Source organism: Macaca fascicularis, chromosome 16, assembly GCF_037993035.2.
Source record: "Macaca fascicularis isolate 582-1 chromosome 16, T2T-MFA8v1.1".
Lineage (NCBI taxonomy): Eukaryota > Metazoa > Chordata > Mammalia > Primates > Cercopithecidae > Macaca > Macaca fascicularis.
In genome coordinates, this window is record NC_088390.1 from 65687784 (window position 1) to 65748731 (window position 60948).

A 60948-nucleotide genomic window follows, 5' to 3' on the forward strand; every position below is an offset into this window, starting at 1 on the left:
GAATCTGAGACTCTGGGATTTGGGCCAATCTGTTTTCTAACAAATGCTCTAGGTCAGTGGTCCCTAATCTTTTTGGCACCAGGGACCAGTTTCCTGGAAGACAATTTTTCCACAGACAGTGGACGGGGGATGGTTTCGGGGTGAAACTGTTCACTCCAGATCATTAGTTAGATCTCACAAGGAGTGCCAACTCAGATCCCTCGCATGCACAGTTGACAATAGGGTTCGCACTCCCATGAGATTCCAATGCCACTACTGATCTGACAGGAGGCAAAGCTCAGGCACTAATATTGGCTCGCCTGCCGCTCACCTCCTGCTGGGCAGCCCAGTTCCTAACAGGCCATGGACCTGAACCAGACTGGTCCATGGCCCAGGGGTTGGGGACCCCTGCTCTAGGTAATTCTGATGTAGGCTGAAGTGTGAGATCCACTAATTTAGATAAAATTATTCAACTGATGGTTGAAGCTAGCCATATTGTTAATGACTATATATATATGATTGTGGCAGATCAAAACAAGGTGATTGGCACAGAACACAATTTCTAAAATGTGTTTGATTTCCAAAATTTGTATGAGTATAGTCACAAACTTATATCTTATTTAAAAGGTCCCCAGCATTTGTACGTTGAAGAGCCACTTTTATTGTCCTTGAGTCCTCGAATGTGCTAGGTATAAAACCCTAGGTATATAAATAAAGAGAGAGGCTGGGCAGGATGGGTCACACCTGTAACCCCAGCACTTTGAGAAGCCAAGGCAAGAGGAGTGCTTGAGCTCAGGAGTTTGAGACCAGCCTGGGCAACATCGCGAGACCCTGTCTCTCCAAAATATACAAAAATTAGTCGGGTGTGGTGGCGCACACCTGTGGTCCCAGTTACTTGAGAAGTTTAGGTGGGAGGATGGCTTGGGCCCCAGAGGTTGAGGCTGCAGTGAGCTGAGAATGTGCCACTGTACTCCAGCCTGGGTGACAGATTGAGACCCTGTCTCAAAACCTCCCACCTCCAAAAAACATTATATATATAAAAAAAGAGAAAGAGCAAAGGAGAGTGAGAAAAAGCATTAATATATGTTACATTCTCCTTCCTACCAAAGAAATTGGAGCAAACTCAGGACAATTGTTCCTAAATTTATGGGCAAATGCCTAACTTAGTTAGGGAGTCTGACATATATGATGCCAAACACCTATGTAAAAAAAGAAAATTATTACAAATAAGATATTTGCTGCCTTTTTTTTTTTTTTTAAGAGACAGGGTCTCACTGTGTCACCCAAGATGGAGAGCAATGTTGTGATAGAGGTGCACTGCAGCCTTAACCTCCAGGCAAGTTCAAGTGATCCTCCCACCTCAGCCTCCAGAGTATCTGGGACTACAGACACACGCCACCATGCCCAGCTACATTTTTGTAGAGATAGGGTTTCACTATGTTGCCCAGGCTGGTCTTGAATTCCTGGGCTTAAGTGAGGAATGCTTAAGGGAGGCTCTTACCTCAGCCTCCCAAAGTGTTGTAATTATAGACATGAGCTACCTCGCCCTGCCTACATAAGCTTTAAAATGTTGGTATCAAAAACTTAAATTTTATCTCTTTAAAAAAAACAGTTTTACTATATCCCTCTCTGCCCCTTATTTTACTGATTATTTTCAAAAGATGGCAACATTGTTTTGAGTACTAGGAAATTGTCTCAATTGTAAATGATTATAATGGTAATTACATGAGTAAATTATAAGAAGATTATGAGGACTTACTACAGACTGAGAATTAAACACAAAGTAATCATATTTTATTAACATCCCTTTCTCCAGGAGGCAACCCTTGCAGGAAACATGAATTCTAGAACCATCCATGGCACCACTAGCTCTGTGATTTGGACTTCTCTGAGCCTTGGGATTCTCATCTGTACATTTGAGAGTTGGGCCAAATGATACTCAAGGGCCCTTCCAGATCTAAAATTCTGTAATTCTGTGTTTCTAATAACTTGAATTTTTCTCGCTAGGCGCGGTGGCTGATGCCTATAATCCCAGCACTTTGAGAGGCCAAGGCAGGCGGATCACCTGAGGTCAGGAGTTCGAAACCAGCCTGGCCAACATGGCAAAACCCCGTCTCTACTAAAAATACAAAGAAAATTAGCCAGGCATGGTGGCGGGTGCCTGTAGTCCCATCTACTTGGGAGGCTGAGGCAAAAGAATGACTTAAACCTGGGAGGTGGAGGTTGCAGTGAGCCCAGATCGTGCCACTGCACTCCAGCCTGGATGACAGAGCAAGACTCCATTTCAAAAAAGAAGAGAAAAAAAAACTTGAATTTTTATATATTCCAATTTTAAAAGAAGGAAAAATTACAGATAAATAAAACTTTCAAGAAACAAGTATAATTTTATATATATATATATATATATATTTTTTTTTTTTTTTTTTAAATACAGAGTTTCATGCTCTTGCCCAGGCTGGAGTGAAGTGGCATGATCTCAGCTCACTGCAACCTCCATCCCCAGGGTTCAAGCGATTCTTGTGCCTCAGCCTCCCCAGTAGCTGAGATTATAGACATGTGCCACCATACCTAGCTAATTTTTGTATTTTTAGTAGAGCTGAGGTTTCACCATGTTGGCCAAGCTGGTCTTGAACTCCCAACCTCAAGTGATCTGCCTGCCTTGGCCTCCAAAAGTGCTGGGATTACAGGCGTGAACCTCTGCACCAGCCTACAATTATATATTGTTAACTTAGCTCAATCTTATCTGTAGCTGCAGTGCCATACAATGATTATGAGTTCAGAATTCTGTTGTGAGGGCCCTGTAACAGACTGAATCAAAAATTATATTATAGTTATTATAATTCTATTGTGTATTTTAGAACAAATATCTAAATATTTAGATAATATTTAATTATCTAAATATTTGTTAACCATATGTAGTACATAACAATTTCCCACTTTGGGAGGCCGAGACGGGTGGATCATGAGGTCAGGAGATCGAGACCATCCTGGCTAACACGGTGAAACCCCGTCTCTACTAAAAAATACAAAAAAAACTAGCCGGGTGAGGTGGCGGGCGCCTGTAGTCCCAGCTACTTGGGAGGCTGAGGCAGGAGAATGGCGTGGACCCGGGAGGCGGAGCTTGCAGTGAGCTGAGATCCGGCCACTGCACTCCAGCCTGGGAGACAGAGCGAGACTCTGTCTCAAAAAAAAAAAAAAAAAAAACAATTTCCATTAACCAACACATGGAATTAATTGAAATATCTCATTTCTTGCTCATTCTGAATAAGTGAGAGTTCAATAATCTATCTTTCTTCTAAGGAACTCAACAAGTTTTTATTTTTGGCATTTCATTATCATTACTCAATCTTCGAATGAGAATGATAGAGATTATTGTCTCTAGGCTATCAATAGGGATGCAGAATCACAACAATTTGAAGCTGGAAGGAACTTTAAAAACTGACTAATCAGACCCTTTAATTTACAGATGAGAAGAGTGAGACCAGGCCCAGTGCAGTGGCTCATGCCTGTAATCCCAATACATTGGGAGGCTGAAGCAGGAGGATCCCTTGAGCTCAGGAGTTCAAGGCTGCAGTGAACTATAATCATACTGCTGTACTCCAGCCTGGGTGACAGAACAAGACCCCTCTCAAATTTAGAAAGAAAGAAAGGAAAGAAGGAAAGAAGGAAAGAAGGAAGGAAGGAAGGAAGGAAGGAAGGAAGGAAGGAAGGAAGGAAAGAAAGAAAGAAAGAAAGAAAGAAAGAAAGAAAGAAAGAAAGAAAGAAAGAAAGAAAGAAAGAAAGAAAGAAAGAAAGAAAGAAAGGAAGGAAGGAAGGAAGGAAGGAAGGAAAGAGAGAGAAAGAAAGAAAGAAAGAAAGAAAGAAAGAAAGAAAGAAAGAAAGAAAGAAAGAAAGAAAGAAAGAAAGAAAGAAAGAGAAAGAAAGAAAGAAAGAAAGAGAAAGAAAGGAAAGAAAGAAGGAAGGAAGGAAGGAAAGAAAGAAAGAAGGAAGGAAGGAAAGAAGGAAAGAAGGAAGGAAGGAAGGAAGGAAGGAAAGAAAGAAAGAAAGAAAGAAAGAAAGAAAGAAAGAAAGAAAGAAAGAAAGAAAGAAAGAAAGAAAGAAAAGCGAGACCTGGAGAAGGTAAAGGCCAGAAATATGGAGATCATCTGGATAAGAGTAGGAATAAAATAGTAGGCCTTCTGATCCCCCAGCTTACTTTCCAACATTATGAGAAGACTATGCGGCCTTACTACAGACTAAGGATTAAAAACAAAATAATTGTGATCTTATTGACATCTCTTTCTCAGGAGGCAATCCTTGCAGGAAACATAAATTCTAGAATCAGCTAGAAGCCCTCAACAGATTTCCCTCATGGTGCCCAAAGTGTAGGATAAGCTAGATAGAGAAACTCCAGGGTTTTTAGGATTTTCCTACGTTATAGGGTTCCTGCTTTTCCCCACCCCATGCCTAAATTCAACTCTACTATAAAATCTAAAGGCAACTGTCTAAAGGAAAGAGTTCTTTAATGAAGAGAGATATAAGATCCCTCCCTAACTTTGACAGTTTACATTTTAACCATTAATATTCCGTCAATAACCAGGATAACATCATTATAATGGTCAGGGAATTTACTTAGAAACGAATATTAGAAAATTAAACAGTCTTGGCTGGGTGTGGTGACTCACACCTGCAATCCCAGCACTTTGGGAGGCCGAGATGGGCAGGTCACTTGTGTCCAGGAGTTCAAGACCAGCCTGGGCAACATGGTGAAACCCTATCTCTATACAAAATATAAAAAATTAGCCAGATGTGGTGGTGCATACTTGTGGTCCCAGCTACTCAGGAGGTTGAGGTGGTGGGAGGACCACTTGAGCCCAGGAGGCAAGGGTTGCAGTGAGCCAAGATCATGCCAGTGCACTCTAGCTTGGGTGACAGAATGAGACCCTGTTTGAAAGAAAGAAGGAAAGAAGGGAGGGAGGGAAGGAAGGAAGGAAGGAAGAGAGGGAGGGAGGGAGGGAGGGAGGGAGGGAGGGAGGGAGGGAGGGAGGGAGGAATTAAGTTAAACAGTCCTAAATATAATCAGTAGAGCAAGGAAAAAAGGAATGAAGGACATGTGTGTGTGTAAGAGAGAGGGAATGACAGAGAACTCCAGACTGGTACCAATCTATTAAGAATAAATGTTATTAATGTGGGTGGAAGAAGCAGGTTATGAAGGAAAAGCCAGGAAGAGCACTGTTGCCAAGAACTGTTATCAATTAACATTCTGAAACCATAGCCTTACTCCTCTTCCTTGGGAATCCTATAACATGAGAACATAAAGATTCACTGAGCCAACAAGGCTTTGGTTGCACACTGGGATCAAGAGGCTCACTAAAGGATCCAGATGCCTGCTTCATTGGAGTGGAAAAAAATGTCATAGTGAATTCCACGAAATATCTGGCAGGAACAGACCATGCAGAAGCCAACTACACTGACTGAGAGTGAGCATAAGTGAGAGCAAGAGAGAGAGAGAGGAAGAGAGAGAAGATTTAATTCGAGTGGTGTTGCTGGCCGGGCATAGTGGCTCACACCTGTGTAATCACAGCACTTTGGGAGGCCGAGGCAGGTGGATCACTTGAGGCCAGGAGTTCGAGACCAGCCTGGCCAACATAGTGAAATCCCATCTCTACTAAAAGTACAAAAATTAGCCGGGTATGGCAGTGCATGCCTGTAATCCCAGTTACTCGGGAGGCTGAGGCATGAGAATCGCCTGAACCTGGGAGCCAAAGGTTGCAGTGAGCCAAGATCATGCAACTGCACTCCAGCTTGGGCAACAATGTGAGACTCTGCATCCAAAAAAAAAAAAAAAAAGAGGTATCGCTGAGCTGTGAAAGAAACTGGCCAGCCCTAAATCATAGGCTCCCCTCTCAGTCTGATGTAGTATCAATCCTGGATTTGCTTGTCCTCTGAGAAGGAAGTCCTTACCTTTGGAGAAAGAAGCTATTGAACATCTCTCTGTTCCCTCTTGCTAGATCCACTGGTTCCTGTGCAGCTCTTGGAAGGCAAGAACATTTTTGGCTGACTTCTTTGTAGTCTAGAGAATGCATACGTCAGCTCTTGCAACCCCAAAATACCACTGAGATTTAGGCAGTGGCATATCAAGGAATTGGGCCTAAAAGCTAAGCAAAGATTGAGAACAAAAAAATAGGAGTAAGTTAAAAGCAGGATCCTCTTCCAGGGAACATATGAAAACTGATGGTCTAGAATGGGGATCAGCACACATTTGCCATAAAGGGCCAGATAGTAAATATTTAGACTTTCAAGCTGCACATCCTTATCACAGCTACTCAGTTCTGCCACTGTAAAGCAAAAGCAGTCATAGATGATAAACAAACAACTGAGTGTACCTGTGTTCCAATAAAACTTTACTGATAAACAATGAAACTTGAATTTCATATAATTTTTACATGTCACAGGACATCATTCTTTTTAAAAATTATTTTCAACCACTTAAAAAATTAAAGCTATTCTTAGCTCATAGGCTGTACAAAAACAGGTGGTAGGCCAGATTTGGCCCACAGGCTGTAGTTTGCAGACCTGTGGTTTAGAACAATGCTGTCCATTAGAAATATGAGAGCTGTTGGGTACAGTGGTTCACACCTGTAATCCCAGCATTTTGGGAGGCCAAAGTGAGAGGAGCTCCTGAGCCCTGGAGTTTAAGAACAGCCTGGGTAACATGGCAAGAGATCATCTCTACAAAAAAAAAAAAAATTAAAAATCAGCTGGGCGTGATGGTGTGCACCTATAGTCCTAGCTACTGGGGAGAATGAGGCTGGAAGAGGATTGCTTGATCTCAGTAGTTCAAGGATGTAGTGAGCTATTACATCCACTACTACACTCCAGCCTGGGTAACAGAGTGAGACTCTGTCTCTTAAAAAAGAAAAGAAGGCCGGGCACGGTCGGTGGCTCATGCCTGTAATCCCAGCACTTTGGGAGGCTGAGGCGGGCGGATCACGAGGTCAGGAGATCGAGACCATCCTGACTAACACAGTGAAACCCTGTCTGTACTGAAAATACAAAAAAATTAGGCAGGTGTGGTGGCGGACGCCTGTATTCCCAGCTACTCAGGAGGCTCAGGCAGGAGAATGGCATGAACCTGGGAGGTGGAGCTTGCAGTGAGCTGAGATCAGGCCACTGCACTCCAGTCTGGGCGACAGAGTGAGACTCCGTCTCAAAAAAAAAAAAAAAAAAAAAGACCGGGCACGGTGGCTCACGCCTGTAATCCCAGCTCTTTGGGAGGCTGAGGTGGGCAGATCACAAGGTCAAGAGATAGAGACCATCCTAGCTAACACAGTGAAACCCTGTTTTTACTAAAAATACAAAAACAAAATTAGCCAGGCGTGATGGTGGGTGCCTGTAGTCCTAGCTCCTCGGGAGGCTGAGGCGGGAGAATGGCGTGAAGTATAAGAGCTGAAGCCAGGCACAGTGGAACATGCCTGCAGTCCCAGTTACTTGCAAGGCTGAGGTGGGAGGATTTGCTTCAGCCTGGGAGTTAGATGTAGCCTAGGCAACATAGTAAGACCCATCTCTAAAAAAATAAAAAGAAAGAAAGAAAAAAGAAAAAGAAAAATATAATGAGAGCCATATATGTAATTTAAAATTTTCTAGTAATCTCATGTAAAAACTTTTAAAAAGGTAAAATTAATATTTTATTTAACTCAGTATATGAAAATATAATTTTCATGCCATCAATATGTAAATTACCAGTGAGATATTTTACTTTCTCTGTTTTCATAATAAGCCTTTGAAATCCAGGATGTATCTTACACTTATAGCCCATCTCAGTTCATTCTAAACATAAGAATGCAATAGTTACAGACTGCTGAAGATCAGTAAAGATGTTATCCATTTGCCCAGCTGCATCATCTGAGAGTGTTGCATGTTGAAGACATGATCTGTTACAACAAATAAGTAAGTCACCTGTACTGGAAATCAGTTTGCTGAAATTATTGAATCAAGTTGAAGAAAAGGAGGTTCCAGCCTTGACAAGGGGATTGTGGCCCTTCCTGGAATCCCTCTGGACACACCCTCCCAGCAACTTCTAGGAAAGATGCAGCAGCTCAAAGGGAAGCCCAGGAAGGAGACATGGAAAGACAAGAAGGAGCAGAAGCAAGCCATGCAGGAGGCCCGGCAGCAGATCACCACGGTGGCACTGCCCACGCTGGCCACGGTTGTGCTCCTGATCGTGGTGTTTGTGTACATGGCCACACGCCCCACCATCAACAAGTGAGCACCGCGGCCATCCGCAGACCCGTTTGGCAAGGAGAGGAGGCACAGGAGGTGGAAGCAAATGAAACATGGCTTTCATATTCAGAGATGTTCATGCTGCTGAGCTATAAGCAGGAGCACCTGTCTTCTCTGTTTTTTTTTTTTTCTTCTTCTTTTTTGAGACGGAGTCTCGCTCTACCACCCAGACTATCACCCAGTCTTGCTCTATCACCCAGGAGTGCAATGGTACAATCTCGGCTCACTGCAACCTCTACCTTCTGGATTCAAGCGATTCTCCTGCCTCAACCTCCTGAGTAGCTGGGATTACAGGCACGTGCCACCACGCCTAGCTGATTTTCGTATTTTTAGTAGAAATGGAGTTTCACCATATGGGTCAGGCTGGTCTCGAACTCCTGACCTCGGGATCCACCCACCTCAGCCTCCCAAAGTGCTGGGATACAGGCGTGAGCCACCGCACCGGGCCCTTCTCTGGCCTTTGACTTGGTTAAAGTGTCTCCGTTTTTCTTGGGAGGGAATAGGGGATGTTTCATCAGTGAACGTGCCATGTACCTTATGGTCCACTCATGTGCCTTTCAGACTTCAAAGCAGTGTGTCTGTGTGTGTGTGTGTCTTTTTCTCGCCTAAAAATTGATAAGTAGCTCCACCTGAAGAGGGGCGGAACTTCTGGGTCAGGAAGTAGCTGGAATCTGCACTTACCTCATCCCCATTGTTTGGATCATGCCTCTTTCCAACATGTGTTCACAATCTCCAAAGGGAATGTATTTCTTCTCTGTTGCTTAATGTGATTTGAAATATGTTGAATCAAAGTGAAATATTTATTTTTGAATAAAGGAGATAATAGCGTTAAACAAATTCAATAGTTAGAGGCTACCATATTGAATAGTGCAGAGCTCTTAGGTTGGTGCAAAAGTAATTGCGATTTTTGCCATTACTTTTAATATAACAATGTTTTCAAACTTAACTTTGCATCAGAATTGCTTGGAGGGCTGTTAAAATAAAGATTGCTGGGACCCATCCCCAGAGTTTCTGGTTTTGGCAGGGTGCAAGAACTTCCATTTCTAACAAGTTCCTAGGTGGTGATGACGCTGTTGGTTGAAGGACCACACCTTGAGAACCACTTATCTAGAAGCTGGAGCAGTAAGAAAAAGTAGAGAAGCAATTAGGAGCCAGGGATATGTAAAAGAAAGTGGTTTGAAAAAAAAAAAAAAAGAAAGAAAAGAAAGCCAGGCGCAGTGGCTCACGCCTGTAATCCCAGCACTTTGGGAGGCCGAGGCGGATGGATCATTTGAGGTCAGGAGTTTGAGACCAGCCTGGCCAACATGGTGAAAACCCTGTCTCTACTAAAAATACAAAAATTAGATGGGTGTGGTGGTACCTGCCTGTAATCCCAGTACCTTGGAAGGCCAAGGTGGGAGGATCACTTGAGCCCAGGAGTTTGAGACCAAACTGGGCAACACAGGGAAACCCTATCTCTACAAAAAAAAAAACTTAAAAATCAACAAAGCATGGTGGTGACTAGTCCCAGTTACTTCAAAGGTTGAGGTGGGAGAATCGCTTAACCCCAGAAGGTCGAGACTCCAGTGAGCCGTGATCACACCACTGCACTCCAGCTAGGTGACAGAGCAAGACCCTGTAAAAAAAAAACAAAAAAACGGCCGGGCACGGTGGCTCAAGCCTGTAATCCCAGCACTTTGGGAGGCCGAGACGGGCGGATCACGAGGTCAGGAGATCAAGACCATCCTGGCTAACACGGTGAAACCCCGTCTCTACTAAAAAATACAAAAAACTAGCCGGGCGAGGTGGCGGGCGCCTGTAGTCCCAGCTACTCGGGAGGCTGAGGCAGGAGAATGGCGTAAACCCGGGAGGCGGAGCTTGCAGTGAGCTGAGATCCGGCCACTGCACTCCAGCCTGGGCGACAGAGCGAGACTCCGTCTCAAAAAAAAAAAAAAAAAAAAAAACTAAACAATGAGATACCACTACACGTCTATTAGAATGGCTAGACCAGGCATGGCAGCTCACGCCTATAATCCCAGCACTATGGGAGGCCGAGGTGGGCAGATCACCTGAGGTCAGGAGTTTGAAACTACCCTGGCCAACATGGTGAAACTCTGTCTCTTATTAAAAATACAAAAAAAATTAGGCGTGGTGATATGCGCCTGTAATCCCAGCTACTCAGGAGGCTGAGGCAGGAGAATCGCTTGAACCCAGGAGGTGGAGGTTGCAGTGAGCTGAGATCGTGCCACTGCACTACAGCCAGGGCAACACAGAGAGATTCCATCTCAAAAAAAAAAAAAAAGAATGGCTAAAATCCAAAATACTGACAATTCCAAATACTGGCAAGGATGTGGAACAACAGGAAGTGTCATTGATTGCTGGTAGGAATGCAAAATAGTATAGCCACTTTGGAAGATAATTTGGCAGTTTCTTACAAAATTAAATATACCCTTACCATATGATCCAGCAATTGTGCTCTTGGGTATTTACCCAAATGAGTTGTAAACTATATCCACCCAAAAACTTGCACACTGGTGTTTATAGTATAGCAGTTTTAGTCATAATTGCCAAAACTCAAAGATGTCCTTCAGTAGGTGAGTAGATAAAACTGTGGTACATCCAATGAAGTATTATTCAGTGCTAAAAAGAAATGAGCTATCAAGCCATGAAAATACATAGAGGAACCCTAAATGCATATTGCTAAGTGAAAGAAGCCAATATGAAAAGTCTACATATGGTATGATTCCAATTCTATGACATTCTGTGAAAGGCAAAACTATGGAGAAGTAAAAAAAAAAAAAAAAAAATTCAGTGGTTGCCAGGGGTTCAGGGGAGGGAGGAATGAATAGGCGGAGCATAGAGGATTTTTAGGGTAGTGAAACTATTCTGTATGATACCAAAATGGCGGATACATGTTGCTATATACTTTTCCAAACCCACAGAAAGTACAACACCAAGAGTGGATCCTAATGTAAACTATGGACTTTGATTGATAATGATATGTCAGTGTAGGTTCATTGATGATAACATATGTACCATTCTAGTGCAGGATGTTGATACTGGGGAAGGATGCATCTGTGAAGGGGCAGGAAATCTGTATATGGGACCTCTCTGTACTTCCTTCTCAGTTTTGCCGTGAATCTAAAACTACTCTGAAAAATAAAGTTTTTTGGGCTGGGTGCAGTGGCTCACACTTGTAATCCCAGAACTTAGGGAGGCCAACACAGGAAGATCACGTGAGGTCAGAAGTTCGAGACCAGCTTGACTAACACGGAGAAACCCCATCTCTACTAAAAATACAAAATTAGCTGGGGGTGGTGGTGCATACCCTTAATCCCAGCTACTCAGGAGGCTGAGGCAGGAGAACTGCTTGAACCCGGGAGGCGGAGGTTGCGGTGGGCCAAGATTGCACCACTGCACTCCAGCCTGGGCGACAGAGAGACTCCATCTCAAAAAAAAAAAAAAAAAAAGAAAGAAAGAAAAGAAAACAACATTAATTCTCACTTTTGAAGGGATAGCAGGAAGATGCATATTCATATTGCAGCATCTGTGATAAAAAACAATCCATTTGGCCGGGCGTGGTGGCTCATGCCTGTTATCCTAGCACTTTGGGAGGCTGAAGAAGGAGGATCCCTTGAGTCCAGGAGTCCGAGAGCAGCCTGTGAACACAGTAAGACCTTGTCTCTACAATACATACACAAAATTAGTGAGCATAGTGCTCACCTATTAGTCGCAGCTATTCTAGAGGCTGAAGTGGAAGGATCCCTTGAGTGCTGGAGGTCAAGGCTGCAGCGAACCAAAAAAAGACCAGTGAATTCAAGTATCTACCCCCTAACCCAAACAGCAGCAGACCCTAACTCTTTCAGGGTGTCATCCTAAGCTAAGTAGAAACCTAAAAGTTTCCTAGAGCACAGATAAGAGTGACCTAGCACCCCAGCCAACCAAAAGGGGAAAAGCAGAACATAAGCTTACTTTCTACAAAGGAAGCAGCTATACAAATTATGCCAGAGAAGTAGAAAAACACTAATTTGAGCATCCAAAAAGGGGGAAGTAGTTCCAAATACTTCCAATAGAGAGCATTCTGTAAGGCTTCCAACGAGCTATTAAAGGTTGAGAAAACCTATCTGGCAACCCAGTTAATTTCAGGACATATAATTACAGGAACTTAGTTCCTCAAGTCAGAGATGCCTGTGAGGAATTGCACGGTTTGAATCACAGCAGATTTGCAGCCTATTTAAGTTTTTGGACCACTAGAAAACTGGAAAAACAATTCATTTAATATAGTTGAGAGAATACTTAAAAATCCTGCATCGATTCAATTATCTACTGACTTAGAATTATATGATTGCTTCCTATGGAGGGTTAATTCCCTGGCATTTAGGTTGAGCCCCTACATATACCTTCAATTTTCAAAAAAAGAAAACCCACAAAACTTTATTTGAATACAAAGGTTTACTTACGAGAATAATGAAATCTTACTTATATTAACACTCAGAACATTTCTTGGGGATAGGCTTTTTTTAATGAAATCCATAATTTATTTATGTTACAAAAGGAAATGTTTACATCCCTGTTAAAGTATAAAAAGGGCCTCATTAGTGTATCTGAAGAGTACTACATTGTACATTGTCTTCCACAGGTGGAAAAAAAAGAAGTTTACTTTTACATATACTTGGAAGAGAAAGTCTGCATTCTGCACTAAGTTTTTTTGAATGGAATCAGTTTAAATTGTCTTCAGTTCTAGCAAAGAATGTTCTTAAATATCTTTCTTTAAAAATCCAATAGGCCGGGCATGGTGACTCACGCCTATAATCCCAGCACTTTGGGAGGCCAAGGCGGGTGGATCACGAGGTCAGGAGTTCTAGACCAACCTGGCCAAGATGATGAAACCCGGTCTCTACTAACAATACAAAAAATTAGCCGGGCGTGGTGGCAGGCGCCTGTAATCCCAGCTACTTGGGAGGCTGAGGCAGGAGAATCACTTGCACCCAGGAGGTGGAGGTTGCTGCGAGCCAAGATTGCACCATTGCACTCCAGCCTGGGCAGCAAGAGCAAAACTCTGTCTCAAAAGAAAAAAAAAAAAATCCAATAGTAATTTCAGATTCACTTAAATATCCCCAAAATAATAAGTGGAAAAAAAAGTTTTTTACTTGGGAAGCCGAGGCAGGCGGATCACGAGGTCAGGAGTTCAAGACCAGCCTGGCCAACATGGTGAAACCCTGTCTCTACTAAAAATAGAAAAATTAGCCGGGCATGGTGGTGTGTGCCTGTAATCCCAGCTACTCAGAAGGCTGAGGCAGGAGAATCGCTTGAACCCGGGAGACGGAGGTTGCAGTGAGCTGAGATTGCACCAAAATAGGCTGGGTGCAGTGGCTCACGCATGTAATCCTAACACTTTGGGAGGCCAAGGCAGCTGGATTGCCTAAGCTCAGGAGTTCGAGACCAGCCTGGGTAACATGTCAAAACCCTGTCTCTACTAAAAATACAAAAAATTAGCCAGGCGTGGTTGTGTGTGCCTGTAATCCCAGCTACTCGGGAGGCTGAGGCATGAAAATTCCTTGAACCCGAGAGGTGGATGTTGCAATGAGCCAAGATCGTGTCACTCTACTCCAGCCTGGGCAACAGAGGGAGACTCTGTGTCAGAAAGAAAGAAAGAGAGAGAGAGAGAGAGAGAAAGAAGAAAGGGAGGGAGGGAACGAGGGAAGGAAGGAAGGAAGGAAGGGAGGGAGGGAGGGAGGGAGGGGAAAAGAAAATAACAAGTATTGGTGAGGATGTGGAGAAATGGGAACTCTCATGCATTGTTGGTGAGAATGTAAAATGGTGCAGTCACAGTGTAAAACATTTTGGAATTACTCAAGACATCGAATACAATTACCATATGTCCCAACAATACCACTCTTAGGTATATACCCAAAAGAATTGGAAAAAAAATGAATCAAATACTTGTACACCAATGTTCCTAGTATTCACAATCGTGAAAAGTTGAGGGCCAAGCGCAGTGACTCATGCCTGTAATCATTTTGAGAGGTCAAGGCAGGCAGATCACTTGAGGTCAAGAGGTCAAGACCACCCTGACCAACATGGTGAGATCCTGTCTCTATTAAAAATACAAGGCCGGGCGCGGTGGCTCAAGCCTGTAATCCCAGCACTTTGGGAGGCCGAGGCGGGTGGATCACGAGGTCAGGAGATCGAGACTATCCTGGCTAACACGGTGAAACCCCGTCTCTACTAAAAAATACAAAAAAACTAGCCGGGCGAGGTGGCGGGCGCCTGTAGTCCCAGCTACTCGGGAGGCTGAGGCAGGAGAATGGCGTAAACCCGGGAGGCGGAGCTTGCAGTGAGCTGAGATCCGGCCACTGCACTCCAGCCTGGGCTACAGAGCGAGACTCCGTCTCCAAAAAAAAAATAAATAAATAAATAAAATAAAAATAAAAATACAAAAATTAGGCTGGTCACCGTGGCTCACCCCTGTAATCCCAGCACTTTGGGAGGCCAAGGTGGGTGGATCTCCAGAGGTCAGGAGTTCGAGGCCAGCCTGGCCAACATGGCAAAACCCTGTCTCTACTAAAAATACAAAAATGAGCTGGGCATGGTGGTCCATGCCTGTAATCCCATCTATTCAGGAGGCTGAGACAGGAGAATCACTTGAACCCAGGAGGCAGAGGTTGCAGTGAGCTGAGATCACGCCACTGCACTCCAGCCTATGCAACAGAGCAAGACTGTGTCTCAAAAAAAAAAAAAAAAAAAAAAAAATTAGCCAGGTTTGGTGGCGCATGCCTGTAATTCCAGCTCCTGGGGAAGCTAAGGCAGGATAATCGTTTGAATGATTCCTCCAATGAGGGGGAGGTTGCAGTGAGCCAAGATTGTGCCTGCACTCCAGTCTGCAGCACAGAGCAAGACTCTGACTCAAAAAAAAAAAAAAAAAAAAAAGATGGAAACCACCCATGTGTCCATAAATAGATGAATACTTGAACAAAATGTGGTATATCCATACAATGGAACCTTAGTCAGCCATAAAAAGGAATGACATTCAGGTATATGCTATAGCATGAAGGAAACTTGATGACATTATGCTTAGTAAAATAAGCCAGGCACAAAAGGATAAATAGTGTATGATTCCACTTATATGAGGTACCTAGAGTAGTCAAATTCATAGGGATAGAAAGTAGAATGGTGGTTGCCAGGAACTGGGAGAAGGGGACATGGAGAGTAATTATTTATGGGATGCAGAGTTTCTGTTTGTGATTAATGAAGTTCTGAAACTGTAGAGCGGTCATGGTTACACAACATTATGAACATGCTTAATGCCACTTAACCGAACACTTAAAAATGGCAAATCTTCTATATATTTTACTACAAAAATACATAAGAGGATTCATAGTTTTTCAAAACTCTTCTGGGGAGTACTGGAGAGGGGGAAAAAGCCAGTAGTCCTCAATGCAATGAGCCCTACACCAGCAACTTTAAGGCTGAGGCAGAGAAATGTAACTGTTAGAGCCACACCACCTGGTCAGCTATTTCTTTTAGTGTGTGTGTGTGCATGCACATTTTGGTTTTCCTTTTTTGTGGAGCACTATATTGCCCAGGCAAATCTCAAACTCCTGAGCTCAATCTATCCTCCTGCCTTTGCTTCCCTAAATGCTGGGATTGCAGGTATAAGCCCAGCAGCTTTTTCTCTTTTCTTTCTTCCTTTTTTTTTTTTTTTTTTTTTGGAAACAGGGTCTTGCTCTGTCGCCCATGCTGGAGTGTAATGGAGTAATTATGGCTCACTGCATCCTCTAACTCTCCAGCTCAGGCGATCCTCCCACCTCAGCCTCCCAAGTGCAAGTACCGCACACACCACCACACCCAACTGTTAATTTTTTCGTAGAGAGGAAGTCTCCTTATGCTGCCCTAGCTGGGCAACTCCTGGGCTCAAGTAATCCCCCTGCCTTGGCCTCCCAAAGTGCTGGTTACAGGTATGAGCCACTGTGCCCAGTCTTGGTGAGCTTTCTGAACTCAAAGCTGAGTAGAGACCTGAAGTAATTATCAGGACGATATGGGTCAATAAAACTCATCCTCCTACTTCCATTTGTGTCTGAGTTAAAACAGTATCTTCCACTTAAGTGCTTATTTCTCAAGTTTTGATTTTAAATATAAAAACAACCTAAAAGTGCTGTGTTTACTTCTTTTATATTTCAACTATCTCATTTTTAGCAGTGTCTGGGGACAAAAACTAGCATTTCTCCGAGACCGTCATATCCCCAAACTGACTGCCATATGAATGGTTTGTTGGGTGCCTGGAATGGCTTCTTCATGTAAGTTCTCACTTGTAATCTTACACTTTGGGAGGCCGAGGCGGAGAATCACTTCAGGTCAAGAGTTCAGTTCAAGACTAGCTTGGGCAACATAAAGAGACCCACGCCCCCACTCCCATCCCCACCTCCAACCCTGGCTCTACAAAAAAATTTAAAAATGAGCTGGGGCCAGGCACGGTGGCTCACGCCTGTAATCCCAGAACTTTTGGAGGCTGAAGCGGGCAGATCACGAGGTCAAGAGATGGAGACCATCCTGGGCAACATGGTGAAATTCCCGTCTCTACTAAAAATACAAAAATTAGCTGGGAGTGGTGGCATGGGCCTGTAGTCCCAGCTACTTGGGAAGCTGAGGCAGGAGAATCGCTCGAACCCGGGAGGCAGAGGTTGTAGTGAGCCTTTGTGCCACTGCACTCTAGCCTGGCGACAGAGTGACATTCCATCTCACACACACACACAAAAATGAGCTGAGAATGGTGGCATGCGCCTGTAGCCCCAACTACTCGGGAGGCTGAGACCAGGAGTTTGAGACCAGCCTGGGCAACATAAAGAGACCCAACCCCCAGGCCCCTCAGTTTTACAAAAAATTTTTTAAAATTAGCCAGGAGTGGTGGCGTCGCGTAGCCTGCAGCCCCAGCTACTCGTGAGGCTGAGGCGGGAGGATCGCTTGAACCCGGGAGTTCAAGGCTGCAACGAGCTATGATAGCGCCACTGCACTCCAGCCTGGGCGACAGAGCAAGACCCTGTTTTACACAGACAACACAAACGAACAAAAGGTCACAGCGAACTTTGTTCAAAAGTCACATTAACACTCAGTCTTAACCCTGACTGGAAGCCCGGGCTTAGGACACAGGGCAGCTCTCCCTCAAAAGGGTGGTCTCCCAACAACACCCAGTCCACAAGTTGTTCCTCGCCCTCCCCAAACCGGTACAAGATATATTAGTCTCTGGGCAGCTCCAAAGGATTGTGGGAGCTACGGGAGGGACTAAGGGACAAATATGAAATGTCGGACAAATGAAATGTGCGCAACGGCTAGGTTTTGGATGATGAGCCAGTTGCTGAGCGACTTCTCAAATCTTCCAAGCGCCCCCAATACCTCTCCCACCCAGTAGGGCTGCGCTCTTTCAACCTTCCACGCCCCGCCTCTCCGCTGCCCTATCAGCAAATCATCGGGCCGGTGCCTGCCAGTCCGGGCCAATCCCAAACACATTTACTTTGAGCGGGAAAAGCTCAGAGAGCGAGGTTCGCTAACCGCCCCTTCCTCTGCTTGTCTCTGGGGGGTAACGGAGCCTGGAGTGGTCGCCCATTGGATGGGTATCGGGCCAATGGCGGGGTGCGAAGCGGGGGGCGGGCCTCACAGCGGGGCGGGGCGGGGCGCGCCTGTGCCGTGTGCCTAGTCGCGAGCCCCAGGCAGGCCAGGTAACGGCCTCTGCCCCCGCCCCTCCCTCCCCGCTCCGGCCCCCCCCCCACCCGTAGACTGGCTTCAGGCAGCGCCCGGGCGGCGGAGGCGGCTGCGGAGACGGCGGGGTGCGGGCTGAGGGAGCCGGGCCTGGACGCCCCCCCTCACCCCCGTACCCCAGGAGCTGTGCCTAGTCCGGGAGAGGCTGGGGGGGCCCCATGGAGGTGAGACGTGGAGACACCTGCCCGCGCCCTCACCCCTCAGGCCTGAGGGAGGAAGGACTTGAGGTAACGGATGGGGAAGGGCAGGGTCCAGGGGGCGGCCAGGCTTGCAAGAGGCGACAAGGAGGAGAGGCTGAGGAGGGGACACGTCCCCAGACGGGGCGGCAGAGGCGGGTCGTCGGTGGGGAGCCCGGACGGGGCGGGCGGGCGGGGGGCGCGGCGCGGGCTGACTGGACGGGCCGGACGGAGCCCGGGTCGCCGCGATTCCCGGGAGGCAGCCGTCGCGCTGAGGCGGTGGCCGGGGAGGGGCGCGCCTCGGGGTCGGCACTCAGGGGTCGCCGCGATTCCCGGGAGGCAGCCGTCGCGCTGAGGCGGTGGCCGGGGAGGGGCGCCCCTCGGGGTGGCACTCAGGGGGCCCGAGGGAAGAGTGAGAATCCCGAGGCTGGAAGCGCGGGCCCCCAAATTCGTGTCCTCTGAGAGGGTTCGGAATTGAGCCGAACGGCCTAGGTGGGACAGGTGTCGGGCCGTTTCAGCTCCGGCGTCACCCTCGTGACCACTTTCTGATATTTCCTGTTCCCGCGTGCTGCAGCCCAAAGTCGCGTTCCCTGGAGGTGCGAATCGCTGCTGGAACCTCGGCGCCGACGCCGGCAACAGGTTAACCGATGTCTTCGGCAGCGTGATGTTGACTGGCTCCGCTTCCTTCTACGATTGCTACAAATCGCAGGTCCTTGAGTAAACTCCGCCCCTGTTAAACTCCGCCCCTGTTACACAATTTGTTCTCAGTCAAATTAATTTCCTCGAGCCTCCGATTCATAGGGGTTTAGTGGCTCCACAGTTAAAGAAAAGAAAACCGGAGACAACCTTTTTTTTCTTTTTCTTTTTTCTTTTTTTTTTTTTTTGAGACAGGGTTTTGCTCTGTCTCCCAGGCTGGAGTGCAGTGGCGCCATCTCGGCTCACTGCAACCTTCGCCAGCCGGGCTGAAGCGATTCTTGTGCCTCAGCTTCCTGAGGCGCGCGCCACCACGCCCGGCTGCACTTTTTTGTTTTGTTTTGTTTTGTTTTTTGAGATGGAGTTTTGCTCTTGTTGCCCAGACTGGAGTGCAGTGGCGCGATCTCGGCTCACCGCAACCTCCGCCTCCCGGGCTCAAGCTATTCTCCTGCCTCAGCCTCCCGAGTAGCTGGGATTGCGGGCATGCGCCACCACGCCTGGCTAATTTTGTATTTTTAGTAGAGATGGGGTTTCTCCATTTTGGTCAGGCTGGTCTCGAACTCCCGACTTGAGGTGATCCGCGCACCTTGGCCTCCCAAAGTGCTGGGATTACAGGCATGAGCCACCGCGTCAGGCCGTTTTGTTTTGTTTTTTGAGACGGAGTCTCGTTCTGTTGCCCAGGCTGGAGTGCAGTGGCGCGATCTCGGATCACAGTAACCTCTGTCTCCCCGGTTCAAACAGTTCTTCCGTCTCAGCCTCCCGAGTAGCTGGGATTACAGGCACCTGCCATCATGCCCGGCTAATTTTTATGTTGTTTTTAGAGACAGGGTTTCGCCATATTCCCCGGGCTGGTCTCGAACTCCTGGGCTCCAGCCATGCTTCCGCCTCGGCCTTCCAAAGTGCTAGGATTTCAGGCCACTGCGCCCAGCCCAGTAACAATCTTTTTTTTTTTTTTTTTTTTCCTTTTTTGGGACGGAGTCTTGCTCTGTCATCCAGGCTGGAGTGCAGTGGCACGATCTTGGCTCACTGCAAGCTCCACCTCCAGGGTTCACGCCATTCTCCTGCCTCAGCCTCCCAAGTAGCTGGGACTACAGGCACCCGGCATCACGCCCGGCTAATTTTTTGTATTTTTAGTAGACACGGGGTTTCACCGTGTTAGCCAGTATGTCTTGATCTCCTGACCTCGTGATCCTCCCGCCTGGACCTCCCAAAGTGCTGGGATTACAGGTGTGAGCCACTGCGCCCAGCTACAATCTTTTAAATACAGTGTTTTCAGAATATATACTTTGCTTTGAAAACAAGTTAAGGCCGGGCGGGGTGGCTCATGCCTGTAATCCCAGCACTTTGGGAGGCCAAGGCGGGTGGATCACCTGAGTTCGGGAGTTCAAGACCAGCCTGGCCAATATGGTGAAACCCCATCTCTACTAAAAATACAAAAATCAGCCAGGTGTGGTGGCAGGCACCTGTAATCCCAGCTGCTTGGGAGACTGAAGCGGCAGAATCTTGAACCAGGGAGGTGGAGGTTGCAGTGAGCCAAGATCATGCCACTGCACTCCAACCTGGGTGACAGAGCAAGACTCCCTCTCAAAAAAAAAAAAAAAAAAAAAAAGAAAAGAAAAGAAAAAAGAAAACAAGGAATAAGATTTTTCATTGATTTGTTTCCATCTTGTCCTCAGCATAACATGAGGCCAGCAGTGTAAGAAAATCCACTTATTTAGTAAGATCAAAATATATTTTTTTCCTTCAGGCATTTATTGCAAGTTGGTACAGACATATTTTTGATAATTTAAAGGTGAAAATTTCACTTTACTCCTTTATTTTCTGGTTTCAACAATGTCTTAAATTACATGCTACCACTTACATCACCAATACATTTAGATTTATTAATCAAAGGAAATAAAGCTTGGGTAATGTAAGTAATTTTCATTTGAAATTATTTAACCAGGACATCAATGTTGATATTGTTGTACTTTGAATTATAACAATATCTAGAAATAAATTATTTTATTTAATCTACACTAAGAAACTTGTATATTATTATGCCACTGTACAGATTGAGAAACTGAGCCTCAGAGAGCTTGATTTGTGCCCTAAATGTCAAAGCTCAAGTGGAACCCAGACCATAGTTCCACTGCTCTCTGCAGTGTTTACATCCGGACTAAAATTTACTTGGATTTAATTTCAGTTCATTGTTTTAAGTATGTTAAGGATATAAGTGATACATTTTTAAGTTAATCCAGTTAATATGCCACTCAAATATTTGCATATTTCCTGGCCTCTGTTAACGAAAGGGATGCAGATATTTCAAGTATAATTATGTTTGAATCCACCACATTACTTTAGTTGTTTTAACCCAAGAATACAAAAGTTAAGTCAATCTTTTAAAATGATTTTTATTTGTAATATTCAAAATTTGCTTTAAAATGTAAAATGTACTTGAAAGAATACTCCCCAAATATTTTTAATTTCAAATACTGTTTACTCATTTGACATTACATAATCTGAAAATGTTCCTTTTGTTTAAGCAACTATTTCAAAAAGATGAACAATTATTTATGTCACTTTGGATACTTCACACAGTAAGAGTGGGCCTATGATGATAACTTTAGAACTCAAGGGATAAAATTAGGAAAGAAAGATAAAAAGCCTTTGTAAAAGTTTCTGCTAACCAACAAATTCTGGGAAGGTAGTTTTTAGTTTTAGCTCTCAGCAAAATGCCTTCTGTGTTTCCATTTCCTTAGCTTGAGAATAGTTGTAATATAAACTATACACAGAAAAATTATAATGTGTGGATTTTAAATAGAATCATAACCAGAACTTGAACAAATGGTTGTAAAATATTTTGAGATTCTTTAAGATGGATGATTGGAAGGTAATTCTTAATGTTCACATTTTGTTGGTATCATATAACATGGTTGTATAGTTTAAATGTTTTTCAGTGATCATATCTGTTAGGAACAAAAATTTAGAAATATTATCAGAATAAAAGCAATTAGAAAATACTTTTAGCCAGAATTATCTCTTTTCTCTCTCTTTCTCTCTTTTTCTCTTTTTCTGTCTCTCTTTCTCTTCCTTCCTTCCTTCCTTCCTTCCTTCCTTCCTTCCTTTCTTTCCTTTCTTTCCTTTCTTTCCTTTCTTTTTTGACAGAGTCTCTCTCTGTCGCCTAGGCTGGAGTACAGTGGCTCAATCTTGGCTCATTGCAACCTCCGCCTTTCGGGTTCAAGTGACTCTCCTGCCTCAGCCTCTAGAGTAGCTGGGATTACAGGCACCTGCCACCACGCCCGGCTAATTTTTGTATTTTTGTAGAAACGGGGTTTCACCATGTTGGTCAGGAGTTGAACTCCTGACCTCAGGTGATCTGCACACCTAGGCCTCCCAAAGTGCTGGGATTACGGGTGTGAGCCACTGCGCCCGGCCAGAATTATATCTCTTCTGTATTTAGAAGAAAATACTATTTTCATTGTGTTTATGTCTGGGTATTTATAGTTATTGCATCTCAGGTTTTAATAGTTCCTTATCTGGAGAGTTAAAAATTTTGAATTTATACTTTCTGTCTTCTTTAAGGAAGCATTTTCTAGAATAAACAATGTATAAATTAGCTTAATCTTTTTTTGTTTGTTAAATTCACTTTCCCTACATGGTCCTTCAGGGTTTGAATCATTAAAATCTTAAAACCCAAGGCCTGGCAAAGTGACTCACACCTGTAATCCCAGCACTTTGGGAAGCCAAGGCAGGAGGATCACTTGAGGCCAGGAGTTTAAGACCAGCCTGGGCAACACAGCGAGACCCCATCTCTATTAACAGAAAAAAAAAAAAGAAACTTAACACCCAAACTTTTTGTTTACTCAAGTTCATTATAGAAGCATTCACCGAGGCTGCGTGCAATGGCTCACGCCTGTAATCCCAACACTTTGGAAGGCCCAAGGCGGGCAGATCACTTGAGGTCAGGATTCGAGAGCAGCCTGGCCAACATGGTGAAATCCTAAAACTCTACCGAAAATACAAAAATTAGCCAGACATGGTGGCAGGTGCCTGTAATTCCAGCTACTTGGGAGGCTAAGGCAGGAGAATCGCTTCAACCTGGGAGGCAGAGGTTGCAGTGAACCAAGATCTCTGTACTCCAGCCTGGGCAACAGAGTGAGACTCTTGTCTCCAAAAAACAAACAAACAAAAAAGATACTGTATAAAAGCCCCGGGACTAGAAGGAAGAAGACCTTGAATTTTGGTTTTAGATTTGTTACATATTGGCTGAGTGACTTGCAGCCTCAGTTTCCTTGTTTTTAAAGTAAGATAATACTCATGTCACAAGGTTTACTGAATATGATAATACATGTGAAATTTCTTTGAATAGTGTAAAATTCTATATAAATATACATTAACTTTTTTCAGAGATTGGGGACATTAAGACTGAATTTTATTTATTTATTTATTTTTGACACGGAGTCTTGCTCTGTTGCCCAGGCTGGAGTGCAGTGGCGCAATCTCGGCTCACTGCAAGCTTCCCCTCCCGGGTTCACACCATTCTCCTGCCTCAGCCTCCCAAGTAGCTGGGATTACAGGCTCCCACCACCACGCCTGGCTAATTTTTTGTATTTTTAGTAGAGACGGGGTTTAGCCAGGATGGTCTCATCTCCTGACCTCATGATCCGCCCACCTCGGCCTCCCAAAGTGCTGGGATTACAGGCGTGAGCCACCGCGCCTGGCCCCAAGACTGAATTTTATATATAATTTATTAAAAATAACATTGCTAGTATCCACATAATGCTTATCTATTCAAAGAATTACAAAAAAGTATAGTAATTGTAAGTATTTTATGCCACGGACCAGCAACAAGGAGCCAGATCTGCCCAATGCCTGTTTTGTAAATAAAGTTTTATTGCAGTGCAGCCAAACCCATTTGTTTATTGTCTATGGTTGATTTAGTGCTGCAGCATTAGAGTTGAAGAGTTTTGACAGCAACCTTAATGGCCAGCTAAGCCTAAAATATTTACTATTTGGCCTTTTGCAGAAAAAGTTTGCCAATCCCTGGAATAAAGTAAGCTTAAGTCACTAAGTCTACATTTGAATGTAATTCTCCCAACTCTTACACCTGTGTTATTTCCCCTGCTTTCTTATTTTTCTAATATTCTATAACAAATGAAGTTTTGATGTATCTGATAAACATTTCTTAAAACTTTCAGAGTGAAGACAATGTAGACCTAAGGCAGACCTATACTCCATTTTCTTCAACAGAATATTCAAGTTCTGTAGATTCTTCACTTTTCTGTGCACCATGGTCTACTTATGGAGATGATATTAAACAACCTTCTAATTCTCAGATCAATATAAAGAACAGGTAAATTAATTCATTTCTCAGGGTAATTGAGGTAATTTTAAATTTAATTACATAGGAACTGAGGTTTATTTGCTCTCTGTTCCCTACATCAGCATTTTACTGTTGTGGCATTCTAGGTTTTTCATACTTTTAGGAAAGTGTAAACTGGGCAGTTATTTGTGTATAGTTTTTATGGTGTTTTGTTTTGTTGAGACACGGTCTCGCTCTGTCACCCAGTCTGGAGGGCAGTGGCGAGATCATGACTCACTGCAACTTTGAACTCCTGGGCTCAAGCCATCCTCCTGCCTCAGCCTCCACAGTAGCTGGGACTACAGGTATGCACCACGGTGGTCAGCTAACTTTAAAAACTTTTGTTTCCTTTTCTTTTTAAGAAACGAGGTCTCACTTTGTTGCCTAGGCTGGTCTTGAACTCCTGGTCTCAAAGCATCCTCCCACCTTGGCCTCCCAAAGTGCTGGAATTACAGGCATGAGCCTCTGCCCAGCTAGGTTATTACTTAAAAAAATTCATTAGTGGGAACATTTCGTGCATAAATCTTAAGTTCTTCTTTCTAAAGATGACTTATATGAATGAGTTAAAACTTTTAGATGTTTTTGTCATCCAGTTCTAAATTTTCCATTTTTTTCCTTCACAACTACAGAACAAACAGGGTTTTATCAAACATAAGATATTTTAAATTATTTTTCTGTTCAATTCCACAAATAATAAGGGCCCCCTGTACATCAGATGCTTTTCTATGGGGGATACCAGAATTTAAACATGGCAAATATTATCCTTGCCTTTATAATCTTGATGATGATGATGATGATAATGATGATGATGATGATAATGACGATGATGACGATAACTAGGATATTATGGGAGCCTATTGCAAAGAGGAGCCCTAAGGGAGTGACATCTATCTTTAATTATGTATGGGAGCTATTTATAGCGGCTGATGCATCTTTAGTCTAATCAGGAAATAGTTATTTGTATTTATTAGAAAAGTGTTAAAAATTAAAATTCTTGGCAAATTCTCTAAATAATGATTTTATTAGAAAGTCCATATAATACATAATTCTACAAAAAACAAAAATATTTTTAAAGTTGATATATGCTATTGAAAAAATTCAAGCCTATTTCTTCTCAGCTTTTGGCTAAGATCAAGTGAAAAAATTCAAACTTTTCAGAAATATGTATCAAGAAAAGTGAAAGTCTATCTTAACCTTCTCCCCCACCACCCAATAACAGCTGCTAGCAATTTGGTATACATTACATTGAATATTTTTTTAGATATATACTAATACATAATTACACAAAAAAGCTTTTATATTGAACTTTTATGAGATAACACATGTAGTAGAAAAGGTATTGGACTTATAGGCAGACTATTTAGCAAGTATGAAGTAGTTTGGCAAGTCATATACCCTTGCAAAATACAAGTTTCTTAATATCTCAAATGATCATTCATTTATTCAACAGATAATAACAAAAGATTACTAATGCTTACCCTTCCAGTGTTATAAAGATCAATTAAATATGAGTGTTATGCAAATATAAGGTATTTTATTTCTAAAATATCCCAACACTATGAAATGTTGAAATATGAAAAAACAGGAAGTTACAATTTATTATAAAGCAACGTACAGGGCTGGGAGCAGTGGCTCATGCCTGTAATCCCAGCACTTTGGGAAGCCAAGGTGGGCAGATCACAAGGTCAGGAGTTCGAGACCAGCCTGACCAACATGGTGAAACCCTGTCTCTACTGAAAATACAAAAAAAATTAGCCAGGCGTGGTGGCACGCGCTTGTAGTCCCAGCTACTTGGGAGGCTGAGGCAGGAGAATCGCTTGAACCTGGGAGGCGGAGGTTGCAGTGAGCAGAGACTGCGCACTGCAGCCTGGGGAACAGAGTGACACTCCATCTCAAAAATAAATAAACAAACAAACAAACGTACAGGTTGAGCATCCCAATCTGAAAATCCAAAATCCAAACTGATCCAAAATCCAAAACTTTTTGCTGACATGATGCTCAAAACAAATACTCATTGGAGCATTTCAGATTTTGGATCAGGGATGTTCAACCAAATACACAAATATACATTATATATTTGAAGTATAATGTATATTTCCAGAATCCAAGAAAAAAACCTGAAATCCAAAACACCTCTAATCCCAAGCATTTTAGATAAGGAATACTCAACCTGTATTACTTCTAGGAAGAAATTACCCAAAAACTGTAACAGGTAAAAGGTACCAATCTTCCATGTGCTTGTGGTTTTTACATTTTGTATTTAGTCAGTATCAGTTACTAGGTGGATTTCTGGGATATAAGGAACTCCATCCAGTCATGCTTTGCAAGGATTAAGGATGGCTCCCAAATCTGTTACATGTAAGGAACAACTGCAAAATTGCTATGGTGTCTAGGATGACCATATCACATTTCACTTTTTTATCCAGTATTTAGTATAGAGTCACAAAAATAGTGCATCAGGTTCATATGGTTTTCAAACTGCAAATGAGGAAGCTGAGCAGGTGTTGATGGAATGATATATAATAGGACAAGACTTGCTTTCAGGAGCAGCTATGATACCAATCATGTCTGTGACATCATAGATGAGATATTTATATCTTGGTCACCTAAAATGAAAAGCATGTGTTGTGGAGAAATAAGAGGTAAGCATACACTGTAAGTTAGATATAGGATTTGAAATGAAGGAGAAATATTATTTGGAAAAGACATTTCCACATAAAATATTTATGTGGAAAAGAAAATATTCTTGAGTTCTAGTCTCTTCTTTATTTGAAATGATGGTGTAGATTCAGTCCAAATATTTTATAGATAAAAATGGTAAGGTAGGATAAGTCTGGAAAGAGTAATCAGTATATTGTATTTCAGCACAAATTCATTTATTTTTAGGATTCAAACAGAAAGAAATGACTATGGCAGTGAAACAGACTTATATGGACTTGTGTCTAACATTTTGGAAGAACAAGATAAGTCACAGCCATACTTTGCTGAAGGGTTAGTATATAATCTATATAGTATATAACAGGCTTTTAAACTAACATACACTAGATTACCCTGTTTATTAACTTTTATTTTTACTTAATAGTGGATCATCTGACACTAGATATCTTAATTCAAATATTGTTTCAAGGAGACTTGATTTTGCTGAAGTATTTGCTATACAATTGGAAGTTCAGTCTAAGGTTTTGTGTAAGGACTTTCATTGAAAAATTATTCTTGTATAATTCAGAGCTATTTCCCTTGAGTTCATGAATGAACTAAAGATTGGCTTAAAGAATACAAATTCAAGGGAGCTTTTATACATAGATCCCAAAGAATAAAACTCATTACTACTATACAGAAATACATATGGATTTTATTCATGTGTTAGAAAATTTTTTAATGTTTTAATTGTTTTATTTGAGTGTGGAAGCCATATTATGCAAATATCCTATTTCATAAATAGGGAAGTATGTAGCACACATATAATCAATTAAAATATTTTAATTTCACAGAGTTTAAGCAAAACACATCTTTTTTCATAAAAAAAAAAAAACTGTGGTCAACAATGCTTTTATATAATAACCTTAGCAAAGGAAAAACTTATTTTCTGCTTACTATAGATAAATCATCTAAGACCATGAAGTCACATATTAGGCCTTAGTTATTGTCTCTTGGGAAAGTACAGTGAAGACATTAAAATGCATATTTGGCCGGGCGCGGTGGCTCAAGCCTGTAATCCCAGCACTTTGGGAGGCCGAGACGGGCGGATCACGAGGTCAGGAGATCAAGACCATCCTGGCTAACACGGTGAAACCCCATCTCCACTAAAAAAAATACAAAAAAAATTAGCCGGGCGAGGTGGCGGGCGCCTGTAGTCCCAACTACTCGGGAGGCTGAGGCAGGAGAATGGCATAAACCCGAGAGGCGGAGCTTGCAGTGAGCTGAGATCTGGCCACTGCACTCCAGCCTGGGCGACAGAGCGAGACTCCGTCTCAAAAAAATAAAAATAAATTAAAAAAAAATAAAATGCATATTTATATAACATATAGCACATTTCATGTGATAGATAATTATCTGGAGCTAATGGTAGCTTATAAAGCAGAGTTGAAAGGGATTAGAGAATGGTGACATGGGGCAAGATAAATGTTTTTGAAGACCTTTTCTCCCTCTTCCACTGAGGAAATAAAGTCTTTAAAACCTAAGTTGTAATTAAATATATTTATTTGTTCTAGGACCTGCTCCTCCAATTCAAAGTCAGTTTGGCCAATGAACACAAGCAGATTTGCAGATCACCATGACCTCTTAACAGAAACCAAAAGGCCAATAGATACAGCCATCTCTCAGCAAGCTTTTTATAGTGGTGAATCTATGTCAGCAATGGAAAAGCAATACCTGCATAACAGTAATCTCACACCACAACAAAAAATAGATGAACTTTATCATGGATTTACTGGTTTAGACCTTGAAGAACAATGGATGTACCCCTCACGAAGTGATCATTCTAACTGTCACAATATGCAGACAAATGATACAGCTAAGACAACATTCCAAGAATATCCATTTATCAAAAACTGTTTTACACCACAAACTGGTCTGTCTGACATCATGAAAGAATCAGGAGTTGATATTTACCCTTATGGAAGGGACAGAATATGTACTAAAGGTCTTGAAGCACCATTACAGCAAAAAAGGGCAGAGATGTTTCTTTCTCAATTTAATAGATACAATGAAAATGTAGATTATTGTAGATACCCAGAATATGTTCATCCTAATAAGGCTAAGCTTAATAAATGTTCAAATTTTAGTGTCCAAGATAGCAAAAAATTAGCCAATGGCATACCTGAAACACCAACTGTAGAAGCAGATACCTACACAAAGCTATTTCAGGTTAAACCAGCAAATCAGAAAAAAATGGAGGAGACAATCCCTGACCAGCAGAATTTCACATTTCCAAAAACTACTCCACATCTGACAGAGAAACAGTTTGCAAAGGAAGCAGCATTCACTGCTGATTTTGGCTTAACCTCAGAATATGGACTAAAACCTCACACAGCTTGTCCCGCTAATGATTTTGCTAACGTCACAGAAAAGCAACAGTTTGCTAAACCTGATCCCCCAAATTCTGAGTATTTTAAATCAGTGAATTTATTATCAAACTCAGCAACATCTTCAGGAGGTATCAATTTAAACAGACCAACTTGGATGAATGTTCAAACAAAAAATAACACTCCTATTCCTTATCGAAATCAAGGTAACTTGATGAAATTAAATAGTCATTTAAGTGCAGCTTCAAAAGGTTCTAACCATTCTTCAGATTTCCCCCAACTATCATCCACAAACTTAACCCCAAATAGCAATTTATTTCAGAAGTATTGCCAAGAAAACCCTTCAGCATTTTCTAGTTTTGATTTTAGTTACAATGGTGCAGAAAGAATCCAATCTGTCAATCACATAGAAGGACTAACAAAGCCTGGAGAAGAAAATCTCTTTGAATTGGTTACAGATAAAAAAATAAAGCAGCCAAATGGATTTTGTGATAACTATTCAGCTCAGCAGTATGGGATAATTGAAAATGTAAACAAACATAATTTTCAAGCCAAGCCCCAGAGTGGACATTATGATCCTGAGGAAGGTTCAAAGCATTTAGATGGCTTATCACAAAATACATACCAAAATCTACTGGAGTCACAGGGTCATTCTAATAGCCACAGAACGAGAGGTGGAGACAGTATTAATAGCCGTGTGAATCGCACACAAGCGTCATGCTTTTCTAATAATTATATGATGGGAGACTTAAGGCATAATCAGGGTTTTCAACAACTTGGTTCAAATGGGTTTCCCCTAAGATCCACCCACCCATTTGGCCATTCAGTTGTTCCACTGTTGGATTCCTATGACTTATTTTCTTATGATGACTTAAGCCATTTGTACCCTTATTTTAATGATATGATGTATGGTGATAATTCTTTTTCTGGTCTCGTGCCAACTTTTGGATTTCAAAGACCAATTAAAACCCGTAGTGGACCAGCCAGTGAACTTCATATTCGTCTAGAAGAGTGCTATGAACAATGGAGAGCGTTAGAAAAAGAGAGAAAAAAGGTAACACAAAGTTAACCATTTAGGAGTAACAGTATGTTCCTTTTGCCTGTCTTCATTCTGTTTACCTTAGTGTAGTTTAAGAGTACTTGCCTTATTTCTTTTTGCTTTATTTGTTGTTGTTTTAAAGAGACAGGGTCTCGCTCTGTTGCCCAGGCTGGAGTACAGTGGCACAATCATAGTTTACTGTAACCAAACTCCTGGGCTCAAGCAATCCTTCCTCCTCAGCCTCCTGAGTAGCTAGTGCTACAGGCACATGCCACCATGCCTAGGTAATTTTAATTTTTTGTAGACATTGGGTTTCACTATGTTCCCCACGGTGGTCTCAAACCCCTGGCCTCAAGCAATCCTCCCACCTTGATGTCCCAAGTGCTGGGATTACAGGTGTGAGCCACTGCACCCAGCCAACTTGCCTTATTTCTGAGCTGAATTCTATAATGTCCAGGATTTGCTATAAGTTCATGACTGTAAGGAATTAAGTGGGTTACTTAAAAACTAAAAATGGATGGGGTTGGCCAATGGGAAGCTTAAATAAATGAAGACGAAAAATGCTTGATATTTTAAAGTTATTGTTATTTTAAGTTGACTTGCCCTGAAGTAGATTTTTTTACCCCCTTAGTGGTTATAAGTTTATTTCTTTTAATTTTTTTAGTGTTGACCTGTTTGTATACTCAGGTATTCTATTTGTATTAAGATGATAGTTGGGCGCCGTGGCTCACGCCTGTAATCCCAACACTTTGGGAGGCCAAGGCGGGCGGATCACAAGGTCAGGAGTTGGAGACCAGCCTGGCCAACATGGTGAAACCCATTCTCTACTAAAAATACAAAAAATTAGCCGGGCATGGTAGCAGGCACCTGTAATCCCAGCTACTTGGGAGGCTGAGACAGGAGAATCACTTGAACCCGGGAAACGGAGGTTGCAGTGAGCCAAGACTGTGCCACTGCACTACAGCCTGGGCAACAGAGCGAGACTCTCAAAAAAAAGATAGAAAAATACTGTGGTATTGTGGTTTACATTTGTTGCCTTTTGATACCAAAACAGAATTTTCATTTAAAGTGGTAATACTCTATTTATTAGGCTTATGAAAACTATTATTCATGGTCGAATCATATTTAGAAAATTCTAAAAAGTATATAATTTTTTAAAAGTATGTAATTTTTTACAGACTGAATTAGCCCTTGCCAAGAATTATCCTGGAAAAAAAGTATCCAGTACTAACAACACTCCAATTCCAAGGCTGACCTCCAACCCATCTAGAGTTGATCGCTTAATTGTGGATGAACTTCGAGAACAAGCCAGAGTAAGCTGTAAAAACAGATAACAGTGGATAGATATTTTGTTAAATTTTGTTAAAATTTCAGGCCAGGCATGGTGACTCACTCCTGTAGTCCCAGCACTTTGGGAGGCCAAGGTGGGCAGATCACCTGAGGTCAGGAGTTCAAGACCAGCCTGGCCATTATGGTGAAACCCCATCTCTACTAAAAATACAAAAATTAGCTGGGGGTGGTGGCATGTGCCTGTAGTCCCAGCTACTCGGGAGGCTGAGGCAGGAGAATTACTTAAACTCAGGAGGTGGAGGTTGCAGTGAGCCAAGATCATGCCACTGCACTCCAACCTGAGTGACAGAGCGAGACTTCATCTCAATAAATAAATAAATAAATAAAACTCTCATCAAGTTTTAGAACTTTGAAGGGTTTTTAAATCACATTTACATCTAACTCTCTGAAATATATTTTTTCCATGTTTGTTCCTAGGACTATAATATTTAGGAAAGGGGCTGGGTGCAGTGGCTCACACCTGTAATACCAGCACTTTGGGAAGTGGAGGTGGGAGAATCACTTGAGCCCAGGAGTTTGAGACCATCCTAGGCAACATAGGGAGACCCTGTCTCTACTAAAAATTAAAAATTAGCTGGACATGGTGGCGCATGCTTGTGCTACTCAGGAGGCTGAAATGGGAGGATAGCTTGAGCCTGGGAGGTCAGGGGTACAGTGAGCCATAACCATACCATTGCATTCCAAGCTGGGCAACAGAGCAAGACCTTGTCTCAAAAAAAAAAAAAAAAAAAAATAGGAAAGGGAAAATAGTCTCACTCAATCATTTAAAAAGTAATTTTCATAATTTAAATAGTTCTTCTTGAAGCTCAAATTGGCAGTGGAGCTAATCTTCAACTGAAATAATTTTTTTTAAAGCAAAAACCATTTTGAGTATTATTTATGGAGAAAGTCTCATTTCTTTGTCACATTTGTTTTCTAGCTTGATGAGCAAGCTGTGCTTACATAAGATGGTAACAGGGAATTATCATCTTTCCTTTTTTTTTTTTTCTTTTTGAGGCAGGGTCTCTTTGTCACCCAGGCTAGAGTACAGTGGCATGATCTACGCTCACTGTAGCCTTGACCTTCTGGGTTCACAAGATCCTCCTGCCTAAGCCCCCAAATAGCTGGGACTACAGATGCACACTACCACGCACAGCTAATTTTTGTATTTTTTATAGAGACAGGATTTGCCATGTTGCCCAGGTTGGTCTCAAACTTCTGAGCTCAAGCAATCCACCCGCCTCAGCCTCCCAAAGTGCTGGGATTACAGGTGTGAGCCACCACGCTCAGCCAACAAAATACTTTTGTTTTGGCAAAGCAGGATATTATTTCAAGTCAAATGTTGTAAGAATCCTCATGTTAAGTCATTTTGTAATTTAATGATTATTCCTATTCTTTGTAATTTCAGAATTTTCTAAGCAACTTAGGGTAGGTAAACTTTTCCTTTTTTGACCTTCCTCTCTTAAAAACTTAGTTTTCCAAATAAAATTTGATAAAGATTCCTGGGGAAAAAATGCAGCCAAATGGATTACCTCTATGATTGAATAAAACCATTTTAGGAATTAGAACATGAGTCAAATTTGTAAATCTGTACAATGGAATTTATCTATGGTACATTCAGAGCCTAACATGAGGTACAGCCAGATGTTAATAAAAACTTCAGTCTTTTATTATTTAAAAAAAAAAACTGTTCCAAATTAAAATTTCTTTATCTCAGTAATACATTTCTAGGAAATAAAGGATGACATACTGTGGATAGTGATATACTTTTCCCAGCTTTGCCTATGCTTCACATTACTTTAGAAGGATGTATTTATGCCTGTTATAATAATTTTATTTTCTCTACAAAAATTAGCTGGGCATGGTGGCATGTGCCTATAGTCCCAGCTACTCAGGAGTCTTAGGTGGGAGGATCACTTGAGCCTGGGAGGCAGAGATTGCAGTGAGATGAGATGATGCCACTGCATGCCAGCCTGGGACAGGGTGGGACCCTATCTCAAAAAAATATATATATATTTTATTCATACTTAGCAGCATTATGTCAATAACAGAGGGTTTAAAAATTACTATTTTCTAGTTTGCTAGCTTTGTAGAATTTTGAAAAAAATACTTTTTAAACTTTATTAAAAATCATCCTATGCAAACTTTTCTTTTTTTGAGATAGAGTCTCACTCTGACAAGATCCTGGCTCACTGCAACCTCTGCCTCCCGGGTTCAAGCGATTCTCCTGCCTTAGCTTCCTGAATAGCTGAGATTACAGGCATGCACCACCACACCCGACTAATTTTTTGTATTTTTAGTAGAGATAGGGTTTCACCGTGTTGGTCAGGCTGATCTCGAACTCCTGATCTCAAATGAGCCGCCCGCCTCAGCCTCCCCAAAGTGCTGGGATTACAGGTGTGAGCTACAGTGCCCAGCCCCAATCTGCACATTTCTTTACTCTTTATCATTTGCTCAAAATGATTGTCTTATTTAAAAATAATTAGTAGTTCCCTGGAGGTTTTTTTGGAGTGTTTTGTTTTCCCCTGAAGGGTCTGGCTGATACACAGTTGAGAGGAAAATATTTAACATCCGGAATAGACTTATTACAAAGAAACTTAATACAAGTTTGAGGTTAGAGAAACATTAATTCCAGTGCCATTAGTTTCTTGAAAAGCCTTTTCCCCTTATATTCTCCAATCAGTGAATACCAAGTTCTAATATCAATTGTTAAATCATTTAACTCCCAAAGACAATTGTTGTATTTACTTGATCTTCAAACTGCAATTATTCAAAAAGTTATCTTTCCATACACTTTCCAAGTTTAGAATTTGAAACAAGTTAGGCATATGAAACATACTCCCTCTACTGACCTAATATATCAGTGCCTTTTTTTAAGTTTCATTATCCAGAGGATTGAGAAGCATCCTAATTTTCTTTAGCAGTTTTGACAGTTACAGGAGTCATTTTGTATTATTTTAATGTAAATTTAAATCAATATTTTCTGTATTATGGATTCCTTAAAGCTATCACTAGTCAGTATTACTATCTGAATATTTCTGATTTCCAAAAAGGGAACATTAGAAGCCCAGAAAAATTAAAGACTTATTGAGGTCAGGATTAATCAATCAAGTACTTCTCTTTTTAGCTCAAAACTTTTTCCATTAGATTACAATACTTCCTAACAATGCTGTTTGCAGGCTGGTCTCTTATTTGCCAAAAACATTATCAGATCTTGTATTTGCACTGTTAATGACATGGTAATGTTTGAATATTTAACATTTTCATTGATGCTTTTCAGTAATCAACTGCCACATATTTTTAGAATTAACATAGACAAGTAGATAGAAAACACTTTCCATTTTTGTTTCCCCAGCATGGTGTCAGGACACTAAGCATTCTTTGATTTATTGAATGAATATTATTGCTGTCATCTCTATTCTGCTTCACTGAAGATTTGTTTTTACTTAAGTTAAGGGCAGGACATGTCTTATCAAAATTTAAAATGCTTCCCTCAGGTTGTGACTTTACTAGGCAAAATGGAACGTCTTCGGAGTTCTCTTCTTCATGCCAATATCTCTACTGCTCTTGATAGACACTTGGAGTCTATTCACATTGTACAGTCACGTAGAAAGGATGAAATTGCTAATGCTTCCAATCGGCAAAGGCAAGGAGTTCCTAGATGCCAAGATGACAGAGGTACAAATATTGATGCATATTCTTGTGATAAGTCAGTGCAATAATTTAGGTATTGATAAAGTCAGATTCTGAGGTTGAAAGATTAGATTTCTAAAATTAACACTTATCTACAGAATAAATTGGTAAATAATCTCCACATTATTCACTCCAAAAGTATTTCCATTTTATTAATTTTGTCTATTATAACTGTTTTAAGATAGTCTGTGTTCTACTCAAAGTATAGTCACTATTGTACAAGTCAGAAATAAAGTATCAATAATTTTAAATATTTTAATGATAAAGGACAGGACTTTGGTTCAATCAATAACCATCCTTTTTTTACAAAAATAACATTTGATCATTTAGTAGCAAAAGCACTGGGTTTTGTAAGATTTAACAGATATTTAAATGGCATTTAATATGAAATTATCCTGAATGTTTATTTTACAGATGTTTTTGCCCTTGCTTCAGCAATTAAAGAGATGTGTGTGGCTACTCGGAAAACACGCACTACTCTGTGGTGTGCACTGCAGATGACCTTGCCAAAAACAGCCAGTACAGCTGATGTGGTAAAGGCTTTACAAGATACAGTAAACTGTGAAGATAAAGTCCATGAAAGCATAAATAGTAGCAATCCAATGAACCAGAGAGGTGAAACAAACAAACATTAAGGAAATGACAGCAGAAAGAAGAATAAAAAGCTGATAAATATATCAAGACATGCTAAAAATTTTTTAATGAACTTGTCAAACTTTCAGTATGTTTTCTTTCAGATTTAAAGTTAATACCAATACCTTAATGAAGTCTAACTTCTATTTAAAAATCTTCTATTTGAAGTGAATCCGATATAGTTTTAAGTAAGCTCAAAGGTACAGTTGACTACTCAAGAGTTCTGAGTAGTCAGATAACAAGTTTAAGTAAATTAAATATTTCCTAACAGCTAAAATATGCTTAAACCCATTCTGCCATGCAGGTAAATGCAAATGTGAAATTCTTCTAGGAGATAAGTTTAATTTAGGTCTGTCTTAGTTAGGTATAATTCCAAATAATGAATCTAAGTGACTGTAACCCAATTATGGCTACAGCCTAGTAACCAAGACAAGTTTTGATTGTGATATAAAAGTGTTTTCCTTGCAAAACTGGATAATACCTGGGAAACAAAGGAAAGTATGGATAAACCCAATATTCATGTAAAAATTTAATATTTAAAATACTACCATATTTATAAATTTGAAATCTTAATGCCTAAGTATATGGAGGGAAATGCATCTGATTCTCCTAAATTAATGATAAAAGTGCCAGTGTAAAAACCATGCAAGTTACTGAATATAAAACCTATTCAGATCATTTGTATATATTCTTTAACTTTTAATTATATTATCAATTATTAAATGTTTCCAATTTTAAAGTTATTTAAATTGAATCACAAAACATTCCCTTTGTCTGGATCTTTTAGACTTGATACACAGTAACTGAAATAATGACTACTGTTTTAATACCCTTAGTTTGCTGCCTTTTATGAGGGTATCACGAAGTTCTAAAATGTATTTTTTAAAAGGTTAATCTCTAACTAGTTTAACTTGCAATTGGTTAGTGTATATTTTGTGTAGTTGTGTTCATTAGTTTGCTTCTGTATTTTTTTAAAACTATTGAAAGCTTTTTCTGTTTCTCATCACTTAGTATCTTTGTATAGAACTTGAGTAATTTATTCATTAATATGAAATGTTGGTATTATGTGACTCAGAAGATCTTGGGTTTTAACATTTCTAGCATGAGTTAAACTATAATGTACTGATGAAATTTAATTGAAATATCCTTGACTAGAAACACTGATTTTTAAATGTTAGTGTTTTTCTTAGTTTTAGAAATTCTGGTATTAAAAAAAAAAGAGTGTAATCATACCACATAAATTTTCTTTAGATGATGTGCAGAAGAAACTGATTGAGAATGCAGGAGTAACTGTAGGGAGAAACATTTTGATCACTGATATGCCTTAGAACTACCCAAATGAATTACATTGAGGGTAGTCAAATAAAATAGATCATCTCACCACAGTCACTGCATAGAAAGTGGTTAAGTTTAACATAAGACATGTTGGATGTTATAAAAACAAATACTGTACTGAATTTAGTCTCAGGAAAAAAATAAATTACTTTGTTGAAAACATTTGGTTTCAGTTTTCTAAATTTATATTAGTTTCTAACCTTAAGAGTCACTCATATCAGAAAGTTAAATGAATTTAAGAACTTATACTGTTTTAGATTTCACTATTAACACACAAGTAATAATGTTGGTTTATAAATCAATGCCATTCAGATATCCATGGATCTAACCTGATCTCCTTCAAAGATGAAATTTTTGCTCTATCTTTATGCTAATCCAGGTAAACCAGAATAAAAATTTTAGGGAAGCTTTTACATGATACTGGTCAGAAATGAAATACCAGTCCATGAATAAGAACCAAACACTTAACAAAAGTCTTTTAAATATTGTTAATCATATCACCCAATAGATAATTTTTAAATTAGTTGGTGTCCCTTTCAATGGCATATCTCTAACAGATGGTTCTTATGTACTTGTATTTCTGAATTACAACCTATGAAAACATTGTACTTCTGAATTACAACCTATGAAAACATTACAAAACTTTTACAAAATTTGCATTAAAACTGATAAAACTGATGCTCCCGCCATTTCTAATCCAAAAGAACTTGGTGTACTAATTCTTTTTAATGGAAAAAGCAAAATTACCTTGAGTTGTTATCAGTGTCCCTCTCACTTGAATAATCTGCTACTATAAAGTTTTAGAGGGTTGAGAATTTATGCCTGAAATCCAAAATCTGGCCTAAAACTCAGTCTTACCATAGAAGATATGGTTGTTTAAAATTTGCCCTTTGCAGCTGGGCGCAGTGGTTCACGCCTGTAATCCCAACACTTTGGGAGGCTGAGGCGGGTGGATCACGAGGTCAGGAGATCGAGACCATCCTGGCTAACACAGTGAAACCCCATCTCTACTAAAAATACAAAAAATTAGCTGGGTGTGGTAGTGCTTGCCTGTAGTCTCAGCTACTTGGGAGGCTGAGGCAGGAGAATCGCTTGAACCTGCAAAGTGGAGGTTGCAGTGAGCCAAGATGGCGCCACTGCACTCCAGACTGGGTGACAGAGTGATCTGTCTCAAAAAACGAACAAAAAAATTTGCCCTTTGCAATACTGAACATTTTAGATGTAAAGGATTTATTAGCACCTGAGTCAAGTGGATAACTAAACTCAAAGCCTAATGAGTTGATCCTCTTTTTTCTGTTTAAGCATTAGTTTGAGAGTATACTTAACTGTGACATACATAGTAGAGTCCCAGAAGAAAGAACTGACTACTAACAAATTGAAACAAGTACCCTTCAGGGGACCGTGGATATAACCTGACTACTTCAGTGACAAAAATCAAGGTGAGAACAACCCAAAATCCCAAAATAAGGATTACTAAATTAAAATAGGCTCTATCATACCCTATCACTACCACCACATAAAGGACTAAGACTGTAATAGTACTTCAAAGGACTTCAAAGCCAGTTTCCTGATGTTCCAAAAAACATGCTAATCTTTCTGATCTAATTCCTACTTCACAAAAAGGAAAATTGAGAAGGGGAATTTATGGATTCTAGGAAGAGATTCCATTAGTGGAATGTAAGTTATAGGGCTAATCTAAACAAAGCATAAAATAAAAATCATCGCATTCCTAAGTAACTACTCACACATATTTCATTTCCATGGGTAAGTAGAAGGAATCAAAATAAGTCAGAAGACAGCAATTTAAATAAGATTTATTTTTTTTAAAGGTGGTTATTTTTATTTTTTGCAATGCCACAGTTATAGGAGTGTATAAACAGGTAACACATCTCCTTTTCCTTAACCATGCTTTTTTTCTTAACCTTCTGCACAAAGGTAAAAGTTTTTGTTAATCTCATAGTTAATGGTATAAAACAGAGATTGGCAAACTTTTCCTCCAACAGGCCAGGTAGTAAATATTTTAGGTTTTACAGACCACATTATTTTTTCTTTTATAACTCTTTAAAAATGTAAAAATCGGCCAGGCGCGGTGGCTCACGCCTGTAATCCCAGCACTTTGGGAGGCCAAGGCGGGTGGATCATGAGGTCAGGAGATCGAGACCATCCTGGCTAACACAGTGAAACCCCGTCTCTACTACAAATACAAAAAAATTAGCCGGGTGTGGTGGTGGGCGCCTGTAGTCCCAGCTATTTGGGAGGCTGAGGCAGGAGAATGGCGTGAACCCGGGAGGCGGAGCTTGCAGTGAGCTGAGATTGCGCCACTGCACTCCAGCCTGGGCAACAGAGCAAGACTCTGTCTCAAAAAAAAAAAACAAAAAACAGTAAAAATCATTTTTAGTTTGCACCATACAAAAACAGACTGGGCCAAATTCGGCCCGTGGGCAGTAGTTTGCCAACCCCTGGTATAAACTATCTACTTTGTCTTGTCAGAGAAATTGCCGTCCTTAGCTTCTAGACAATCTGCTGCCTGAAGTGGAGAAGGGCCTTGTTTACAATTTAATGTGGTTTGTGACAGAAGTAGAAATGGAGAGCTTCTGCTCACTTTTGATTCTCCCAGTTTTTCCATTCACTCATTCATTCAATAAATTTGTTGAGCACCTACTATGTACACTCTTAAATATCTTGGTGTTAGCAGAGATTTCCAGTGTTTCTTCCTTAAAAGGGTGATTTCTCCAGTTTCTCTAAACCAGGAATTATAATTTCTTAATACTCATGTTTTAGGGAAAAATCAGGATTAAAATATCTACCAGCACTCAAGAGGATACATGATTATACAGAATGAATCTAGCCAACAATGATATCATTGCACCCAATAGTGACACAGCCTAGATGAGGGAAAACATGTAACTATCTCTATTTTAAAAGGTACCTCTTTTCCTCCCATAGGCTGAAACTTAAAAAAAAAAAAAAAATCAGATCTAGAACACCCGCCAAATAATTTCTTCCCATTTTCCTAGTTCTGCTGCCATGTTAACATAAAATATGGATCCAGGTAGGGCTCTTCATTAGCTTTCTATTTCAGCCATAAAACAATACTACACTTAACAGCTGAATACTGCCTCCAAAGCAATGTGCATGCCCACATTTTATCTCAGGGAGGGATTGATTATGTTTCTGCTCCTTCAGGATGAAAACTGTTAGCTTTATGAATCCTCCTGCTATTTATCCAAGGTGAGGGAAGACTTTTTAAAGTGGCCAAAAGGAGCACAGGACTTCAGTATTAAAATATAAAGGTGGCCCCCATTCCAGATCTTTGGTACAGTTATCAACTATAATAATCTGATTGCCCACCCCACCAAAACATAGCACATTTTGTAATTAGAAGTGATTGTGATTTTCCTTTTGACCATGTAAACAATAGGGGAAATGCCTTGGAAAACTATTTTGCAATGCACTCTCATTTCTCTTAAATACACAACCAGTTCTCCCTTTGATAATAAGTTCATGGAGGGGAAGAATAGAGTAGGCCAAGGTTATCGCTTTCGCTCCCCTCTCTGTGTCCTTTTCTTTTCCTTTTCCTTGCGCTCCTGCTTGGCTAGTTTGTCTCTCTCCCTCTGCAGCTTGTCCTGTTCCTTCTTCCTTTGGGACTCATCCCGAAGTGAGTCTCGCTCCAGTTTTCGGGCATTAAGGACATCTTCCACATTGGTGTTTCGGAACAGAACTACAGGTGAGTTAAGGGATTAGGGTACAGATCACACAGATCACATCTGCTGTCTTTCTTCATTATACTTATCCTCTCTCCACCTGCTGAGTCCTGAATGGTCTTTACCTAGTCCTAGTCTTTAAAAAAAAAACCCTTACGTTTATCCTTGGTCTAACAGAGAAATCCTAAAGTTATATTACAAAAGTTTTGAAATGTCCTTTGGAATAAAACTGTTACTCAGATTTATCTAAACATGAATTTAAAAATATTTTATCAAAGAAACAAAAATTAAGAAAACAAAATATTTCATTGAAATGAAATTTCATTCTAGATTAAGTACTTTTATCATTCAATGGCAGAATATTAGAGAATCAAGGCTAGTTTTGGTGAACAGAGTAGTAATGTAACTGGCTAAATGTTTATGTACTTGGCACTGTTAAAATGCCTGAAAAGAGTTAAATAAGATGTTTAACCTTATTAAACTTTATCAATTTGCTTTTGTTCCTAGACTACTAAAGTTGAAGTGAAAACCACGTTCTAATAACCATAAACACTGGATTTATGAGATATAGAAAATGAGTTTAGGCTGGGCGCAGTGGCTCACACCTGTAATCCCAGCACTTTGGGAGGCTGAGGCAGGTAGATCATGAGGTCAGGAGATCGAGACCATCCTGGCTAACAGGTCTCTACTAAAAACACAAACAATTAGCCAGGCATGGTGGCACACATCTGTAGTCCCAGCTACTCGGGAGGCTAAGGCAGAATCGCTTGAACCTGAGAGGCAGAGGTTGCAGTGAGCCGAGATCACGCCACTGCACTCCAACCTGGTGACACAGTGAGACTCCATCTCAAAAAAAAAGAAAATGAGTTTAACAACAGTCATCAACTATAATAATCTGATTGCCCACACCACCAAAACATGGCACATTTTGTAACTAGAAGTGATTGGGATTTTCCTTTTGACCATGTAAACAATAGGGGAAATGCCAAAAACTTTACCCTTTATTTCTTAAAACTTTAAAAACAAAACCTGTTAATACTAGATAAGGTTTTCTCCTGAGTAGCTAGGAGTACAGATGTGTACCACAAAGCCTGGCTAATTTTTAATATATATATTTTTTTCCTTGTACAGACAGGGTCTCACTATGCTGCCAGGCTGGTCTTGAACTCCTGGACTCAAGTGATCCTCCCACCTCGGCCTCCCAAAGTGCTGGGATTATAAGTGTGAGCCCTTGTGCCCAGCCATCAGCACAAATGTTTCAATATGTCCATATTTTTAGCTTAAAGTGTTTGGTGTTTGTGGGCCGGGTACGGTGGCTCACGCCTGTAATCCCGGTACTTTGGGAGGCTGAGGTGGGCAGATCACAAGGTCAAGGAGATGAAGAACATCCTGGCTAACATGGCGAAACCTCGTCTCTACTAAAAATACAAAAATTAGCCAGTCATGGTGGCGCGCACCTGTAGTCCCAGCTACTCAGGAGGCTGAGGCAGGAGAATCACTTTAACCCAGGAAGCGGAGGCTGCAGTGAGCCGAGATCACACCACTGCACTCCAGCCTGGGCAACAGAGCGAGACTCTGTCTCAAAAAAAAAGAAAAAAAAAGTGTTTAGTGTTTGTATTATCTGACAAATCATAAGGTTTTTGAGGAAAAAGAGAAAATTTCAACATTATTTTATTATTTTTTGAGACACAGTTTCACTCCCATATCCCAGGCCAGAGTGCAGTGGCAAGATCTTGGCTCAATGCAGCCTTGACTTCCTGGGCTCAGGTGATTCTCCCAACTCAGCCTCAGGCACGTGCCACCACACCTGGCTAATGTTTTGTATTTTTTTTTTTTAGTAGAGACAGGGTTTCACCATGTTGCCCAGGCTGGTCTCGAACTCCTGGGCTCAAACGATCTACCCGTCTCAGCTTCCTAAAGTGCCAGGACTACAGGTGTAAGCCATCATGCCTGACCTCAATATTATTTTAATTTTCTCCATAATGCTGGGCAACTCAGAGCTATATTCCTATATACAGGAAGTACAGATTTTTATTTTCCCTTAGAAATCCTTCCTCCAAACTAATCCCTTTACAGTACTTGTTAAAGTGTTTTCTCTGGGGAAAGTTCTTGCTAAACTGACTATCTAGGACTGTCCTAGGAATGGGGCTTCCAGTGCTAGCATGACATACGTTCCTGAAGGTAAAAGGGAGCTGCCAGCAATGACTGCAAAATAAAAACTGATCTCAAGAGGACTCTATGGAGAAACACATGGGGAGGGACCCAGAAGGATACGTTTGTCAGAACCAATGTTCATTGTGGTAGCACCTGAATCATCCTTCTCATCTGCTTCAGTAAGTGATGTTAAGGAAAGTCAGATGGAAAACAACAGTTGGCACATCCCAACCTAACATTAGAAAACATTCAATAGACTGGTAAGTAGGAAAAGCACACTGAATGGAGGGAGCACATTCTCAGGGATATGGCGATAAACCCAGGAGATTCATCTTTGGAAACCTCAACTTAGGAAAGATTGATGTATCTTCCATAAGGTCCTTTTCTTGGAGGCTGAAAAGAAACTTAAGTGGTCTGGGTGGATTGCCACATTACCTGGAAGCCAGATGACCTCTAAACAGTGGTTCTCAAAGTGTGGTTCACAAAACCCCCAGGAATGTATTAGAAATACACATTCTTGGGACCTATGCCAAACCTACTAAATTGTGGGTGAAACCCAGCAATCTGTGTTTTAACAAGTCCTCCAGGAGAACTACTGCTTTAAAATTTCTTTTCTAGCTCAAGATGAGAAATTATGTCACCAGAACCATAGATCTGCCAACCCTGGCAAGAAAACTCATAAGAAAAACTCAGAAGAGAGGCCGGGCATGGTGGCTCACACTTGTAACCCCAGCACTTTGGGAGGGCGAGGCAGGCAGATCATGAGGTCAGGAGATTGAGACCAGCCTGGCTAACATGCTGAAACCCTGTCTCTACTAAAAATACGAAAAATTAGCTGTGTGTGGTGGCACGCGCCTATAGTCCCAGCTACTCTGGAGGCTGAGGCAGAAGAATAGCTTGAACCCGGGAGGTAGAGGTTGCAATGAGCCAAGATTGTGCCACTGCACTCCAGCCTAGGTGACAGAGTGAGACTCCATCTCAAAAAAGATTAAAAAAATAATAATAATAAAAACAAATAAATAAATAAAAAGAGAGAAACTGGCTCCAAAGAGCCCAAGAATTCTTTCCTAAACTAGTGATTACACAGCTGACATTTCTGGTATGATGTCCGCTGCATAATATGCCACATACTTCAAGTAGGCTCAGTAAGCAAAGCATTTCCTAAATAAGTATGAAATTCACAGGGAACTAAACCTGCCCCTACTGGCAACACTTTCTTTTTGCACAGTTCCCAAATTCCAGATTTATTCTGGTATTACTTTAGGGGTTCAGCCTTACTTTTAACTACCTGGTCACATAAGAAAGAAAAGAGTCAAACTGCTCTAAATTTAGAGAATCTTGCACCCAAAAATACCCAGGTTCTAGTCCTGGTTTTGCCACTAATCTTCTGAATGCCTCTGATCACCCGTTCATCTGTTGGTGTCTCAGTTCCCTTAATGACTGGGAAAGAACATAAAGATGGATTATACTACACTGTATAAAAAAGTATTATATGAATATAAAGAATTACAGCTATATTGTATTTTCTGAAAGCACAATATAAATGAACTATTAAGACATTATTTGTTTTACACCATAGTTTTCTGGAATATACTGATTGTGTGTTGAAAAATATAAGTCCAGGCCGGGCGCGGTGGCTCAAGCCTGTAATCCCAGCACTTTGGGAGGCCGAGACGGGCAGATCACGAGGTCAGGAGATCGAGACCATCCTGGCTAACACAATGAAACCCCGTCTCCACTAAAAATACAAAAAAATTAGCCAGGCGTGGTGGCGGCGCCTGTAGTCCCAGCTACTTGGGAGGCTGAGGCAGGAGAATGGCGGGAACCCGGGAGGCGGAGCTTGCAGTGAGCCGAGATCGCGCCACTGCACTCCAGCCTGGGCAACAGAGCAAGACTCCGCCTCAAAAAAAAAAAAAAGAAAAATATAAGTCCAGTATCAACTAATCGAGTATCACTCCACATACCCACAAAGGGCTATAGATTACTGCCATTTTAGAGGGGAAAATTAAGCTACAGAGGAGGATTAGCAACTTGCCAAAGGTCACTGTAAACCCACAAATATGTCTGGCTTGAGCTTTAGGGAATGGTACCGAGACTCCAGAAAGGATATTCCTCTTCATCTGTCACATCAGCATACTGGGCCAGGAGGGCAGCTTTTCTCTGCTTCTCCTCTTCTGACACCATCCTTGGCTTTACCACAATTTGTGCCTGCTTCTCAATTAGGGTGGCAATGGCCTGTACTTCATCTGGGAGGTGGTGGAAGGAAGGAAGAACAAGGATGTATGAGAGAGAACAAGCTCACTGAACCACTAGTCCACACAGGCAGCACTTGTACTAAAGACATTGGTATCTGCTGCCTCCTTAGAGCCTGGCAGTTCAAAGGACATGGCTCAGGGCCATTGAGAAAGGAAAGGAAAGGCCATGCAGGCCAAGCTTTGTATCCATCTTCAATCAGAGCAGCCCTGATTTTACTTGTTTCATATACTGAAATTCTGCTGCCTTAAAAAAAAAAAAAAAAAAAAAAGGTTGAAAAGCACTGCATTAGAACCACAGAAAACTAAGCCTCTAAACACTCAACTTCCTCCCCCTGGCATCTCAAAAACCTAAGCAGGAATCTAAAATCAACTTAAGCTGGTCCCATTTATGTTTCTGATTATGCCAGGTAGAATTCTTAGATTAAGAATATTTTGGCATACCATAAAATAAAATCAACTAGTAAGTTCTCCATTCTCAAGAAAAGGAAGCAATGGTGTAAAATAGTAGTTCTCACATTTGGCTGCACATTAGAATCACCTATAGGAGGCCTGGCGCGGTGGCTCAAGCCTGTAATCCCAGCACTTTGGGAGGCCGAGACGGGCGGATCACGAGGTCAGGAGATCGAGACCATCCTGGCTAGCACGGTGAAACCCCGTCTCTACTAAAAAATACAAAAAACTAGCCGGGCGAGGTGGCGGCGCCTGTAGTCCCAGCTACTCGGGAGGCTGAGGCAGGAGAATGGCGGGAACCTGGGAGGCGGAGCTTGCAGTGAGCCGAGATCCGGCCACTGCACTCCAGCCTGGGCGACAGAGCGAGACTCCGTCTCAAAAAAAAAAAAAAAAAAAGAATCACAGAATCACCTATAGGAGCTTTTAAAAACTACAAATGCCTGGGCCCTAACCCAGGTACATTAAGTGATTCTAATATACAGCCCAAACTGAGAACCAACAGTGTACAGAGTTCAGAATCTTTCCAAATTTGGCTTTTATGTTTTGAGTTTTCTGTAGCTAACCTACCATCCTAGCGGTGAGTATATTCGCCCATTTCTTTTCCATTTTAAAGGATAAAGTGTTTAGCTGAATAAAGCCAAATACCAACCATAATTTGTGTTATGAAATGACAACATGAGGCAGGGCGCAGTAGCTCACGCCTGTAATCTCAGCACTTTGGGAGGCTGAGGTGGGCGGATCACACGAGGTCAGGAGTTCAAGACCAGCCTGGTCAACATGGTGAAACCCCCATCTCTACTAAAAACACAAAATTTAGCCAGGCATGGTGGCATGCGCCTGTAGTCCCAGGTACTCACGAGGCTGAGGCATGAGAATCGCTTGAACCTGGGAGGCAGCAGTTACAGTGAACCGAGATTACACCATTGCACTCCAGCCTGGGTGACACAGCAAGACTCTGCCTCAAAAAAAGAGACAACATGAAAAAAGTAGGAAGTGGTAAAAATATAGTTGACTCTATACCTGCAATGCAAATCTACAAGAAGCAGTGGAAAGAAGATGAAAAACAAAAAGTGAAAAAATACAATGAAGATAACTGTGGTCAGTTGAAATGGAAAAATACAAAAAAAGAAAAGGAAGCCAGTGTTCAGTAAAGAGTTAACACAGGCTGCTGGGTGTTTGCCAGTGTGCACTATCTTTGGGAAAATGAGCATCCAAGGGGAAAATGAAAATATCTCTCCCTAACAGCTATACAGTCAAGGCTGCCGGAAAATGCTCTGGAGGTTAAACATAGAAACTCTGACTCTACCTTCTTTTTTCACTTTGGTGACAACATTCTGAGTTTCTGACCATCGTTCCACAATCTCCTTGCAGATATTAAGGAGGGAATCTTCTTCCTAGTTGGAAGAGCAGACCAATTAATTTCCTGAAGGAGCCCTCAAAAACAATAACAACCTCAAAAAAGCCTATGAAGAAAGCACAGCTCTCCTTGCTGTGAAATTATGAAAGAGTCTGGGAGCCACAATAGAGTATGTTTCTTTTCTGAGGCTCTGGACACAGAATTAATCCTGCTTGTGTGTCCCAAAACCCACACCTCCTACATCAAGAACAGCCACTCCATCCTGATAAGCTCCAAGGGAAGATTCATACCAACTCAGGGCAGCCTTCCTTATTCTCTGTTAAAATATTTTATTTATTTTATTTTTAATTGACAAATAATAACTGTATATATTACATATATATGTAGGGTACCCTGTGATGTCTCAATATATGTTCACATTGTAGAATAATTAAATCAAGCTAACTAACAGATCTATTACCTCACATATTTCTCATTTTTTGGGTGATGAAAACATTTAAGGCTGGGTGCAGTGGCTCACACCTGTAATCCCAGCACTTTGGGAGACTGAGGAGGGTGGATCACTTGAAGCTGGGAGTTTGAGACCAGCCTGGCCAACGTGGTGAAACCCCGTCTCTAGTAAAAATACAAAAATTAGCCGGGTGTGGTGGCACATGCCTGTAATCACAATACTCAGGAGGCTGAGGCACAAGAATAACTTGAACCCAGGAGGCAGAGGTTGTAGTGAGCCGAGATCGTGCCACTGCACTCCAGCCTGGGAGACAGAGTGAAACTCCATCTCAAAAAAAAAGAAAGAAAACATTTGAAATGTACTCTTTTAGTAATTTTGAAGTATACAATGCATTATTTTTTATTTATTATTATTACTTTTTAGAGACAGGGTCTCACTCTGTTACCCAGGTTGGAGTGCAGTGGTGCAATCACAGCTCACTGTAACCTCAAACTCCTGGGCTCAAGCAATCCTCCTGCCTCAGCCTCTCAAGTAGCTAGGACTGCAAGCATGTGCTACCACACCTGGCTAATTGAGTGTTTGTTTGTTGTTTTTTTTAAGAGATGGGGTCTCACTATCTTACCCAGACTGGTCTCCAACTCCTGACCTCAAGCAATCCTCCCATCTTGGCCCCCCAAAGTGTTGGGATTACAGGCCTGAGCCACCATATCCAGTCGATTATTACTTATTATACTCACCATTCTATGTAACAGATCACTATATTCCTTCTGTCTAACTGCAATTTTGTACCCTTTGATCAACAATCTTCCCTTTTCCCATCCACCTCCAATTCTTTTGGAGCAAAAACCTGTTCCCTAAGTCAAAACTCCTCTGTGAAATATTCCTTGGCTGATGTATACAATTCAGAACCTTCCCTAAGGTTATCAACTTTCATGCTAGATCATATCCATTAGCTTGCTGACATATAATAAAGAGGAGATACATGAGGAAATGGTCTCTTGTCCAGCCTTCCCGCTGTCCATTTTAGAGAAGCATACATATTCTGTGTACCAACCAATCTCCCTCCTCGGCATGGTATAACAAAAATCTTGTCTTTAGTGTTAGAGATACTTAAGTTCAGATCCTGGATCTGTGAGGAAGTTTCTTAACTTTGTGATCTTCACATTCTCCCAGGATTTTACTGAGGATAAATGAAAATGTATATATATGCCTACCCTACTTGTCAAAGAGCAGGCATCTAATAAACACGAGCATTTCCCTCCATCTTCATTACGGCTGCATTCCCCACCTTCACGTTCTGCCTCTCAGGGCAAGCTGTCAGCGTTCACATTTATTAAGCACCTACCATGTGCCAGGCACTGTTCTAAAAGCTTTGCATGAGAACTCTAAATTCTTAAAATAATGCCATTAAGTTTTACTCTCAATTTACAGAAGAAGAAACCAAAGCACAGAGGTTAATTACCTTGCCCAAGGTCTTACAAGTAATAATGGATTAAACACAATTTGAACCCCAGCAGTTTGGCTTAGAGCCCATGCTTTTTTTTTTTTTTTTTTTTTTTTTTTTTTTGTGAGACGGAGTCTCACTCTGTTGCCCAGGCTGGAGCGCAGTGGCGCAATCTCGGTTCAATGCAAGCTCTGCCTCCCAAGTTCACGCCATTATCCTGCCTCAGCCTTCTGAACTGGGACTACAGGTGCCCACCACCATGCCCGGCTAATTTTTTGTATTTTCAGTACAGACGGGGTTTCACCATGTTAGCCAGGATGGTCTTGATCTCCTGACCTTGTGATCCGCCCACCTTGGCCTCCCAAAGTGCTGGGATTACAGGTGTGAGCCACCGCGCCTGGCCGAGCCCATGTTTTTAACCATTATATATACCATCTCCCAAAGAAAAGTGGAGAGTCAGAACAGACTTATTATGTATATCCTTATTTTGTACCCAACAAAGGATTTCTTCCTCTGCCCTGCATCCTTTTAGCATATATGCTAGACACACAGAACTTACTCGGTCCAGAGTTTCAATAGTTCATGGGTTTTCCCCAAACCCCACCAGCAAGAAAAGCAAAGGAAGAGAAAAAGAAAAAAGGATGAGAAACTGGTATAGCTCTTTTAAAATCCCCCACCAAAAGAAAAAGAATGGCAGGAAAAGGAGCAGCAGAGAGGCAAAAGAGAACAAGAACTCTTAGAGGACAAAGTGGTTTATTTCCTCAGTCTCCTCATCCAAATCAAAGTAGTTCAATCATCCATTCCTTCATTTATTTACACAGAAGGTGTCTGCTATGTCCAAGGCACTAAGAGGAAAGTTTATCCTACTTACAATACTCCTTTTTCCCTAGCACTTATCACTTTGTAACATACTATATAATTTACTAGTAATGCTTTTCCGTGCTGGAATGTAACCACATGAGGGCAGGAATTTCTATCTGTTTTATTCCTTGAAGTGCCCCAAGCACTTAGGGCAGTGCCTGGCATACAGTAATCCATCAATAAAAATTTGATAAATCAATCAATCAACCAATACAAGTACTGTTGAAGAGAAGGACGATAGAAAGCTTTTGTTTACCGTTTATTTGCTCCTAACTATATGCCACTGTTCTTGAATTTTACCTCAGATTATTGCTAACAAACTTCTTAATTCCTCATATTAAATCCTAGCCCAAGTCAAGCACAGAGGCTCACATCTGTAATCCCAACACTTTGGGAGGCCAAGGCAGGAGGATCTCTTGAGTCCAGGAGCATAAGACCACCCTGGGTAACATGGCAAAACCCTGTCTCTACAAAAAAAAAAAATTTTTTTTAATTAGCCAGGCATGGCTGGGCATGGTGGCTCACGCCTATAGTCCCAGAACTTTGGAAGACTGAGGTGGGTGGATCACTTGAGGTCAGGAGTTTGAGACCAGCCTGGTCAACATGGTGAAACCCCATTTCTACTAAAAATACAAAAATTAGCCAGGCATGGTGGCGTATGCCTGTAATCCCAGCTACTTGGGAGGCTGAGAATCACTTGAACCCAGGAGGAGAAGTTACAGTGAGCCGAGATCTTGCCACTGCACTCCAGCCTGGGTGACAGAGTGAGACTCTGTCTCAAAAAATAAAACATAAAACATAAAAAAAAAGTGAGCCAGGCATGATATGTGATGGCAGGTGCCAGTAGTCCTAGCAACTTGGGAGGCTGACGGTGGGGGGGGAGGATTGCTTGAGTCCAGTCATTCAAGGGTACAGTGAGTTATAATCACATTACTATAACAGAGCGAGATTCTGTCTCTTAAAAAAGAAAAAAAGGAAAACTAATGTTTACCTTTATCAACAGAAACAGCTCCAAATGATGATGGACTGATCAAGAAGCTGGTACCAAGAAGTATCAAAGTCATTTCAACAGCTTCATGGAGTGTTTAGAAACTTCCCAGCCGTAAATAAAAACTAACTTAAATTGCTTGCCTCCTACTCTTTCCCCCTGTAATCTGTAATGTTGTGGTCCAAAAAAAGAATTGATTCCACTGTCTTGTATTTCCAGTGAACTTCCGAGCTGCCTCACAAGCTGTGTTAAAGTTTTCCCATTTATAAGCCAATCTTGCCAGAAGAGGCTCTGGAACTCAAATGGGTTACTGCCAGAAGAATCTGGGACAGCTGCACTAGTGTTATGTTTCAACCATGTACCCAATCTATGAACTGCTTCCACCAAATGTGAGTGATTTTTTCCTAGCACTTGTTTCCGCTTTCATGAAACACTTTTGGATTTGAAAATGTTTTCTGCCTTCTACCCTTTAAAAAAAAAAGAGGTATGTATATGTATATTTATATCTATATATATTTATAGTAATTATTATTATTTTTTTTTTTTTTTGAGACAGAGTCTCGCTCTGTCACCCAGGCTGGAGTGCAGTGGCCGGATCTCAGCTCACTGCAAGCTCCGCCTCCCGGGTTCACGCCATTCTCCGGCCTCAGCCTCCCGAGTAGCTGGGACTACAGGCGCCCGCCACCTCGCCCGGCTAGTTTTTTTTTTGTATTTCTTAATAGAGACGGGGTTTCACCGTGTTAGCCAGGATGGTCTCGATCTCCTGACCTCGTGATCCGCCCGTCTCGGCCTCCCAAAGTGCTGGGATTACAGGCTTGAGCCACCGCGCCCGGCCTGTTTTTTTTTTTTTTTTTTTTTTTTTTTTTTGAGACGGAGTCTCGCTGTGTCGCCCAGGGTAGAGTGCAGTGGCCTGATCTCAGCTCACTGCAAGCTCCGCCTCCCGGGTTTTTACGCCATTCTCCTGCCTCAGCCTCCCGAGTAGCCGGGACTACAGGCGCCCACCACCTCGCCCGGCTAGTTTTTTTTTTGTATTTTTTAGTAGAGACGGGGTTTCACCGTGTTAGCCAGGATGGTCTCGAACTCCTGACCTCGTGATCCGCCCGTCTCGGCCTCCCAAAGTGCTGGGATTACAGGCTTGAGCCACCGTGCCCGGCCCTATTTTCTTAGAGAAAAAAAAATTGACAAGGTCTTACTCTGTCACCCAAGCTGGAGTGCAGTGGCACAATCACAGCTCACTGCAGCCACAACCGCCTAGGTTCAAGTGATCCTCCCACTTCAGACTCCTGAGTAGCTGGGACTACAGGTATGCACCACCATACCCGGCTAATTTTTTAAATTTTTTTGTAGAGACAGGGTCTTGCTATGTTGCCCAGTCTGGTCTGGAAATCTTGGCCTCAAGCAATCCACCTGCCTCAGCCTCCCAAAGTGGTGAGATTACAAGCATGAGCCACTGTGCCCATCTCATAGTACATTTTGATTCTCTTTATTACTAGCCTCTCAAAATTCATTTTGAGAATAACAAAGAATCCATTTTCCTAACCTGTTCATTGTAATAAATGCCAGAGGATAAAGCCTTTGATGGACAGACAGGTGGCTCTCAGAGTAGCAGTTAGGTATCCAGGATCTCCTCTAATCCATGAATGCAGAGGCAACTCTAGCTTCTACAGCATTTAGTGATGATTCAAGTAAATTTTATTTTTAAGCTTGTATTTAAAAGGAAACAATTTGTTAGACAGCCACAGGTAGCACCTGCAACCAATTTAATCTGTAATAACCAGTCTAATAAGTGTGTATGTTGGAGGTGTGGGAAGTGAAGATGAAGGCAGCAGAAATGATAGGTTGAAAAAGTGGACATCTGGGTGACTTACTATGTAAACATAGCTTAAAGTACACATTTCTGAATACCTTGCTTCTAATGGGCTAACGACTGAGTTTGTCTCTCTTCGTTAAAGCTCTGATCTCTCTCATACCCTCCTTCCCACCACCAATGATTACTGTAAATACCGTAATGGATCAAGCACGACGTTTGCTTCAGTTCTGCGTGGGCATGAAAAGACTTCTACCACCAGCTTACCTTTTACGGACTCCTACATCCAAATAAGAATCAAAAGGGCACTTCCTGCAGGCTTTTGTCATGGGACGGCCCTGGGAACTGCCTTGTAATAGGCACAGACCTGCCAAGAGCATTTTAATACCCCCAGTGAACACTGTAAACGGATGGAAATGGAATTGGTCGTCAGATATTTATGATAACATTCCCATTATGACATCTCAATGCCTTCGGAAGAACCCTCCTGGGCTCACTCACAAGCATCGGAGAGGGCCTTGTCCCCAAGAATATGAAAAAGCCCTTCCTTCCTCTCTGTGTACCTGCAGCTTTCAGGCTTCCCACACCTGGTTGGGGAGCAACCTCCTTCCCCCGCCGCCCAGATAGCAGAGGAGTATACCTCTCCCAGGTGAGACCACTGAGCCTCTGGGATACCCGGTAGGGGACGGTGGGTGCAAAGTACTGACAGGTCCTCAGATGCTGGCCAGAGGCTGTAGGAATGTGTCCAGGCTACTCACCAGGAAAGCAGAGAGGATCCCCTGAAGAGCGTCCAGCTTCTCTTCTTCCTCCTCCTCCCGCAGGACACCCAAGATGTAGGCTCCGTAAACGGCTCGGTCCACTCCCAGTGCCTCCAACCGTCCGTCCAGCCAGGAGCCAAACCCGCCGCCTCCGCCTCCGCCATCGCCTTCGCCAGGGGCTACCGCGGCCACTTCGCTGGGCGCCGCCATCTTGGGGTCAGGGTCCTGCCAGCCCCTGGGGCGCCTACCGCACTGCCTGACGGGCCGCGCCGCAGGTCCACGGCGCATGCCTGAAGAGGGAGCCCAGGGCCGTATGTGCAGAGAGCGCATCCCAGGCAGCCGGTGCCGGCTGGCTTGAGAATTTTGTGCTTTCTGGATGAAGCGAGTCTTCGCATACTTGCGGTCGCGTGATCTCACAAGATCCTTGGCGTGTGAGTATTCTTAACAGACTCATTCTACAGTTCGGGAAGTTGAGAGAGGTTCAGTAATTTGGCCAAAGTCACGCGGCTAATAACTACCCAGGACTGGAGCTCAGCGTGGATTCCAGCGCTTCCTCCATCCGACCGAGCTGCCTTCCCCGCGCACTCAGGGGATGCTAGCCGCCCACTCCCACACAGTTGTCTAGCAGGAACCTCCTGACCGCCCGGAATACCCTCGTCGCTACCGACGGCTACCACCTTCACCCCTACAAGCCCTTTACCGTCAAAGTAAAGGTTGCAGAAAACCTTCTCTCGTTCCATGGTAGGCATTCAGTAAATAAACAGTCAACCTCAAGTCATTTCTTCCACTCACTCATTGATTCAACGCATGCACGGGACTATTCTTTGGAAGCCTACCCCACCCTCTGCCAGGCACTGTGCCAAGAGCTTTTCATGCATTATCTCTTGTAATCCTCCCTACAGCCCTGTGGGGAGATGCTTTTATTGTCCACATTTTAAAGATAACGAGACAGGCCGGGCGCCGTGGCTCAAGCCTGTAATCCCGGCAGTTTGGGAGGCCGAGGCGGGTGGATCACCTGAGGTCAGGAGTTCGAGACCAGCCTAGCCAACATGGTGAAACCCCGTCTCTAGTAAAAATACAAAAATAAGGCCGGGCGCGGTGCCTCACTCCCGTAATACCGGCACTTTGGAAGGCCGAGGTGGGCGGCTCTCCCGAGGTCGGGACTTCCAGACCAGCCTGACCAAAATGGAGAAACCCCCTTCTCTACTAAAAATACAAAATTAGCCAGGCGTGGCGGCACATGCCTGTAATCCCAACCTGGGAGGCTGAGGCGGGAGAATCGCTTGAACCCAGGAGGCGGAGGTTGTGGCGAGCCGAGATCGTGTCATTGGACTCCAGCCTGGGCAACAAGAGCGAAACTCCATCTCAAAAAGAAAGAAAGAAAGAAAGAAAGAAAGCCAGGTGTGGTGGCGCGGGCCTGTAATCCTAGCTACTCAGAATCGCTTGAACCTGGAAGGCGGAGGTTGCAGTGAGCCAAGATCGCGCCACTGCACTCCAGCCTGAGCGACAGTGAGACTCTATCTCAACAAAACAAAACAGAACACTAAAGATAAGGAGACAGATATGGAGAGAGTCACACAACTAGAGGGCGCCTAATCAGTGGCAAGAACTCTTCTTTGGCAGAGGTATGAGAGCCTCAGCTGACGGCAAAACACCTGGCTCTGGGCTGGCATGAATTACCCAAGAATTTGGTTGGCTTTACCTGAAGTACAGAGGAAGCTGGCAAGGTCCTGGCTAACTCCTTCCTCAAATATGTACTGGGTACCTTCAGTATGGCATTGTTGCTGGCACTGAAAACACAAAAATGAATGTCACAAAATGTATGTCCTCAAGGGACATACGTCAATCTTCAATCTAGTAGGAACAGACGATTAAACAAATGATGACAATATAGTGATAGTTTTAATGGAGCTTTATCTAGCGGAGGTTGCAGTAGGATGCCTAGAAGATTGAGTTAACTTTGCCTGTTGGAGTGGAGTTGGAAACTGGTAGGGAGAGGGTCGTAGGAAATCCAGGAAGGCTTCCCAATGGAGATGATGCTTGAACTTTCTTGAAGAATGGTAGGAGTTCTTTATGCAAAGGGAGTGGAGGGAAAACGGGGGCAGATCCAGATGCAGGGGAACAAAGGCTTGCTCAGGGGCCTCCAGAGAGTCATGTATGGCTTGAGCTACAGGGTTCAAATAGAAGATATTCAGAGGATAACAAAAAGAGAAGGAAAGGAGTTTGTATACTTTGCAGAGGTCCTCTTATTGCAGAGGTCTACCCTTAGTGGCTTTGGGATTATGTAAATGAATGGACACTAAATGAATGGCACAGATACAAATGTAGAAATACAGCAGAGTGTGAATTTTAGTCGTGTGGTTTCTGTGTGCTCTCTGAGTTAGACAGAATGTGACACTAATGGAGTCAGAGGCCAGAGTCAGCCTACAAAGGCTTGCCTCTTTTTCAAGTCCTCAGGTATTCTTTCTAATCTAGTAGCTGTCTTGCATGTGGGGTTTGTCAGTTCACAGACCTGGGTGCCGTCGTGTCTCAAGGATCATAGTTGGTCAGTGCAGAGCCCCCAAACCAGAAAAACCTCACAAAATTTTTTTTTTAGAAATACAGCCTTGGCCGGGCGCGGTGGCTCAAGCCTGTAATCCCAGCACTCTGGGAGGCCGAGGCGGGCGGATCACGAGGTCAGGAGATCGAGACCATCCTGGCTAACACGGTGAAACCCCGTCTCTACTAAAAAAAATACAAAAAACTAGCCGGGCGAGGTGGCGGGCGCCTGTAGTCCCAGCTATTCGGGAGGCTGAGGCAGGAGAATGGCGTAAACCCGGGAGACGGAGCTTGCAGTGAGCTGAGATCCGGCCACTGCACTCCAGCCCGGGCGACAGAGCGAGACTCCGTCTCAAAAAAAAAAAAGAAATACAGCCTTACAAGAAGTTTCAAAAATGGTACATAGAGTCCTGCACACCTTCACCCAGTTTCCCCCAATAGTAACATCAAACATAAAGACGATATAATAGTAAATCAGGAAATTGATACAGGTATAATACAATAAGGTGTTTTTGGTTTTTGTTTTGAGGCGGAGTCTCACTGTTGTCGCCCAGACTGGAATGCAGTGGTATGATCTCGGCTCACTACAACCTCTGTCTCCTGGGTCAAACAATTCTCCTGCCTCAGCCTCCCGTGTAGCTGGGATAACAAGCACGCAGTACAACACCCGGCTAATTTTTTTCCTATTTTTAGTAGGATGCGGTTTTGCCACGTTGGCCAGGCTAGTCTCGAACTGCTGACCTCAGGTGATGCACCCACTTCGGCATCCCAAAGTGCTGGGATTACAGGCATGAGCCACCACACCCAGCAATAATGCAATAAGGTTTTTTGAAAGCATCAACAGGCTTCTCAAAAACTGAATGAAGGTACTCCAGACCCTAAATTTTAAGAATATCCTCAATGGCTATTTTACTACAAAAGTAACAATAGCTCATGCTTTAAAAAATATTATATAAGGCTGAGTGCGGTGGCTCATAATACCAGCACTTTGGGAGGCCAAGGAGGGTAGATCAGCTGAGGTCAGGAGTTCGAGACCAGCCTGGCCAACTGGTGAAACCCTGTCTCTACTAAAAAAATACAAAAAAATTAGCCGGGTGTTGTGGTGGGTGCATGTAATCCCAGTTACTTGGGAGGCTGAGGCAGGAGAATTGCTTGAACCTGGGAGGTGGAGGTTGCAGTGAGCCGAGATCACGCCATTGTACTCCAGCCTGGGCAACAAGGACAAAACTCTGTCTCAAAAAAAAAAAGAAAAAATTATATAAATGGACAAGTGACAAATGGAAAGCTTACAAAAAATAAAATACACAAATTAAGATTGCAGTGAAATACCACATCTGCTTTTCAGATCAAAAAAGTCTGATAATATGCTGTATTGAACTGTGTTTGGGTAAAGACGTTGGAAAATGTTGGAGCAGAAAGTAAATGGATCTGGTCTTGTTGGAGGACTGTTTGTTTGAAAAGACCCAGCATTTCTGCTTCTGGGAATTTGTTCATAAGTTATTTATTTATTTTTATCTTTACTTGTAGTAAAATATAAAATTTGCCATCTTAACCATTTTTAAGTATACAGTTTAACAGTGTTAAGTATTATTTTTAAATTTTTTGGTTTAAACCGGGCGTGGTAGCTCATGTCTGTAATCCCAGCACTTAGGGAGGCCAAGGCAGGTGGATCACCTGAGGTCAGGAGTTCAAGACCAGTCTAGCCAATATGGCAAAACTCCGTCTCTACTAAAAATATAAACATTAGCCAGGTGTAGTAAGGCATGCCTATAGTCCCAACTACTCGGCTACTTGAGAGGCTGAGGCAGGAGGATCGCTTGAATCCGGGAGACAGAGGTTGCAGTGAGTTGAGATAATGCCACTGCATTCCAGCCTGGGCAACAGAGTGAGACCCTGCCTCAAAAAAAGAAAAAAAATTTGATTTAATATTTTGTATAATGGCCAGGCACGCTGGCTTACACCTGTAATCTCAGCACTTTGGGAGGCTGACAAGGGAGGATTGCTTGAGGCCAGGAGTTCAAGACTAACCTGGGCAACATAATGAGACCCCAGCTCTACCAAAAAAAAAAAAAAAAAAAAAAATGTGGTGGTGCATGTCTTTTGTCCTGCCTACTCAGGAGGCTGAGGCAAGAGGATCACTTGAGCCCCGGAGCTCAAAGTTACAGTGAGCTATGATGATGCCACTGCATTCTAGCCTGAACAACAAAACAAAACCCTGTCTTTAAAAAATAAAACTGTACATTTGTGTAGAATAACATATTTCTAAGGATATTTGTTGCAGTGAAGCTTTCTGTAGTAAAATAATAGTCTACATTTTATGTATATGAGACTGGTTCAAAAAGTCTGGTAGCCACACAAAGAAGTATTGTGCAGCTGTAAAAAAAAAAATGAACAAAGAGGCCGGGTGCAATGGCTCGTGCCTGTGGTCCCAGCGCTTTGGGAGGCTGAAGCAGGTGGATCACCTGAGGTCAAGAGTTCGAGACCAGCCTGACCAATTAAAAATACAAAAATTAGCTGGGCATGGTGGCAAACGCCTGTAATCCCAGCTACTTGGGAGGCTGAGGCAGGAGAATCGCTTGAATCCGGGAGGCAGAGGTTGCAGTGAGACGAGATCATGCCATTGCTCTCCAGCCTGGGATACAGAGCAAGACTCTGTCTCAAAAAAAAAAGAAAAAGAAAAAAAAAGCTCTTTATGCACTGACATGTGTCAAAGTTCAAGATACATTGTTTAAAAAGTACAGATCAACAATGTGTAATGTTTGCCACCATCACTATTTAAAAAGAAGGTAGAGTAGGGTAGAGTAATACATGTACATATGTGTCCTTGTATGTGCATAGAATATCTCTGGAAAGAGGGCCGGGCGCGGTGGCTCAAGCCTGTAATCCCAGCACTTTGGGAGGCCGAGGCAGGCGGATCACGAGGTCAGGAGATCGAGACCATCCTGGCGAACACGGTGAAACCCCGTCTCTACTAAAAAATACAAAAAAAAAAACTAGCCGGGCGAGGTGGCGGGCGCCTGTAGTCCCAGCTACTCGGAAGGCCGAGGCAGGAGAATGGCGTAAACCCGGGAGGCAGAGCTTGCAGTGAGCTGAGATCTGGCCACTGCACTCCAGCCTGGGCGACAGAGCAAGACTCCGTCTCAAAAAAAAAAAAAAAAAGAAAAAAGAATATCTCTGGAAAGATACACCAGGGATGTGTGAGGATGGTTGTCACTGAGGAGAACTCAAGGAGATTGGTTTTGAGCTGTTATATTTATTTACTTTGTATCTTTTTTTAAAGAAAGCAAATTTGAAGCCCTCTCTCCAACCTCATTTTCTTCCCTCTCTCCCCACATGTAACTACTACTCCTGAATTTGGTGTTTATCTTCTTCTTGAATTTTTTAAACATAGTACACGTTACTACATATATAATACATATCACAACATATGGATGTATCCATAATATATCACATTGGTGTGCATGCTGTACTTTTCATTCTGCAATGTGCTTTTTCACTCAAGGTTGTTTAAAATATTTACCCACGTTGGGCCAGGCGCAGTTGTAATCCCAGCACTTTGGGAGGCCGAGGCGGGCAGATCAACTGAGGTCAAGAGTTCGAGACCAGCCTCACCAATATGGTGAAACCCCATCTCTACTAAAACTACAAAAATTAACTGGGCGTGGTTGTGCACACCTGTAATCCCAGCTACTCAGGAGGCTGAGGCAGGAGAATAGCTTGAACCTGAGAGGCGGAGGTTGCAGTGAGCCAAGACTGCGCCACTGCACTCCAGCCTAAGTGATAGAGCAAGACCCTGTCTCAAAAAAAAAAAAAAAAAAAAGTGAGATATATATATATATATATATATATGGCGGGGCACGGTGGCTCACGCCTGTAACCCTAGCACTTTGGGAGGCCAAGTAGGCGGATCACCTGCGGTCAGGAGTTGGTGACAAGCCTGACCAACATGGAGAAACCCCATCTCTACTAAAAATGCAAAATTAGCCAGGTGTGGTGGCACATGCCTGTAATCCCAGCTACTTGGGAGGCTGAGAGAGGAGAATCGCTTGAACCCGGGAGGTGGAGGTTGCAGTGAACTGAGATCACGCCATTGCCCTCCAGCCTGGGCAACAAGAGCTAAACTCTGTCTCAAAATAATAATAATAATAATAATAATATATATATAAAAAATATGTGTGTGTATATATATATATAATATATATTATATATATTTACACATGTTGATACATGTAGCTTTTATCTATCCACTTAAACCACTGTATAGTATTCTGTTGCTTTAATATGCCCCAGCTGATCCATTCCTCTGCTGATGGATGGTGAGGTTAGTTCTTAGTTTTCCAGTCAGTGCATCAGTTCCCATTTCTTAGGTGGTCCCCTTGGGACCACCATGGGAAAGTTCCTCTAGATCAGTGAGCATCAGACATTTTTGCCACATACTCTTAGCAGTAAAAATATTTTCAGCATGTACCCCTAATGCACTAATATGTAGTTATTTATGAATTATTTATGTGAACTGCTATATCAAATTAGTATGTCCATCATAAAACATACAAAAAGAGAACTACAAAAAGGAGAGAACTGTTAAAAAACGAAGCAGGCCGGGCATGATGGCTCACACCTGTAATCCCAACACTTTGGGAGGCCAAGGTGGGTGGATCACTTGAGGTCAGGGGTTCAAGACCAGCCTGGCCAACCTGGTGAAACCGGGTCTCTACTAAAAATACAAAAATTAGCCGGGCACGGTGGTCGGCATCTGTAATCCCAGCTACTCGGGAGTCTGGGGCAAAAGAATCACTTGAACCTGGGAGGCGGAGGTTGCAGTGAGCCAAGATCGAGCCACTGCACTCCGGGCCTGAGCCACAGAGCAATACTCCATTTAAAAAAAAAAAAAAAAAGTAGATAATATAAATATTTATTATTTGTGGTACACCAAAAATCCTTA

At 42.2% G+C, this 60948-nt stretch overlaps 2 protein-coding genes across 5 annotated transcripts; one reads left to right on the forward strand and one right to left on the reverse strand.

The window, feature by feature from the left end:
* Positions 1 to 18012: 18012 nt before the first annotated feature.
* MEIOC (meiosis specific with coiled-coil domain) lies at positions 18013 to 37398 on the forward strand. Its single transcript, XM_005584439.5, has 8 exons — positions 18013 to 18200; positions 18724 to 18858; positions 24023 to 24177; positions 27073 to 27177; positions 28398 to 30264; positions 31428 to 31562; positions 35076 to 35256; positions 35686 to 37398. The coding sequence occupies exons 1-8, from the start codon at positions 18132 to 18134 to the stop codon at positions 35904 to 35906; spliced, it is 2868 nt and encodes a 955-aa protein (XP_005584496.4). The 5' UTR covers positions 18013 to 18131; the 3' UTR covers positions 35907 to 37398.
* A 1639-nt stretch (positions 37399 to 39037) lies between these two features.
* On the reverse strand, positions 39038 to 53705 carry CCDC43 (coiled-coil domain containing 43). Of its 4 annotated transcripts, none has more exons than XR_012425937.1 (5): positions 53469 to 53705; positions 47109 to 47196; positions 45188 to 45343; positions 43218 to 43329; positions 39038 to 40960 (listed from the first exon to the last, which is right to left on the reverse strand). XR_012425937.1 is itself a non-coding variant. In XM_005584441.4 (5 exons), exons 1-5 carry the CDS (start codon positions 53676 to 53678, stop codon positions 40773 to 40775), a joined length of 681 nt encoding a protein of 226 aa, XP_005584498.2. In that variant the 5' UTR covers positions 53679 to 53705; the 3' UTR covers positions 39038 to 40772. The 4 variants fall into 4 exon arrangements, 3 of the variants coding, with proteins under 3 accessions (XP_005584498.2, XP_005584499.2, XP_065387755.1); XM_005584441.4 differs by having other exon boundaries at positions 43218 to 43276; positions 45208 to 45343; XM_005584442.5 differs by lacking the exon at positions 43218 to 43329 and having other exon boundaries at positions 45208 to 45343.
* Positions 53706 to 60948: the final 7243 nt, after the last annotated feature.

Coding starts and splice junctions, on each gene's coding strand:
- MEIOC (XM_005584439.5), top strand. CDS start 18,132: ATGGAGGTGAGACGTGGAGACACCTGCCCGCGCCCTCACCCCTCAGGC. Junction 24,178..27,072: donor CAGATCAATATAAAGAACAG/GTAAATTAATTC, acceptor ATTTATTTTTAG/GATTCAAACAGAAAGAAATG. Junction 31,563..35,075: donor AACTTCGAGAACAAGCCAGA/GTAAGCTGTAAA, acceptor TGCTTCCCTCAG/GTTGTGACTTTACTAGGCAA.
- CCDC43 (XM_005584441.4), bottom strand. CDS start 53,678: ATGGCGGCGCCCAGCGAAGTGGCCGCGGTAGCCCCTGGCGAAGGCGAT. Junction 47,197..53,468: donor GGATCCTCTCTGCTTTCCTG/GTGAGTAGCCTG, acceptor TCTTCCAACTAG/GAAGAAGATTCCCTCCTTAA. Junction 43,277..45,207: donor GATGTGACAGATGAAGAGGA/ATATCCTTTCTG, acceptor AACATCACTTAC/TGAAGCAGATGAGAAGGATG.